This window comes from Thalassophryne amazonica, chromosome 9 (assembly GCF_902500255.1).
Source record: "Thalassophryne amazonica chromosome 9, fThaAma1.1, whole genome shotgun sequence".
Taxonomy (NCBI): domain Eukaryota; kingdom Metazoa; phylum Chordata; class Actinopteri; order Batrachoidiformes; family Batrachoididae; genus Thalassophryne; species Thalassophryne amazonica.
The window spans coordinates 46473111-46545199 of NC_047111.1; the positions used below are offsets into that span (position 1 = coordinate 46473111).

The following is a 72089-nucleotide window of genomic DNA, read 5'->3' on the forward strand; positions in this document are numbered from 1 at the left end:
CGGATGATGAGTGACAGCTGTCACCACGGCTTGTTCCTGAGGCGGCAGCGCCCTCTCGTGCCTGAAGCCCGCACTTCAGGCAGGGCGCCCTCTGGTGGTGGGCGGTGGGTGGTGGGCCAGCAGTACCTCCTATTCAGCGGCCCACACAACAATTGTGAGTGAATGAATTAATAAAATAGCTGTATTTTCATGCAGACAGATTAACAGCGAATGCTATTTTGAAACCAAGATGGCACTGGGAGTCACGTGACCATTTTTTTTTTTTTTTTGACTTATGTCACCACTCTTTCAATTAAGACACACTACCCAGGACTAGGTGGTGAGATTATATCTCCACACTGGCCTGGGAACGCCTCAGGATCCCACAGTCAGAGGTGGTCAATGTGGCCCGGGAAAGGGAATTCTAGGGTCCCCTGCTAAAGCTGCTGCCCCCGCGACCCGATCCCGGATAAGCGGTTGAAGATGAGTGATGAGTGTGTTCTTCATAAAATGCAAACACCTTGCTTCAGTGAGCATCTATGTGTCCCATGCATAAGTATAAGATTTTAGAGCGCAAATGGTGCAGCTCTTCCACTTTGCATGGCATGATGCTATTCTAAACTTGAAAAAAAAAAAGTTGCTCCTATTTTGGTAAAAAATGATGCAAATTATTGGTTGAGTTAATAGCATTTTAAAAAGGAATTGTTTGCACCATCTGTCATGCTTAGTTACAGTATCATTTTATAGGGTAACATATGTCACATATCATAGAATCCAATGACGTCAAATTTGTTTGATGTTTACTTTGGAGATCAAGCATTCAACACTTAAAACTATTCCATTTTTAATCCTTTTATTTCAACCAATAATTTGCATCACTTTTTACCAAAAGTGGAGCAACTTTAACTTTTGACCCCTGTACAAACTGAAACTGACCTTTGTCACCATTTTTGCTGTTTATCTCATAACTCCAGAACATTCAGTCATAGATAGTCCAAACTATACCTTTTTTGGAATTGTTATGATCAAACAAATAATGTGGTATAGTTTTCAACATGACTGGAGCATTTTAAAATTTTGACCCCTGCAGCTCATTAGAGGTCAGCTCCAGGATAGTTCCATATCTGAAAATAAACATTAGTTAATTTAGAATATGTGTGCGAAATTTGGTGCTTTCATCACAAAATTAACAATTGTTACAGAAAATGTAGTTAAGCTGCTCCACTAGTATAAAAGCTCTGGACTTCACCATGGTTCTGTTGTGTTACAAGCTGTGTTGGAGCAGGCTGAGAGCGGTGACCATAAGAAAGATGGTGAATTACATCAGTAACACCTTATTTCATAATTAGTTCACAGCAGTTATGTGCAGCAGCCCAGCACATCTACAACTTGAGTCTTTTGTTAAGTAAATACAGTTAGTTTAGTTATTTGAAGAAACTCAATCTAGAAGAATGTTTAGTTGAATAGCCCGATAAGGACTGGAAGGGCTTTTTTTTAATAACTTCTTAATTTTGCTTTCTGAAGGACATTTTTTCAAATACGAGCGACACGCTGCAGAGCAGCTTGAAGCTCACTCATGGTACAGGGAGTCCCCAACAGGAAGTGCCAAATTTTGAGTCCAGTGAAACAGAAAATATCAAATATCAAACACTTCCTGGATTGACAGATGAGATCCCATGGGATCACAGTGGCATGTTCACACTGACACATTTTGAAATCAGTGTCATTTTGACTGCTAGGTTCTACCTGTCCAGTAGTTTGTGCTGTGTACCACAAAAAGTTCTAATCCACCTTAGTAGAAGCAGAAAATGGTTTGCCTCAGATTTGAACTGAACATGTCGTTTGAACCACGGATGAGTAATGACAACAAAGTTATATTGGTGAGTAAATTACCATATTTTATGCCAGAAATGAGGTCCAGGTTGTTAAATGTGGCATTTCTCCAGTGATTTTTAAATGAGCAGGAGGCTGTTGATTAAGTACAGTAACCTCTTCATTTTGCTCTCTGAGTGACACCAGGATGATGCATTTTACTTAAATACACATGCCATGGAGTGTTTCTCAACAGTACTCAGAAGTATTGGAACACTTGATATTTCATACTTCTTATTTTGTTTATACCATTTCAAATATAAATAAAATAAATAAATCTAAAGTTATCTTCCTTAAACTCAGATTGAAAGCAAATGTCTACAACTTGATGTAAATTAATTAAAAATATAAAATACAGCTTCCTGATGAAGTGGTGTAGAGGAGGATTTTCTTAAAAAGTAGACCTGAACATTCAGCTGCAGTTTGCCAGAAAGTACATCTGAGATGCAAGCTGAGATTTGATGTTTTGGTGAAAGTAACTTTTGTATTTCTTCATAATTGATGTAAATAAAGTCCCAGACATATTCAGTGACTTGGAAATGTTCATGTTTCCATCCCCTGACTTGTCTAAAGAAAACTGGCAATAAAATGGATTATTATTTACAGGTATTATCAACTTTTAGAGATTTGCTTTCAGTTTGAGTTTGAGGAAGATAATTTTAGACATTTTTATTCTTTATATTTTTTGTATTTAAAATGGCCTAAACAAATTAAAATGTGTGAAATACCAAGTGTTCCAATACTTTTGGAGGGCACAGAATCCTAGCCTTATGATGAGTGCAAAATATTATTATATATTGTGATATTATTAGTGTTTTGTTTAAGAATGTTTAATTTTGATTGTTTAATTAGCTTAGAATGCGCCAAATCACAGCAAAAGCCGTCTCAAGGCGCCTTACATAAAACAAATCAACATAAAATTTAATAAATTAAAAATTAATAAAAAAAATCAAATACATAAATAAAAACAAGTAAAAGAATAAAACAAAAATAAAAACTATTCATAAGAAAGAGAATAAAAATAGGTTTTGAGTCTTGACTTAAAAATGTCCACTGACTCAGACTGACTCATGGTCGCAGGAAGACTGTTCCACAGGGTGGGTGCACGATACAAAAAGGCTGTTGCTGTTGCTGCACTTTGTGTAAAATCATAGTCAAATCGTATATCATATTGATATGACAATATTGAGATACGATAATTTAGCCATATTGTACAGCCCTACTGTCAACTAGCTGAAAATTCTGAATATTAATTTACATCTACATTAAACAAAAATGCTTAAAGTGGCATGGGGTTAGGAGGGTTTTTTTGTTTTTTGTTTTTTTTGCCGAAAGGCAAAAAAAAAGAAAAATGCTTAAAAAGGCAAGGTGTTGCAAAGGAGCCTCATTCAGCTTTTGTTCAAACAAGAACATTTGTGGTTATATTGTTTTTAATGTTTTTTTTTGTTTGTTTGTTTTTTTTTTAAGTAATGCTATCCCACTCAAATACAAGTATGTTGGAAAAAAAATGTCATGACAAAAAAACTTTTCCTGCTTCACTGGATGAAAGAAGAATGCTATATGCCCAACAAATATTAATGTTGGGCATATAATGTAATGTAATTTTTTTTTATCTTTTCAACATTATTTATTTTATTAACTTAGATTTTGACAGAAACTTTAAAAAGAACTTTGGTTTTACAAATATTACAACATTAATGTTTTTGGGTTTTTTTTTGGCCATTATTCTTGCTTTCAATGCATCTAAAACCACTCAAAATTGGTTAAAATAAGGCTTGCCAATAACATTTTAGAGGTATAAAACCCTATAGCTTCAGGGAGCTTTGCCCCCTTTTACTCCCACTGGGGGCCCCTGCACCCCTGGCCGTGAACCGTGATCACGTAATTTACCCGGCACTAAAATGGTTCTAGCTAGAACCCTGCCAGACAGATATCTGATGTGGGTGAATTTGGACCTGGAACTAAACATTTTGTTTTCTGTCAATACCTCGTGTTTTCCCCTTATGTATATACTAAGCTGCCTTTAGCATACAACTAACATTCAATTTCTCTGTGTGAGAAATCACAACCTTTCCCTCTGACTTGAGTGTTTAATCACACTTTGTTCCTAAACAAGTCCTATATGGCAGGAGCTGCAGATACCAAACATTCCAAAGCGCAGAAGCAGGTGTTCACACACAATGTAAGAGCACACACTTAAGCATTTTAAAAAGATTGAGCTGAATACACAGTCAGAGAATACTTTAGACACAGAATAAGAATATAGAACACACAAACACCAACACCCGGGTTAACGGTCAGTCTGTCTTTTGTCCAGTCTGGTTAAATGTATATTTATAAGATACACACCTATGGAATTCTTTGTCATCAGAAATAAATCCCAAACAGAACTAAACAGGTTTAATTTGAAAGTTCAACAATGGTTCAAGCAGCAGCAGAAATGTGAACATTAATTAATTCATTTCTCTCAAATCATTTTCAATACAATAGCACTTTGACAATGTTTAATGTTAAGGTTAATTTGTGTTTTAATCTGTACTTTACACCTGCACTGTCTATTTATTCATGGTACTTATTCATTGCATTCATTGTTTTATTTCTAGTATATTTTAGTGTAACCTGACCAGGGACAAGACTGCAATTAGCTGAAGCTAGACATCTTATATGCATCACATGTTCCCATTTTTTGTGGCAACGTTTTCTTTATCATCACTGTTAAATAAACATTATACAACATTTTGAAAACTGACATAGTTACTAAAAGGTGCTTATAGCCTTTGCAATTTGGGTAGCAATATCTCAGTTGGTAGTGAGCCATCTTGTGACCGTGTCGTGCACGACACGGCCGTAGCAGGAAGACAGGTGTGAGCAGCTGGAGCAGGTGTAACCACATCACACAACTGCTGTGAAAAAAAGAAAAGAAAAATACATGCCACCCAAGGGATTTGAACCTGCAATTTACAAAAGCTCTGATTGTCAGCCAGAAACTTTACCACTGCGTGACCATCACTGGCCTGTAAATGGTGCAGAAAAATGCCTGAAATCAACAAGGACATGGACAAAGTGGACTGTGTGTGGCCGCTGTGAAAGATGTTTTATGTATTACCACGTGAGGACAGCAGGTAGACACGCGCCTCACTGAGGAATGTTTGTAAGTTCATGTCCTTAAAAAAAAAAAAAAAAAAAGCTGGGACGTCCAGGAGCAGAGATCACAACACCAGTCACTGTGAGCAGACATGCCCCCTTGTCCGTTCAGCGCCCAGACCGTGTCACTCTCTGTGTTATGTCATTCACTGTCATTGTCATTATTTGTTATGTAATTGCATATGTAGGTATTGTCGTAATTATTTATATACCTGTCCTGGCGGTGGTTTCTGTTTGTAATGTGTGCATTCAGTGTCATCCAGCTGTCAGTGTGCTGCAATCAGCTGAAAGACCCCTCCCCGTGCTGTGTGTGCTCAGACCTGGCTGTCTGGCTGCCATATGATCAGATCTGTATACAGTGGTCCCTCACTATAACGTGGTTCACCTTTCGCTGCCTCGCAGTTTCGTTTTTTTTTTTTTTGTTTTTTTTTGTGCAATTTTGCATGGTGCTTTTTTTTTAACAGCGCATTGTGTTCTGCGTCCTTATCAGTCTGCTCGGTAAATGCCGCAGCGCGCCACTCACACCGCCCCCCTCTCTGCTGTGTGGAGCTGCAGCCAACTCTGGCAACAGGTCCAGAGACTACGCTCGCTGATTTGATGCGGAGCGCTCCAGCAGCATGCAAGGATAGACTTCTTGCGGAAAAATCTGCGCTGCTGCATGGTTTCGGTAACTGCAACCGCAGAGCTCCGTGGCCACAGAGAGGTTTCTTTTTAATGACTTGGATTCTTTGCGGGTCCCGCATCTGTACCCCTGGAGGCAGTGAGCGAAGGGAGAGCATGCGCATTGTGCTTTGCGTGTGTCTGTTTATAATCTTCTTGCCCAGAAGAAAGAGTGTTTACACAGGAGAGAAAAGTGAGAAAATGTTAATGCTTGTTTGAGAAAAGTGTATAAAGTGTGTAGTGAGGGGTTTTACAGCCTTAAAACATGTATAATAATTGTACAAAATAATGCTGACTACTTCACGGATTTTGCCTATTGTGGGTTATTCTTAGAATGTAACTCCCTTGATAAATGAGGGACCGCTGTATACATATAAGCATTTTATGCAAGTGCCCCCCCCCCTACCTCTGCTTGTTAGATTTATCTAAGCAGTTTTGGATACTGTCAAAAGGAAAATCCTGAAACTCCTCATTCCACAAACAACCCAGATTCCACATTTCTCTGCATATTTCTGAATAGCCTCTCTCAACTTTCCCATGCATGCTGCAATTCATCCATTTTCAATCTTCTTGCACCCAAGAAATATCCCCATAGGCCCATAATCTGCACGGCTCCTCACCAGATGTCATCAAGCTACCTTCTTATGGTCATCAAACTCATCTGAAATTGGTGACTTCCAGATGTCCCGGGCTACCTGCGTGACTCTGACCAGGATCAGAGTGAAGCGACCGGCTGCGTCACCACATATGCACAAGCACAACAGAAATCATAAATTGGCGTCGGGTAGCGTGGTGTTGTGTGGGTGTAGCAACCAGTCATGTTAAATACCGTAACGTTGCCTCAACTTGCGTGAAAACTACTTCCTTTGTGCATCTCGTGCGTTACCTGTGCTGTTCCATGGTCTGTCTGGTGGATTTTTATTTTGTTTTTTAGCACTGTTGCTGTGTGTTACCTGTGCTGTTCCATGGCCTGTCTGGTGGATTTTTATTTTATTTTTTAGCACTGTTGCTGTGTGTTACCTGTGCTGTTCCATGGTCTGTCTGGTGGATTTTATTTTGTTTTTTTAGCACTGTTGCCGTGCGTCACCTGTGCTGCTCCACAGCCTGTCTGGTGGATTTTTATTTTATTTTATTTTTTAGTACTCTTGCCCTGCGTTACCTGTGCTGCTCCACGGCCTGTCTGGTGGATTTTTATTTTATTTTGTTTTTTGGCGCTGTTGCCATGCGTTATCTGTGCTGCTTCATGGTCTGTCTGGTGCCTTGACTGAAGCGCTCCTTCTGCTGAATCACCTCTAAATTATTTACACATTATTCACTTTGCGTGTTTTTAGGAATCCGCTAGGTTAGCGTAGCTACTAGCTCTTAGCCGATTTAGCATGGCGGCTTCTCCTGTCTCTCCCGTACTTTTCTGCTCTGGGTGTGAAATGTTTAGTTATTCCTCGGCCTCCTTTAGCAGTAACGGTACTTGTAATAAGTGTAGCTTATTCGTAGCTTTGGAGGCCAGGCTGGGCGAATTGGAGACTCGGCTCCGCACCGTGGAAAATTCTACAATTAGCCAGGCCCTTGTAGTCGGTGCGGACCACGGTTGCTTAGCCGCCGTTAGTTCCCCTCTGGCAGATCCCGAGCAGTTGGGAAAGCAGGCTGACTGGGTGACTGTGAGGAGGAAGCATAGCCCTAAACAGAAGCCCCGTGTACACCGTCAACCCGTTCACATCTCTAACCGTTTTTCCCCACTCGACGATACACTCGCCGAGGATCAAACTCTGGTTATTGGCGACTCTGTTTTGAGAAATGTGAAGTTAGTGACACCAGCAACCATAGTCAATTGTCTTCCGGGGGCCAGAGCAGGCGACATTGAAGGAAATTTGAAATTGCTGGCTAAGGCTAAGCGTAAATTTGGTAAGATTGTAATTCACGTCGGCAGTAATGACACTCGGTTACGCCAATCGGAGGTCACTAAAATTAACATTAAATCGGTGTGTAACTTTGCAAAAACAATGTCGGACTCTGTAGTTTTCTCTGGGCCCCTCCCCAATCGGACCGGGAGTGACATGTTTAGCCGCATGTTCTCCTTGAATTGCTGGCTGTCTGAGTGGTGTCCAAAAAATGAGGTGGGCTTCATAGATAATTGGCAAAGCTTCTGGGGAAAACCTGGTCTTGTTAGGAGAGACGGCATCCATCCCACTTTGGATGGAGCAGCTCTCATTTCTAGAAATCTGGCCAATTTTCTTGGATCCTCCAAACTGTGACTGTCCAGCGTTGGGACCAGGAGGCAGAGCTGTGGTCTTATACACCTCTCTGCAGCTTCTCTCCCCCTGCCATCCCCTCATTACCCCATCCCTGTAGGGACGGTGCCTGCTCCCAGACCACCAATAACCAGCAAAAATCTATTTAAGCATAAAAATTCAAAAAGAAAAAATAATATAGCACCTTCAACTGTACCACAGACTAAAACAGTTAAATGTGGTCTATTAAACATTAGGTCTCTCTCTTCTAAGTCCCTGTTGGTAAATGATATAATAATTGATCAACGTATTGATTTATTCTGCCTAACAGAAACCTGGTTACAGCAGGATGAATATGTTAGTTTAAATGAGTCAACACCCCCGAGTCACACTAACTGTCAGAATGCTCGTAGCACGGGCCGGGGCGGAGGATTAGCAGCAATCTTCCATTCCAGCTTATTAATTAATCAAAAACCTAGACAGAGCTTTAATTCATTTGAAGGCTTGTCTCTTAGTCTTGTCCATCCAAATTGGAAGTCCCAAAAACCAGTTTTATTTATTATTATCTATCGTCCACCTGGTCGTTACTGTGAGTTTCTCTGTGAATTTTCAGACCTTTTGTCTGACTTAGTGCTTAGCTCAGATAAGATAATTATAGTGGGCGATTTTAACATCCACACAGATGCTGAGAATGACAGCCTCAACACTGCATTTAATCTATTATTAGACTCTATTGGCTTTGCTCAAAAAGTAAATGAGTCCACCCACCACTTTAATCATATCTTAGATCTTGTTCTGACTTATGGTATGGAAATAGAAGACTTAACAGTATTCCCTGAAAACTCCCTTCTGTCTGATCACTTCTTAATAACATTTACATTTACCCTGATGGACTACCCTGCAGTGGGGAATAAGTTTCATTACACTAGAAGTCTCTCAGAAAGCGCTGTAACTAGGTTTAAGGATATGATTCCTTCCTTATGTTCTCTAATGTCATATACCAACACAGAGCAGAGTAGCTACCTAAACTCTGTAAGGGAGTTAGAGTATCTCGTCAATAGTTTTACATCCTCATTGAAGACAACTTTGGATGCTGTAGCTCCTCTGAAAAAGAGAGCTTTAAATCAGAAGTGTCTGAATCCGTGGTATAACTCACAAACTCGTAGCTTAAAGCAGATAACCCGTAAGTTGGAGAGGAAATGGCGTCTCACTAATTTAGAAGATCTTCACTTAGCCTGGAAAAAGAGTTTGTTGCTCTATAAAAAAGCCCTCCGTAAAGCTAGGACATCTTTTTACTCATCACTAATTGAAGAAAATAAGAACAACCCCAGGTTTCTTTTCAGCACTGTAGCCAGGCTGACAAAGAGTCAGAGCTCTATTGAGCTGAGTATTCCATTATCTTTAACTAGTAATGACTTCATGACTTTCTTTGCTAACAAAATTTTGACTATTAGAGAAAAAATTACTCATAACCATCCCAAAGATGTATCGTTATCTTTGGCTGCTCTCAGTGATGCCGGTATTTGGTTAGACTCTTTCTCTCCGATTGTTCTGTCTGAGTTATTTTCATTAGTTACTTCATCCAAACCATCAACATGTTTATTAGACCCCATTCCTGCCAGGCTGCTCAAGGAAGCCCTACCATTATTTAATGCTTCAATCTTAAATATGATCAATCTATCTTTGTTAGTTGGCTATGTACCACAGGCTTTTAAGGTGGCAGTAATTAAACCATTACTTAAAAAGCCATCACTTGATCCAGCTATCTTAGCTAATTATAGGCCAATCTCCAACCTTCCGTTTCTCTCAAAGATTCTTGAGAGGGTAGTTGTAAAACAGCTAACTGATCATCTGCAGAGGAATGGTCTATTTGAAGAGTTTCAGTCAGGTTTTAGAATTCATCATAGTACAGAAACAGCATTAGTGATGGTTACAAATGATGTTCTTATGGCTTCGGACAGTGGACTCATCTCTGTGCTTGTTCTGTTGGACCTCAGTGCTGCTTTTGATACTGTTGACCATAAAATTTTATTACAGAGATTAGAGCATGTCATAGGTATTAAAGGCACTGCGCTGCGGTGGTTTGAATCATATTTGTCTAATAGATTACAGTTTGTTCATGTAAATGGGGAATCTTCTTCACAGACTAAAGTTAATTATGGAGTTCCACAAGGTTCTGTGCTAGGACCAATTTTATTCACTTTATACATGCTTCCCTTAGGCAGTATTATTAGACGGTATTGCTTAAGTTTTCATTGTTACGCAGATGATACCCAGCTTTATCTATCCATGAAGCCAGAGGACACACACCAATTAGCTAAACTGCAGGATTGTCTTACAGACATAAAGACATGGATGACCTCTAATTTCCTGCTTTTAAACTCAGATAAAACTGAAGTTATTGTACTTGGCCCCACAAATCTTAGAAACATGGTGTCTAACCAGATCCTTACTCTGGATGGCATTACCCTGACCTCTAGTAATACTGTGAGAAATCTTGGAGTCATTTTTGATCAGGATATGTCATTCAAGGCGCATATTAAACAAATATGTAGGACTGCCTTTTTGCATTTACGCAATATCTCTAAAATCAGAAAGGTCTTGTCTCAGAGTGATGCTGAAAAACTAATTCATGCATTTATTTCCTCTAGGCTGGACTATTGTAATTCATTATTATCAGGTTGTCCTAAAAGTTCCCTAAAAAGCCTTCAGTTAATTCAAAATGCTGCAGCTAGAGTACTGACGGGGACTAGCAGGAGAGAGCATATCTCACCCGTGTTGGCCTCTCTTCATTGGCTTCCTGTTTATTCTAGAATAGAATTTAAAATTCTTCTTCTTACTTATAAGGTTTTGAATAATCAGGTCCCATCTTATCTTAGGGACCTCGTAGTACCATATTACCCCATTAGAGCGCTTCGCTCTGACTGCAGGCTTACTCGTAGTTCCTAGGGTTTGCAAGAGTAGAATGGGAGGCAGAGCCTTCAGCTTTCAGGCTCCTCCTGTGGAACCAGCTCCCAATTCAGATCAGGGAGACAGATACCCTCTCTACTTTTAAGACTAGGCTTAAAACTTTCCTTTTTGCTAAGGCTTATAGTTAGGGCTGGGTCAGGTGACCCTGGACCATCCCTTGGTTATGCTGCTTTAGACGTAGACTGTGGGGGGGTTCCCATGATGCACTGTTTCTTTCTCTTTTTGCTTTGTATGCATCACTCTGCATTTAATCATTAGTGATCGATCTCTGCCCCCCTCCACAGCATGTCTTTTTCCTGGTTTTCTCCCTCGGCCCCGACCGGTCTCAGCAGAGGACTGCCCCTCCCTGGGCCTGGTTCTGCTGGGGGTTTCTTCCTGTTGGAGGGGGGTTTTTCCTTCCCGCTGTGGCCGGGTGCTTGCTCGCGGGGGGTCGTTTTGACCGTTGGGGTTTTTCATAATTGTTGTGTGGCCTTGCCTTGCAGTGTGGAGCGCCTTGAGGCAGCTGTCTGTTGTGATCTGGCGCTATATAAAAAAAAAGTTGATTGATTGATTGATCTAGTGCTCTACGCCAAAAATCCACAAAAAAATTAAACAGCATCCTCTTCGTGTTACCCTTTGCCTCCCTCAGTGTATTGTGGCATTAGGCTGCAGAACGGCGTCATCATGACGCTGCATGACCCAACTCTATGTTGGCCAGGTATGAAAGGGGCTTAATCCATCTGGTGGCATGACGAGCTGTTAGGATGAAAACCTGGACAAATTTCTGATGCAATTTTTCGCTGGACTGAGGAAGTAGTCTTTTTTTTTTTTTTTTTTTTTTTTGGAAGTATGACAGACTACATCGTCAGAATTACTTTTGAAATATCAAACTGTTTTTCCAAGTTGACTGAGAACAATTTTGGACTCGTATTTAAAGTTTGTGTTGAACTGGTGATGTCAAAGCACCAGTGACACACACCGAAATGTAAGTCCTGCTTCTCTTGTTTATGATTTAATATAATATCAAATGACAAGGATGTATTTTAGCCATTATATAAAAAATAATGAATGTTTTTACATTCTTTCAATGGAATTAATATTTAATTTGGTGAAAGCTGGAACGTACCATTCAACTCAGCTTTGCATCGTTGAATGGAACTTTCCATCTTTCACCTCATGGAATATATGTACCATTGAAGTCAGAAACATTCATTATTTGTATAATATGTATCTGAAGTAGTGTAACCCAACTGGTAAAAAAAATTACAGGTGATGTAACCACATTATATTCATAAAGATCATGTCAGAATGCCACATTGGAAGTATGCGCTGTATGTTTTATGCACAACAATAAGCTAAAATAAATGGTTTACCTTTCAAAAAGAATGTTTTTTCAGTGTTGAACAGCAATTCTCCACTTAAACAACAGGGTAGAAATACTATATCTGACATAGTGTAGTGCTGCTGTCACATAAAATGCATCTTGCAGTTGGAATAAATATCATGCACCTTGGATGTAACAAGGGTAAAAAAACAAAACTGATGGTTTTCACAGATTGTTTAGGAACACTGATTTCTTCTTCTTTTCTTAAAATCCCTGATTCTATACCATTTTGTTGAAATGCAGACATGGTGTTCATCCAGTGATTGGCCTCAACTCAAAGACGTGCGCTCGTTCTTGTTCACTGAAGAATTTGTTTTGGCAGTGTTCTCTTCATCATCTGTGGTCTGACTGTGTAATGTTTTTTCTGACGAGAGGGAGAGAATATGTGCAGGATATTAATCAAACATTAAAAAATAAAACTGTACGGGTCATTATAGCAGAATCACTATCGTCTGCAGAAGCAGACAATGAAGCAAGATGTGGTAATTTTGCAGTGTTTTTACATGGCTATGATTAAATAATTGAAAAATACATGATCCTAAAGGTTTTCACAGTTGTTAACGAAACAAAGATATTTGCAACTTAAAAAATAGCTTTTCATGTTTCAGTTTGATGTCACTCAGTAGTGTAATGAAAGTTCTTCCTTTGTACCTGATATAAAACTTGGGTTGGGACAGCTATTTAAAAACATTTTGACGAATCGCGTACCAGTAGTCGTGGACTAGTCGTGGCTGCTGGTGGATCCATGATTTCTGTCCTCTGTAAAAAAAAAAAAAAAAAAAAAAAAAAAAAAAAAATCTCTGCAGTGGTAACGTATCTATTTTTATAGCATTGCAGAAAATTCTGAATTATGTAAATAACTGGTCAACGAGAAGAAAATTGGTTAAAGAGTTGGGTACGAACTTGTTATAGTCAACTATGAGTATTACGAATAGTTGTCCCAACCAAACCATGTCTCTGCACTGAGATATGTCATGTCTTTCTGTCTGTCTTTTGTCATCATGAAACAGAAATCAAAATCCATTTGACTGTATCAGTCTGGCAAGTGGAAAAAGTTGAAAGTGTTGAAATTTTGATGGGATACACTGTCACAGTGTACAGGCGCCACAATCACAGACAGGGGTCACAGAATTTGCTTGTTATTTTATTAAAACTAATAGAATATCCAGTCTACCATCTACACATGATAAATATGTGATTGCCGAACCCTTTTGTGTTGCTTGGATTTTTAAAGCAGCACAAAAAAAACCCCAGGCTCAATAAAATAAAGTTATTAGTGGAAGATGCTGCCAAATGTGCAAAGCTCACTGACACATTTTCAAGAAGACAGCCAGAAAAGGCAACTGGTAAAGGGAGATATGTTTATTACTTAACTTAAAACTATCATAAAACTATGATTTATGCTATGGTACCTCAATCAGAAATCAAACTAAACAATAGCCTTTAAAAGCTAGAAATGAAATTATATAATTTGGTGATGGCTGTTGAAATTTATTTTAATGCATTATGTAATATTTTATTTCATGATTTATTATTGTTAATAACTTTAAAGATGTAATAATATAAGTATGACAGGTTTGCTGAAAAATAACCTTTTTATGGCATGCTTTTTGTAGCATCTGAGGAGCAAAGCCAGGCAGAAAATATTGAAGGAACTGAAATTAGGGAGAGGACAGACATTGCTGAGTGCAGTGGTAAGTAAAACAGAGGAAACTAAAACTTGTTTTTCAGGACTACTTCAAGTTCAGTGTGTGCTGAAGACATGCATTAACATAAAGATGTTGTTAGTGCCCTGGCATTAGTATGCCCATCTGCATATTATTTCATAGGTGAACCAGATGCTGAGAGAAGGGAAAGAGAGACAATGTGCAGTGAGGTGAGAGTAGTCCAGCATATACCACAACAGAGGGACAAGAAGCAGCCCAGGAAATACAAGCACAGGGACAAGAAACAGCTCAGGAAACACAACCCCGGGGCAAAAAGCAGCCCAGGAAACACAAGCATAGAGACACAACACAGCCCAGGAAACACAAGCATAGGGACACAACGCAGCCCAGGAAACACAAATACAGGGACACAACGCAGCCCAGGAAACACAGGCACAGGGACAAGAAGCAACCCAGGAAACACAAGCACAGCGACAAGAAGCAGCCCAGGAAATCCAAGCACAGCGACAAGAAGCAGCCCAGGAAATCCAAGCACGGGGACAAGACGCAGCCCAGGAAATACAAGCACGGGGACAAGACGCAGCCCAGGAAACACAAGCACGGGGACAAGACGCAGCCCAGGAAACACAAGCACGGGGACTAGACGCAGCCCAGGAAACACAAGCATGGGGACTAGAAGCAGCCCAGGAAATACAAGCACAGGGATAAGAGGTTAATGTAGATGAGACTGAACATTTTCATTTTTTTGTAAAAAAGCCCATGACCAAGAAATGTTTTATCATTGTTTTCACCCTCAGCAGTCTGTTAAACAAGCCATACTGACAAAAGGTTTTCACAACAAGCATGGCACCAACCGAAAATGGTTAACATCCTCAGACAAATCACAATCACTTCATTGTTCTGTATGCTTGGCATTTGCACTTATTTCAAGTGATAGTCCATTTGTGAAACATGGCATGGAAACATGTTCACCAGAGGATAGAAGAGCACAAGAAGAGTAAGCTCCATAGAGAGCGCGCCGATGCCTTCTTTATGACAGCTAAAAAAAGCAGATGTAAAAAGCCTTGTTTCTTGTATACAAATGTCTTTAAATCATAAATGAGATGTCAGGTAATGGAATTAATTATTGATGTGATAAAAGCCATTGGAAAATATGGACTTAGTTACAGGGGAGATAAAGAAGAAGCTGCTTACACTCTTAAAAATATTGCTGTCAATCATGACAACTTCTTAGAGTTATGATTACTTTTGAGTCAGGATGATCTTTGTCTCCAACAGCATATCAACAGTTGTACTGAGCAAAGCAATAAACTTCATGAGAGTGGTGCAAAGGGAAGAGGATCACTTGTGACTCGAGCAGAAACTCAGCGAAAGTGTCACGCTTTGAAATGACTGACGCGCAGTGAACGCATCAGCTAGCAACTCGTGTAGCTGTGGTGCTCTGATCGCTTCATCCACCTTTTATAATGAAATAATGCTGAATTTGTGTGGAAATGACTGTTGTACAAAAGCTTCAGATATCTGTTGCTGAGATAGATGATGACTGGAGTGCAGTTGTAAGCACAAACAAGATAATACATGAACGGCGGCTGATGACGCATGCGCAGTGAAGCCAGGGCGGACCAATTTCTAAGGGGGGGCCATTCGGTCTGTGACACCGGTAAACTCCCAGGCTAAAAAGTTGCCCACTCCGCCCCTGCTGCAAAACCCGAAGCCTAAGTCATAGGAAACACACGGAAAATGAACACGGAACTCTATCAGAATTAAGTGTAAACATGAATAACTATGCAAAAAAAAAGAGAAAAAAATATGATAAAAACCACAGAGCACAATGGAGAAACAAAACAAGATCACAATGGGCAGGACACAGACAAGCTATCAGACGCTGTGCACAGTTGTCAGGCGTGACCATGGCAACTGCATGCGACTGAGGGAGAGGGGGGCGTGACAAAGAGACACAATGAGGATGTGTACACCCACAAGCACATACACTCCAAGGGAAACAAACACGAGCAAACACATGACGGCTGACACAAAGACATGACCAAGGGGCATGTCCACGCACAGACACACATGCCACTGGGAGGCAGAACAAGACAGGTAACAAGAACATAACATACAGACAGATGACATGGACGCAAACATGACAGATGACAAGGCTCAACAAAGACAAACACCATAAACCCAGCCCTGACAAAACCCCAACAGATTAAACTCTAAGTGCAGCAATGTATTCATAATGAATAAAATAACCTTTAAAAACTGTGTTGTGAATTGAAGAATTATTGCTTTATTTCAAACATTTTCAGAGTGCAAATAATTGTTTCCTCAAATTTTAAAAAGGTCATAATGAATATTATATAACGGCTGAGTGGATCCTCGTCATTTGATTGGTGATTTGTATATCACTTGACATGGATTATTCATTCCATTTGTGTTGCATTGCATTTAGAGTGCAATTTGGTTCCATTTAGAGTGCAAATTTGGTTCCATACGTTTGGTACCAGTGCACTCTGCACACACACACACCTAACACACAACGCGTGCACGCACACACAAAACCAATCCACTGCTCTGTAAGCCATCTGGAGGCTGTTAGCAGGATGTTAGAATGAAAAGCTGGACTTTTTTTTCACTGCGCTGAGGAAGTACGCAGTCTTTTTTTTTTTTTTTTTTTTTGGTAGTACACGTGCAGACAAGCTCTTTCCTGGTGCACATGAATGCGGGACAATGATTTCATTGAGCTAACTGATGGTGCTAGTTCTTGTAACGCGCGCGCGCACACACACAAAAATCCACTTTCTGTTGTTTAAAAATGAATAAAATATCAAATGACAAGGATCTATTTTAGCCATTATAGAAAACAAATAATTAATATTTTTACATTCTTCTTTTACATTCTTTCAATGGAACAAATATTTAATTCAGTGAAAGCTGGAACATACCATTCAACGAAGTATGTTGCAGCTTTCACCTCATGAAATATTTGTACCATTGTACTCATAAACACTCATTGTTTGTGTATTCTTGTCATCTCCTAAATTGTATATTTGCATTTTGTTGATGTAAAAATTACAAGTTATTAACCAAAGGTTTGAGTAGGAGCCTTAAAGATGTTCTTCCGATGGTCATATAGGAGGACCAGACAAGCTTTATCAAAATCCATCACTATTTTTTTAAAGTGTGTGGTTTGCCTCTTTAATATACTATATTCTTCTGCATATGAAGCTCCTGCATGTGTTAGTACTTTAGATGTTGAAAAGGCATTTCACTGGGCCGACATTTATCTCTTGGACACAGTGATCAACTTTCCCCTCAGTTTCAGTATTAACAAATTCAGTATATTTAAAACATTTTAACTTCCACAATGGGACCCATCAGGGCTGTCCCTTAGGGCCCCTTCACACATAATGCGAAGTTGGTTGATTTGTATATAAAGTGCGCATGAAGCAGAAATCGTATGCAAATCGTGTAAAATCGTACCTGCCTCTAACACCTTGTACACCTGTTGGTACAACTATTTGTGCACACCAGTGGCTGAAAGACAGAGTGTGCCCTGCGTAAGCCCATCGAACCCTCTCGCAGCAGGTGTTGGTCAAATTCCAGCTGACACACATGAACATCGAACACCACTCACTTGGCACTTAGTGCGAATGGCCACACATTTTCTATCGTCACAAAAACAGTCAGCAGACAATCACTGTTGAGCTGGATGTGAAATTTGTCTAAGTGCCCCATGACTGTGGAGTTGCCAAGTGCACATGTGGATACTGTGGATCACACAGTACTTTTTTCCCAGTTAGAACATTTTATTGGCATTCATGGTACTGCACTTAAGTGATTTAGATCATATTTGGCTGAAAGGAGCTTTTCTGTCATGATTGGGGACCTCTCCTCATCAACTGCTCATCTGTCTTGTGCTGTGCCGCAGGGTTCTGTCCTTGGGACGATTCTATTTTCTTTGTACATTCTGCCATTGGGGTCAGTTATAACCCCAGCACAATCTGTCCTTTCATTGTTATGCAGATGATCTGCAAATCTATTTGCCTGTGAGGACTAATGGAAGTGATGCTTTATCAACATTATTTAATTGTATTCGTGATGTAAAGCAGTGGCTGTCCCAAAACTTCCTTTACCTGAATGATGGTAAAATGGAGATCATGGTGTTTGAGCGCTCTGGCATACCAAATGTGGTAACATCAAATTTTGGTGCTTTGGCTTACTATGTAAAACCAGCTGTCAAGAATTTGGGAGTGATATTTGACAGCTGTTTGAGGTTTGATCAACAGATAAACTCTGTTGTCAAAGCAAGTTTTTTCCAACTTCGCCTTTTGGCTAAAATAAAGCACTTTCTCAGTAGACGTGATCTTGAGACGGCCATTCATGCTTTCATCAGCTCCAGACTTGATTATTGTAATGCACTTTATTCGGGCATTAATCAGTCATCTCTTGCACATCTCCAAATGATGGAGAATGCTGCTGCTTGTCTTTTAACAAACACTTTTAGACGTGAGCATATTCTGCCCATCCTGTACTCACTCCACTGGCTTCCAGTTCATTTTAGAATTGTTTTTAAAATTTTAATGTTTGTTTTTAAAGCTATTTATGGCCTTGCACCTCCCTACTTGTCTGAAATTTTAACTTTGCACACCTACAGTAGGACGTTAAGGGTGTCTGGCCGGCTTTACTTAGATGTTCCAAGGTCAAGATATAAATGATGGGATGATCATGCTTTCGTGGTAGCTGGCCCCAGACTGTGGAACGAGCTACCTCTTGAGTTACGTACTATTCCTGACCTAGCACTTTTTAAATCTAAGTTAAAGACTTATTTATTTAAAATGGCTTTTAACACTTAGTGGGGAGGTGACGTTCTGTTTTTTTTATGTGCTGTTTTAAAATTTTATTCTATATGTTTTTTATTTTTGTGAATTTGTGTTTTTAATGTTAAGCACTTTGGACACCAGTTGGTGCTGTAAAGCGCTTTATAAATGAATGTTGATTGATTGATTGACATGTGATGTGTCAGCGTGTCGGCTCCCCCACCAACATGTGCACATGTGTGGTTCGCGCCCCCCTGCAGGCGAGGTACCTCTCATCTGATCACAGAGTGACACCTTCGTCTGTGCGCTGAATGGACGGGGGCGTGGCAGCTGTTGACAACTCTGGTCCTGGACATCAGAGCTACAAAACACGCAGTGTGTTTTGACGGACACGTGTGTGTATGCTTGCTGTCCTCACATCAAAATAAATAAAAGCATATATCACTTTTGCGACGGGCTGGAGAGTGCGCACATTGAACGTTATGTCTTGTCTGACAGGACAGTGAGCGGCGCACCGCAGAACCATATGACAGGCCAACAGTATGACAAATACGCCACTTTCAGTCACATATCAGCAGAAATACGCCATACCAAATGCCATTTGTTCAGTTATCACAGTGCTCTTTTTTTTTCTTTGTTTAGAAAATATGTTTATCTGTTTGTTGATTTTAGCCATTTCACACTCCTGTTATAAGAGTGATTGTCATGCAATGGTAACGTTTCCTTCTGGTAATCAGAGCATGTGGGTTCAAATCCCACGTGTGGCTTTTTTTTAACCAGCGTTATTTAACTGCAGGGTTCTGTATTGCATCCCCTTTTAGGTATTATTCATATCAATCCTGTGATATTCACTAATTATACAGCAAGTTTTTATTTTATTTTCCTCTACATCAACGGCGTGATATGGTGCAGCTCGTCCCACAGAACACAATGTGAGCAGTTGTAGCTGCTCGCACTGTGTTCTTGCTCGAAAGACACCATTGCATGCACGAACCGTCACACTGGGATCGTGCGCGTCTGCCCGTTGGCGCGATGTTTCATGGTTCACTCATACGAGCTGTTTCGCCGTGAGTCGCCCTGAGTTGTACATATTCACACTATGTGTGAAGGGGCCCTTAAGCACTCCACTCTTTGATTTCACTATTGGACCACTGGCTATCACACTTTGTAATTGTAGTTCCATATGAGGCATCTGGAGAGGGGACACTGAATATAAACAGGCATCCACATAACTGGTACTCATGGTGCTTGTCCGTGCTAAAAATAAATGATGCGCAGCAGAAAACACAAGGAAAGCACTTCATAGGAGGAAAGCAATGACAGTTTGTAGGAAAAGTGTTTTCCTCTGTGTGCAGTCTGCTGTGCATCAATAATTTTTTGCACACAGGAGCATGATGAGTGCCAATTATGTGCACCCCTGAATATAAAGCATCATGCCATTCAAATGAAAAGTTAGTTTACATTTCCAATCCAAGTGTATCCCTGCCAGATGGACTTAATCTGCTTGACTAATTAGGCCACATTTCTGAGTACAAATAAAGTTACACAAATCCAAGCTATTTTCAGTGAATAAAGACGAGTTAAACCTGTGTGGAAGGACTTTCACAAACAAATGAACTCCTCCTCCGTGTGCTCGTCATCCTTCCATCCATCATTGTTCATAAACCATATCTGTCCAAGATGAAGTTATTCGGGTGAAATCCAGAGCTTAGGCCCAAATAGGACAAATGTCAAAGCCCATAGACTTATCGATTATTAAAAAAAAAAAATGTTAATTGCAGGCTTAATCCAGGCACATATACATGGAAGTTCATACTTAAACTTACTATAAAGCCATCATGAAAACTACTTTAAATCACTAAAATGAAACTGCATGACTTTTAACACAAATACGAGTACTTACGCAGGGAATTGTTGCATTTGAATAATGGTCTCTGGAAGAGGCATTCCAAAGGCAGCAGGAGACTCAACAACCCAGACAGAACTGTAAGGCTGGTCATCAGGATGTAGGGCAGTGAAGCCCAATAACTTCCTGTGGCAACATTAAGAATGTCTTGTATCACATGTAATTGATGTCTTCATTGTATTACCAGACATTCTTTCCACTGATTGAAATTTGAGGTCAATCAACATCAGATTCAAAATTTTCTTTTTTTCATTCCCAGTGTGATATGGGAGCATTCCCAACGTGCTCTGTTTTAATGTGTATTTGTCCATTTTTGTTAAAAAAAAAAAACCAAAGTACTCATAATTGTAATGTACTTTGAGTGATGCATTAATTCAGCACTTTATTTTTTTTACTTGAGTAGGTTTCTCAAAGAGGACTTTTCACTTTTACTTGACTCAATTTTCAAGCTTTCCCCAGGAACTCATAGCCAAATTAAGCCATTTGTCCATCACTATTCACCAACAAGCAAAATTAAACATGCATATTAACAGCCAACCAAACATGTAAACACAGGGTACAGAAAAGCTCAGAGTGCAGAAGGAGTGTTGCTTCATTCTCTGCACAGGATGCCATTAAACTACTCATTTTATTGTGTAAAACCTGAGGTAGAGCACTTTCAAAGTTGAAGTTGTTTTCCATTAATTTTTACTTTTATTTTACTGTTAATTTTTGTCATAAATCTAGTGTGACTCTTAAATAAATTAAGGTCCAGGAATGGGTCTAAAAGGATACAACACTTTGCCATGCCAGTTGTACCCTACCAGTGATTTTGTACCTGTAAAATTAAACAAGGGTCCACAGCAATCACTTTAAATTCAGCGTCTTTATATGGTACATTTCTGACAAATATGCCTTTAGGGACCAAAATAGTATCACTATTTCTCTGTGTGAAGGTATGTGGATGGACCTAAAAGGACACAAAGGAATAGGGGTACCATATTTGGACTAAAAGCACAGCTGAAGTGACAATAAATTTGTATGCTTGCTTTTTCGCATCTCACTGTGGGTCCACTATGTGAGGCTTTCTAACAAGTGCATTCTCTAAATACACTGGACTGGACTTTAAGCCAGCTTTTTGGCAGTGTGTGGTATAAATGCTTTGTGGTTCCAGACAGTACCAGCTTTAGGGCCCATTCACACAGTGCAAATTTGGTCGAATTGCACATGAAGTGCACATGAAGCAGGAATCGTATCTAATATGTGCAAAATCGTAGCTGCCTCCAACGCCTCGTACACTTGTTGCCACAACTATTTGCGCACACCAGTAGCTGAAAGACAGAGTGTGCACTGTTAGAGCCCATCGAACCCTCTTGCGGCAGGTGTCGGCCAAATTCTAGCTGACACACACGAACATCCAACACTGCTCGTTTGGCACTTAGAAAATGTGTGGCCATTCGCATTGTTGACACGAAAACAGTCAGCAGATGATCACTGTCAAGCTGGATGTGAAATTTTAAAGCCACGAGTGTGGCTTTGCAAACAGACATAGTGACATGTTGGTGTGTGTGTGTGCTCAACTGACAGGGGATGTGGCCGCCCACAGGAGCAGCTGTGGAGATCTGTCGAACTGGACATCATGGCGCATGTGTCTGCTTGCTGTCATCACGTGGACATACATAAAAACATATATCTCTGTTGCAAAGGGCTGCAGTGAGCGCACCCACTGTGCACATATTGGCATGCTACCCCAGGTGAAATGGATCGTCAGATCATAATGTGCAGCGGGCGATCTGAATGTCACGCCACCCACATGAGCTCTGTTCCACATGACATGGTGTCTGTCCTGCCACGCATCATCCACAAGACATGTGCACAGGGTCAGCTGGACACACCACCAGAAGATGTGAACATAAAAGTGGACTGCTTCTCATTTATGTCATTTCATGACTGTACGCCTGTGACCATGGGTCATCTCCAGAGAAACAAATGGATCATATTTGTATTGCCTGCTTGATAAGAGGGATTCAATGAAATGCTGTGTTTTTATATGGTGTGTGTGTGTGTTTTTTTTTTAAATACGTCCATGTCCTTCTTGATATCAGGCATTTTCCTGCACCTTTCACAGGACAGCGATAGTATCTCAGTGGTAAAGTTTCTGGCTGGCACTCAGGGCTTTTAGAAAATTCAGGTTTGAATCCCATGTGTGGCATGTGTTTTTATTTATGTTCACATCAGCTGCGCAATGTGTAACCACACACACTGTGTTCCTGCATGCATGAAAGCATCACAGCATATTTTTTGATTTATTTTTTTCTTCACAGCAGCTGCGTGATGTGTAACTACATTGCGCAGCTGCTCGCACTGTGTTCCCACATGCACGAACCATCTCAGCGGCATTGTGAATGCTTGCCCATTGGGTCGATGTTTTATATGTCATATGAGCTGTTCCACCGTGAGTTGCCCTGAGTTGTTTATTCGTACAATGTGTGAAGGGGCCCTTAGGCCTGACTACACCTCAGTTTTAGACTAGCACTCCCAACTGAGTGTGAGTAGTTTCATGATTAAGGGCATGAATGCTGCACAAATCACACAAATTGGAAAAACAAACAGAATTCAAGCTGCATTCGTATGGGACAGTGGTATACAAATGCCAGTCGAATACCCAGAAGTAGCCCGACAACCGGCCTGAATTAAGCTGGATACTGGCCGCCAGGAGTGGGAATTCCCACTCTTACATGACCAATAGGCTAGGAGAGAGAGGCCAGTATTTGGCCTAATTCAGGCCAGTTGTCGGGTTAACCCAGAATGTGGTACGAAAATGACTCAAATGATTCGTGCACATTCTGAGAGCAGCAGCTCCTAAATCCAGGTCGACTACCCACAGTGCAGGTCAAATGATGTAACATAAAAAATCAAAACAAAATAAAATAAAAAAGATAGACATAAAGAGAACATAGCACAAACCCCACAATGCTGGCAGAATGCCTCTCCAATACTGTACGTGCGATCCAAAGTCTGGGTGGAAGGCAAGCGGGGAGGGGAGCACATAGCATGGCGAGCGCTGTGGTCACTCTGTTGAAGACTTGCTGTGTCACACTCTTTGTTGCCGAATGACATCCAACCCATGGGTTGATTACATGTAAGCCAGGGTCCCCTGACTATTGCATTTGTGCTCTAGTGTGACGGGGGATAAGAGAGATGAAGTGTAAAAATGGCATGCAGCAGGTGGAAGACGGTGCCCAGATTCCTTAGTAAGGTGTTTTGCCACCATATACTGCCAGAACAGCTTCAGTGTTCCTTGACATTGGCATCACAATGCCTGGAATACTACCAGATTGATGGAACACCATTCTCTCAAAATATATTTCCTTATTTTGTCTTTTGGTGATGGTGTTGGAGAGTAAAATGTATACTTTAATAAGTACTTAAATGCACTTTCCTGCTATGGACCAGTGGATAGGTATTTAGAAATTGTGTTGGAGTTAAAAAGAAATTAAAGTTGCAGAAACACTCAATGAAACCATCATAGGCTACGTTTACATGTTGTTAATATTCGGGATAAGGTCAATATTCCGGTTTCTGAATCCTTAGGAATAACCCGTTTACATGCTTAAGCAGACAGAGTTACTCCTGTATACATGGTCATTGGTATCATTTGGAATATCCCCATCTAAACAGCGATGCACGTCTTCCACCGGTGCTTGATTTGGTCTGGCGTTTGTGCAAATCCTGCTTCGCGTAACTTTTCGGCCACCTTCTTGTAAATTTCACTATCTCGGTTCTTTCTACCGTCAATAAAAGACATTATATTCATGTCTTTCACGATACTAATGAAGTACTCGGTTTCCTCCTCGCTCCAAAAGTGTGGTGCTGTGCTGCCGCGTCTGGATTTCCCAATGCTTGTTTACCTCTGCTTCTGTGGTGTCCGGTGGGTCGCACATGCCACATACAAGTAGTTGCCGTACTCAAAAGACCAAGATTCCTTGCAGATAAGACATGCGCAGAACACAAAATAATGTTCCTTTCTATGGGGATATTCCAATGTGCGTTTATATGATCTGATATTCGGGTTAGAAAAGGAGTAACCCAGGGGCCATATTCAGGTTTTTAAAAACCGGAATATGAGCATATTCTGGTTTTTGTGGGTGTTTACATGGCCGTGCGCAACCGGGTTATTACTAATATTCCAGTTATGAAAGGGTTATGAAAGGGTTATTGGCTGCATGTAAATGTAGTCATAGATGGAGGACAGAAGCACAGCTGTTATCTATTACAGGCAAAGATGAGATCACCCTTACTCAAGAAAATGATGTACGAGGCAGATATGCTGTCGATTCTGGAAGCCATGGAGCAGGTGCCCAGAGCTGTATTCCTCAGAACAGTTGGGTAGATTTCTGCTGAGTATGCGTACACAGTACCAAAGGATACCGTGATTGCCAATTTTCCCATTAACTCAAGAGCAATAACCAGGGAAATCAGACCTGGAGAGAACAGAGCATTAAAATATTCCAGTTTACATCTATATGTCACATGTCCAACCTGATCAGTATTCATTCAAAACATTGTTTAATTCAGAATTCAAGAGTACAGCTCCTGTGAAGTTGTCATTGTACAGATGTTATTGCACACATCTGCGTTGTGTGTCGCCCTGGTCCCTGCTCCTCTGCCCTCCCTCTCTTTCTAGGTGGCGCACCTTGTGGAGCTGATGAGCACACCTGCCTGCAATCAACCTGTCTGCATATAAACGCTGGCTGATCAGCCCCAGAAACTCAGTGTTCACAGCCTGGTAACCTGGCCACTCTATTTCCTAAATGAGCCACTTTGGCTGCACTCTGTCCGGATTTTGAATTGCTGCTTGTTATTGCATTTTTGCTGTGTTCTGACGCCGTGCATTCTAATGAACTGTGAGCCGTTGCGGCTCAGGTATTCCTACACCTGCACTCAAACTGTCTCTCCTCCTCCGCAGTGACACCTCCCTCCATCAGCTCCACAGGGCCGGACAACCACCACTGGTAGCAGCCTGTGAACAGAACTTATGTCTCCTCTTTTGTCCTTTATTTCACAATTATGACAAGAGTTTTTGGAGTGAGCAGCAGCCCCACATCAGCCGAGTTTCGTTTTCTTTTTCCTCTTATTTTACGTGCACGCGCGAGCGAATCGTCTGTGGAGATTATTTTACTTAACTACACAGATGTATAATAAAGCAAATGGTGACTGGTTTCTAAACACAATTATGACAGTTTCTTTGGGAAAGAGCGAGGAGCAGCACCACAGCAAGCAGCAGTTTCTTTTTTTTACGTGCGCACGCGAGCAAATCGTCCGTGGAGATTATTTTACTTAACTACACAGATGTGTAATAAAGCAAATGGTGACTGGTTTCTAAACACAATTAGAGGTTTTGGAGCGAGCAGCAGCCCTACAGCAGAGTTTCTTTCTTTTTTTCTTTCTTTTTTTTTTCTTTAATACGTGCGCGCGCAAGCGAATTGTCTGTGGAGAATATTTTATTAATTACCTACACAGATGTATAATAAAACAAAAGGTGACTGGTTTCTAAACACAATTTGGTTTCTAAGCAGCAGAGTTTCTGACGCAGCGGGGCGAATTTTCACAGCAAAAGCAGAGCGACACACCGGGCGAAGGAGGCGCGTCCATCGCCACGCGACCCCCACAAATTTGTAGCATCTGATCGCGCCCGGTGTGAACGCAGCATGAGAGACAGAATCTTAAAAAAAAAAATAAAAATCTAGAAAATCACAATGTATGATTTTTAAATAATTAGCATTTTATTGCACAAAATAAGTATTTGACCCCCTACCAAACAGCAAGAATTCTGGCTCTCACAGACCTGTTAATTTTTCTTTAAGAAGCCCTCTTATTCTGCACTCTTTACCTGTATTAATTGCACCTGTTTGAACTTGTTACCTGTATAAAAGACACCTGTTCACACACTCAATCAATCACACTCCAACCTGTCCACCACAGCCAAGACCAAAGAGCTGTCTAAGGACACCAAGGACAAAAACTGTAGACCTGCACAAGGCTGGGATGGACTACAGGACAACAGGCAAGCAGCTTGGTAGAAGACAACAACTGTTCTGATTATTTATTAGAAAGTGGAAGAAACACAAGATGACTGTCAATCTCCCTCGGTCTGGGATTCCATGAAAGATCTCAATTTGTGGGGTAAGGATGATTCTGAGAAAGCTCAGAACTACACAGGAGGACCTGGTCAATGACCTGAAGAGAGCTGGGACCACAGTCACAAAGATTACATTAGTAACACATGATGCTGTCATGGTTTAAAATCCTGCAGGGCAGCAAGGTCCCCCTGCTCAAGCAGCACATGTCCAGGTCCATTTGAAGTTCACCAGTGACCATCTGGATGAACCACAGGAGGCATGGGAGAAGGTCATGTGGTCAGATGAGACCAGAATAGAGCTTTTGGAATCAACTCCACTTACCATGTTTAGAGGATGAGAACAACCCCAAGAAAACCATCCCAACCATGAAGCATGGGGGTGGAAACATCACACTCTGGGGTGCTCTTCTGCAAAGGGGACAAGACGACTGCACCATATTGAAGGGAGGATGGATGGGGTCATGTATTGCGAGATTTTGGCAAACAACCTCCTTCCCTCAGTAAGAGCATTGAAGACGGGTCATGGCTGGGTCTTCCAGCATGACAATGACCCCAAACACAGAGCCAGGGCAACTAAGGAGGGGCTCCCTAAGAAGCATTTCAAGGTCCTGGAGTGGCCTGGCCAGTCTCCAGACCTGAACTCAATAGAAAATCTTTGGCGGGAGCTGAAACTCCAAACCTGAAAGATTTGGAGAATATCTGTATGGAGGAGTGGACCAAAATCCCTGTTGCAGTGTCAAGAACTTGGTCAAGAACTACAGGAAATGTCTGACCTCTGTAATGGCAGACAAATGTTTCTGTACCAGTTGTTAAGCTCTGTTTTTCTAGGGAGTCAAATACTTATTTTATGCAATAAAATGCAAATTAATTATTTAAAATCATACAATGTGATTTACTGGATTTTTTTTTTTTTTTTTTTTTTTTTTTTTTTTTTTTTTTTAGATTTTGTCTCTGAGTTAAAGTGTACCTACGATAAAAAATTATAGACCTCTCCATTTTTTGTAGGTGGGAAAACCTGCAAAACTGACAGGGGGTCAAATACTTATTTTCCCACTGTATAATAAGTGTATGTTGGTGTCAGCAATGGTTAGTTATGAGTGTTCAAATGTTCCAAAACAGAGCAAGTCCCCAAATATGGGGACTCTAGAGTTTAAGAGGTTAAAAGCACGTGTGCATGCAGAAGTTTATTTAGTACGCCCATTGTGAGTACATAATATAATTGTAAATACCTAAAAATACATGTATGACACAAGAAAGCGAAAACACTTAGTTCCATTGTGGTCCATTTAAAACCACATCTATTTAAAATAGATGCAATAATAAAATAAACAACAACAATAATAATATTAATAGTGTGTATATGATAACAAGAGCCTAAACCATTTATAAATACATTAAGACAGTAAATTAACATAAAATAATTATGTCAATCAAGCCGGTAGCGTGTTACTGACTCACTGTCATCCTACATACAGAGAATATCTCTGCTTCCTCTGTATTTTCTGCCATCTCCTCTGCTTGACACTCTTAGGCTTCCTAAAAGTCCTCCTCCCTACTCTTACCAGTTTGGCACTGTCAAGGATTTTATATAGTTCATGCTCTTATTATCATTTATTTTCTTTAGTTTATGCTTATATTATTATCATTTATTTTCTTATAGTTTATGCTTATTATTTTTCCTCTGTGTGAGAAGAGGAGGTTTTAGAAAGAAAGACTTGTTGTCTGCATTCTTCATGTATTTTTCATTTTGCCTTATCCTGCTGTGGGAGCCACAAGGCTCATGTTGCAGGAATGGAAGGTTTCAGCTGTTACCTCGCTTTGCTATCACCCTCTTGCAGACATGACTCATGTGTAACCTCTCCCGACTGTCCTTGTTTGTTTTTTCTCATGTTGATGAACTAAATAAAAGGCTGGGCCAGAGGAGGAGATTTTAGGAGAGCTTTGTAGCTGAGCACTTACAAGCTGCTTCATTGTTCTCCTCCTCTGCGCAGAGCAAAAAATATATATTTGTCTCTCTCTGACTGGTTTCTTTTCAGTGTTTGTGCCTCTCATTTCTTTAAAAACAGGGTGCAAACCCAACAGTTTTTTTTAATCCTCCCTGTTTATCGTTTATTTACATAAGTTTGTCATGTCCAAAACACACTTCAATAGAAAATTTGTCCACTTTAACCACTTGTCTTATTACATTTTCAGCTAAAGCTTCATAGGCTAAGAGTGTGTTAACTCATCATGTCAACAGTTCAAGCTTGAACTGGAGTTGTGAGCTTTTCAATATCATCATAATTCTCAACACAGTCATTATAGTTTTCTCCACTAAGGTCTGACTGTTTCAATGCTTGATATTTTGGCATAGTTTGTTGGAAAGCCAGATTACACTGTACAAATGTATTTGACACCATTTTGCCAACCATTGTTTTGATACAAGGGATCACACAACACATGCAAAGTCCAATCAGAATCAGGACTACAATAACTGGTGTCACCATTTTCAATAGTAACTGCCACCATGGTCCTGAAGTCAACCAGGACCAGGGATTCCACCGGTTCACGGCTAGGGTGTCTTTATGCATTGCATCACAAAGTTTATTCAGCTCTTCCAAGGCGTCCTGCACATCCACTGAATGAATGGAGTCTGGGATGAAAGTACAGCATGTTGTGTTCAGCAGAACACAAACTCCTCCCTGTGAACCAGTAAGCAAGTCTAAAACCATGCGATTTTGCATCACCATGGTACGTAAAGCATCTATTTCAGTGTTTTGAGCTGCTACTATTTTCTCAGTTACATTCATGAACAGACCCAATCGATAATTCAGAGTTTCAATCATTAATGAATTTTTTACCACTCCTATCCAGGGGAACAGTGAATGTGCTATTTTATCTCCTACAGACCACAATTTTTGGTCCTTTGGTACATCCGAGCCCCACATGTGATCATGTGGTAACACATCTGGGTATATCGATCTCCTCCGTCTGGTGCTGCCATTCTTCTCTGTGGAGGTCCTTGGCACTACCACATATGTATGGTCAGTCACCTGGGTAGGTGCACACACACCACCCCAATTTGGTGGGAGACTCATGTACAGTCTGGAACCACAAAGCCAATAGATGTCATCATACACCGGAGTACCATTTACAGGTGGTAGCAAAAACTTACTAACATAAGCACATGATTCATCCGTTCCCCATGGACAGGAGCCTGTATAATTACATCCCCATCCAATGTGATGAAGATAAGTACCATCCACATATTATGTTTTGGTTAGGCTTAAATTATTTGATAAAACATACGTTTGGGTACACAGACGTTTCTTAATTTTACCTACAGTTTTATTCCCTGTCCCGTAAAAGCAAATCGGGAATGGCCGTTGTGATGACAATTTAACATGTGATGATATTTTTGCATTTCCCTTCAGTCTAGTCAATGGAGCAGCATTTGGGCACGCTTGTACGTCCTCTGTTGAAATCCCTATCATATAAGTGGTTGCACTGAGGCAAGTGGTGTTATGTCTTATCAGATTAGCTGAGAACTGCTGCCCCCGAAATACAGTTTGATTATGCATCCGTATGATAAGACATTCTGTCACCCTAGCAGGGTACGGTTTAGCCGTCAGAGCTGGGTGTGTTGAGGATATAGGCATTTGCGAACAAACATAATTAGTAACATGTAATTCCATAGCCAATAAATGAACATATCTGTACCACATATTAGTATGGTATATATGAGGGTGTCCATCTATCTCATTCACATTATGAATAAACCTCTTCTGACGTTGCTTGCGTTGTTCTCTGGCTCGGTCCACAGTGAGCTGCAATTCTTGGGTCAACCACCAGGCCAGGAATCCGAGGAGCACGAAACACACTAAGATCACAACGCAACCGGCTGCCCTACCAACAGTCCGTCGGCGGCGCTGAGCACACCGCTCCGGGGTCTGCTGTAGTTCAGTCATGATTGCTAGGATACAGTGTTGTTAACCAACCTCACCTAATAGTGCAAGGATCTCCCTGCTTCACTGGCATTGAGACAATCTATTGCTAATTAAATAGACTCCCTTTGTAGCCAGACTTCCCCTTACACTGTGGAGGCAGCCAACACACGCTGTATCTACAGTGACTTAGATGTATCCACGTTGATCTCTCTGCTATCTTTACTGCAGTTGGTGTTGTTAACAGCACTTGGTATGGACCTTCCCAACGAGGACTGGACCAGTTCTTCCTCTTAATCACTCTGATGAACACCCAGTCTCCTGGCTGGACTACTGGAAGGCCGTCCTGTGGAAGATCAAAATTATTCGGCAGTAAATGTGTTTGAGTTATCTCTTTCTGTGTTAATGTCTTTTTCATAAAATCTGCTAATGTTTGTTCCTCATCTGCTATTTTAGTAATCCAGGCTCTGCAATAATTACAGATACCTAAAAAAGTCATCATTTCCTTTTTCTGCTTCAGGTTTTAATGGATATTGTTTGATCCGTGGTCTCCAATCAGATCGTGGCTTAATTTTGACTGGCGGAATATTTTTCAACAGTCCTACATCTGTGGGTGCATTCACCCAGAGATGAGGAGGCAGTTTGGCCAATAAAGTCTCATCTTCCTGTGTCAACAACACAGATGTTGTTAAATTTCAATCGTCCAGATCTACTTCATGTATCACCGGTGTCGTCCAAGCACTTACAAACATGTATTTCCGATACAAGCCTGTGGATGGACTGAAATCTCACACCGACATTGCATCTGCTTCGTGCCAATCAGTTGCTTCCTCAGCTATTTTAACAATTCCTCCAAGGTCCTTCCAGGACTGAGTGTCTGCCCTTGTCAGTGAAATATGCGGCACAGCCTCAGGTTTTCCTCTGTACCATTTGTCTGCACTTTGGGTCAGCACTACGCTACACACAGAGGTGGTTTTTCTATCTGTGTATAGGTGTGCTACTGTCTGTAATTCTGATGGAATTTTCAGAAATCCTGCTCCATACCTTTCATCCTTTCGTGGAGTGAATAGCATAGTTATGTGTAGATCTTTTGGCGACATCATTACTACATGTTCTCTGTTTTCACAGGTCATCAGACCTTCCTCCAATAATTGTTCAGTTTGTCTCAACTCTGACAGATCCAAAGAGTACTGCCAGGCCTGGGCCAAATTTGTATATACAGTAGCGGGCTGTCTCACAGCTCTCATACCACCTACTGTTGGTGTGACTCCTATAGATAAGGCAGTCATCAAATCTCATCCCAGTAAATTTACTGGACAATGGGGCGAATAAACCACAGACACACAAGCAGTTTGGTTCGTTTCAGGATCTTCAAAATTGACAAACTTCAATATTTTCTCTGAATTCACCTGTCCATTTGCAGATTTTACCCAAACGACTTCTTTTGCAAATTTAGTTCCGGGAGGTCTGTCTGTTATCACTGTCCTACATGCTCCTGTGTTACAGAGAAAATCCATGTCCTGTCCATTTACCTTTAGAGTCACCACAGGTCTTTCTTTCAGGAGTGGTAATGACCATGCTCCATGAATATCCACTGTGTTTATCTGTTTTTCTGGTAACTCATTAATGTTGTCACTTATTGGTGTGTTTGTTGTTACGTCCAGTATCTTAATCATATAATCTGAGTCAGTGGTCTCATTGTGCTTTCTAATCCATGCACTAATTTCTGGCTTCAAACCATTCAGGAGGGCTTGTTTCAGCTGATTTTGATATGCTCCCGCTTGATCATCACTATGCAGTATACCGCTGTTTGCACGGAAAACTGTCCCTAAACGCTGATTATAATCATCCACATCCTCATCTGCCTTTTGTTTACACGCATTTATTTTACCATAGTCCGCTTTCTGTTTAAACTTGTTTTAACTCTGGTCATTAGATCAGTTATTTGAGCCTGTAACGCCGCTGCCGGATCTTCCTCATTCCCGTATGGCAGGACCGTGCCGTCTGCAGCACGTCCTGTAAATGTCCCTCTCATGGCCGTCTCATTATCTTCAGGTTTTACAAACATTACTTTCCCCTCTGACTTTCCTTTCTCATCTTTCTTCCTCTTTATGGCCTCTACTCTCAATCTGTGCTTCACTGAGCCATACTTTTGCACACTCTATTTCTCCTTCTTTTCTTACTTTCCTGTTACCCTTTTTATTTGCTGCTGCTGCTGTAAGCTTTAACACCAAACCTTCACAATCTGGCATAACCAATTTACCTGAAAAGCCATATTTCTTTTTTCATCTAGTTATGTACTTCAGATTTTCCGGATTGCGTTTGTGCATGTATTTTTCATCGCCCTGAAATAGGGGCTTATTTACTGTGCATGCATTTCCCATGTTGTTCACCTATTCCCCTTCACTCTGCAAAGTTCAGGTCAAGCTTCTACCCCGTGGGGCGGACCTTCCTTGGAATCCCCCTCTTTGCAGACTCGTCGGGAATATGTGAGTGTGGTGCGTATGGACTTAAAATGACCTACTTTGCAGACAACGGCTCCACTTTTATCCCCTGATAAAATGGAATATCAAGCTGTCCGTCCTTCAGTCACTCACAGTCTCATTCTTTTATCATTACTAAGGAATACTCAGTCAAACAATACCACACATACAGTCCGACACTGTCACACACACACACACACTCCCACAACCGCTCCAACTCTCACACACATACAAAATAAATTGCAGATTACATCAATGATTGCAATTACAGACAAGCCCTCATCTAAAGAAAAAAATAAATATATAAATAAAAATAATACATAAATAACACAACAAAATCCTTACAACAAAACAACAAAAACAGAATTTTCTCTCATTCATACCACAAACACACTTAGTTTCACTTTTGCAATAATCAATTAATTCGCGTCTCTCTAACTGCTTCTCCTGAAATTTATTCTTACTCCTCCTGTATTTCTCAGCCGGATGGGGACTCTAACCCCTCCGCCACCTGTGCCGGCAGGACTGGAGACTCTAACTCCGTCCCCCGCACTTTATTCCGGATGGGGACTCGAACCCCTCCACCAAATGTGCCGGCAGGACCGGAGACTCTAACTCCCTCCCCCGCACTTTATTCTGGATGGGGACTCTAACCCCTCCTCAACATATTTTCCTCACAGGCAGGCAGTAATTACTTACGTCAATTTGTTGCACCCCTCATTTGGTTCGGAGGCGTCGTCAATCTACTGCGGCGAGCGGAGGTGGACGTCTATAGTCACCGGCCCGACGGAGAATTCACTCCTCAGGACTTTCCTTCGATCCCTCTAGTGGAATCGGCTGTGCACAGTCTGCGGCGTGTCTCCCTCCGTTTGCTCGAGAAGATCTGTCGACGCCCCACGTTGGGTGCCAAGAAAAAACTGTTGGGTTTGCACCCTGTTTTTAAAGAAATGAGAGGCACAAACACTGAAAAGAAACCAGTCAGAGAGAGACAAATATATATTTTTTGCTCTGCGCAGAGGAGGAGAACAATGAAGCAGCTTGTAAGTGCTCAGCTACAAAGCTCTCCTAAAATCTCCTCCTCTGGCCCAGCCTTTTATTTAGTTCATCAACATGAGAAAAAACAAACAAGGACAGTCGGGAGAGGTTACACGAGTCATGTCTGCAAGAGGGTGATAGCAAAGCGAGGTAACAGCTGAAACCTTCCATTCCTGCAACATGAGCCTTGTGGCTCCCACAGCAGGATAAGGCAAAATGAAAAATAGTTTGCTCAATCATGAAGAATGCAGACAACAAGTCTTTCTTTCTAAAACCTCCTCTTCTCACAAAAAGGAAAAATAATAAGCATAAACTATAAGAAAATAAATAATAATAATGTAAGCATAAACTAAAGAAAATAAATTATAATAAGAGCATGAACTATATAAAATCCTTGACAGGCACCTTAGCAGCTCTCTTAAGGCCTAAGGTGGTTTGAGGACAACTTTCATCTCACCAAAGGAAAATTCTAAGAAATGTCTAAGAATTCGAGGAATTCTAAGATATTTCTTTGAATAATGCCATGCTATTTTTAGCCTTAGGCTGTTTGTGGATACAGGCCCTGAACTTTGGTTTTTCTGCTTTTACCACTTTAGTCATTGGTTGTATTATCTGTTATGCGTTAGCCACATGGCGAGTTCCATTCTAGTTTAGTGTCTGCCTTTTATTTTTGTTCTTCATTAGATTCCTGTGCCCGTATCCATGAAGCAATTCCAAGCCTTCTCAAAGAGCTCCTAACTTAGCGTAAAATTTCCTGGCAAGGAATCTTAGCCTATGAGTGAGCCTGCAGGTTCTGAGAGCAAGTCTGAGCAAAGAGTGGACAGAAACTCCTATCTTTGTGAGGAGTGGGGTTGACCCCATTGCTAGGTATGACGCAGTCCTCTTCGAGCAGTGATTGGTTGTAATGGAAAGGGGTGGACAAATGCATTCCACTCTCCTAGTAATGAATGGACAGTGAAATCAACTGATCATATAACCTGAACTTCGTTAACATGTGTAATCGTGAGAATAACATTGTCATAATGATGAAACCCAGCAAAATTAAATGACTTGTTAGACAATGTTTCTGTGAAGGCTCTCAGTTGTCCAGGTGGTTTCCATAGTAGAGAAGCTTGAATCTTCGACTGGACTGGGTTGCTTGACGCGAGGACGTTTTGCTTCTAATCACAGAAGCTTCCTCAGCTAAATATCTTGCTCTTGTCATCTGACTTCGGTCTTGACTCTTGTACAGAAAAACAACAGAAGCAAACAAAGGCTCCAACCTTTCCTGGCTTCTCTTCTGTTGCTCTCAGAACTTGCTGGCTCACTCATAGGCTAAGATTCCTTGCCAGGAGCCTTTGCTGGCTTCTGTTATTCTTCTCTACAAGAGTCAAGACAGAAGTCAGATGACAAGAGCAAGATAAGCCAAAACCTCCTTCCATCAGTGAGAGCACTGAAGATGCATCATGGCTGGGTCTTCCAGCATGACAATGATCCCAAACACACCGCTCAGGCAACAAAGGAGTGGCTCTGTAAAAAGCATTTCAATGTCCTGGAGTGGCCAAGCCAGTCTCCAGACATCAACGGCATAGAAAAATTTGTTGAGGGAGTTGAAAGTCCATGTTGCCCAGCGACAGCCCCAAAAATCACTGCTCCAGAGGAGATCTGCATGGAGGAATGGGCCAAAATACCAGCTACAGTGTGTGCAAATCTGGTGAAGACTTACAGGAAATGACTGACCTCCATCATTGCCAACAAAGGTTATGTTACAAAGTACTGAGTAGAACTTTTGTTATTGACCAAATACTTATTTTCCACCATAATTTATAAATAAATTCTTTAAAAGTCCTACAATGTGATTTTCTGGATTGTTTTTTTCTCATTTTGTCTCTCATAATTGAAGTGTACCTATGTTGAAAATTTCACACCTCTCTCATCTTTCTAAGTAGGAGAACTTGCACAATCAGGGACTGACTAAATACTTTTTTACCCCACTGTATATTAGATATTTAGCTCCTAAAACCTAAATATATACACATGACAGAGTGAAAATTAATTTATTAATTAATTAAAACAAATTAAGGGTAAAGGTGTGAACTCATTCATGTGTGATCGCTTTGCTCATACGCTTTGCTGTGGACAGCTGGACCTGACCATGCATGCAGGGTGTTAAATTAAAAACACAGACATCAGATAGATGCAGGACAAAAAATAATAATACAGACAACAATAACTACATACATAAAATAAAAATCACAGAACAAGGAACAGAGAGTGAGCCTTTTTTCTGTGAGTTGATGAGGTCCACAGACAAAGGTGGGCGTGTCCCTGCAACCTGTATATATTCAGATATCTGTCCTCGCAAGTCACAGCTGGAGAACACCTGTAGTGGCATTTAGAATATGACCTCACATAACTTCACCGTTAGGCACGGCCGTCTGGCATGCTGTCCTCACATGGAAATACATTAAAAGACATATTGCCTGTCAGCTGACCGCCATGTCAGTGCACCACAACACTGGACGCCACTGCAAGGCGGGTGCCACTGTGGGATTACCCCACATTATAATAATTAAAACACATATCACATTTGCAACACGGTCACCAGCGGATCACTGCGTGCTGGACATGCCATGCAGCATGACTGTTCATGAGACAAGATGCGGCTCTTCATGAGATGAGTGCATCAGGTAATTCATGTAAAACATAAAATGAAGAACAGTAAGGGCCACTTCACACATCACGAATTTGATTGATTTGCGCATAAAGTGTACATGAAGTGCAAAACGTGTAAATCGTAGCTGCCTCATACACCTGTTGCTACAACTATTTGCACATACCAGCAGCTGAAAGACAGAGTGTGCGCTGTGCGAGCCCATCGAGCCCTCTCGCGGCAGGTGTCGATCGAATTCCAGCTGACACACACGAACATCTAACACCGCTCGCATGGCACTTAGAAAATGTTGTGGCCATTCGCACTATCATCACGAAACAGTCTGCAGACAATCACTGTCAAGGTGGAGATGAAATTTGTCTATGTTCCCCATGAGTGTGGCTTTGCAAACAGACACAGTGACACATTGGTGTTTGCTCTAAACTGACAGGTGGTGTGGCCGCCGACAAGAGCAGCTGTGGGAAGCTGTGGATTTGGATGTCATGGCTGGGGACTTCCAGAATGTTGTGGCTGGAGACGGCTGTCCTGCGGTGTGCCATCCATAAGACATGCATGTCGGGCAGGACAAACGTGCAGGGCCGGCTGCACACGCCGACAGCAGATGTGGACATAAGAGTGCACTGCTTCTCATTCATGTCATTTCATGACTGTACATCTGTGACCATGGATCATCTACAGAGGAACAGATGGATCATATTGTATTGCCCGCGTGATAAGAGGGATTCAATACAATGCTGTGTTTTAATATGGTGTGTGGTTTTATTTTTTAATTCATCCATGTCCTTCCTGATATCATGCAGCTTTCCGCAGCTTTCACAGGACAGCAATGGTAGCTCAGTGGTAACATTTCTGACTGGCTACCAGAGCTTTTGGAAAGTGTGGGTTCGATTGCTGTGGGTGGCATGTAATTTTTTTTTTTTTTCACAGCAGCTGCGTGATATGGTTGCACATCGCACAGCTCTACTCTTCTATTCTACTCTTCTTTTTTTAATCTGACGACCATCTGACCGCAATTTACATATTCTGACAGCATCAAAACAGCATCTAAAATGATCTGATTGCAGTTGCTTGAGCTCTGAGATGGATCGGTCACAGCAAATCTAACATGTTGTGCCACATTTGTCCACCTTCACTGGACCCCGGCCAGGAGTGCAAAGGAAATGGTGTTATGTAATAACATGTATGTGGCACTGTGCGCGTCAAAGGATCGGTGCAGTGCCGCAACACAGCTGAACGGGATGCCACCGCTGTAACACATGTATTATTACACATTCACCTACTTAGTCTGTAGCAGGTATGATGTGGAAATGTTTGCCCAGCACATGACGACATAAATAAACTTGTAACTCACCTCCGGTACCTTGCACTCCACAGTGCAGACAGCTGGTCAAGTCCCTTTCAACCCGGCTGCGCTGCATGCTGGCAACATCGATCAGCTGACAAATACATAATCCACCTCTGGTATGAATAAATCCAATGTGAAGCACCATCCCGCAACAATAACCCAATTTCAGTTGTGTTAAGATGCATATCAAGTATAAAATGGCCACAAAAAAAGAGTTTAAAAAAGAAAAAAGTGTCCACTGGCTGCACCTGAAAGTTGCACACATGTGGGAAGTTGGTGCACTACCAGCACAAATCATCAGCAGTTATGGAGTCCAGCCGACAAATAAATGTGCAATTATACTAGCAATGCAAGTATATACTGATCAAACACCTAAAGGGATTTTTCTCCGAACTAACAGCACCTGACAACTGTCAAACTGTTTGTGCGCTCTCTGGATGGACAACTCCTGTGCTTGCGTGCCTCTGTCTGTTCATCTGTCTGTCTGTGCTCAGCATAAGTTCAGTCCGATTATTGCCAGGGTCTTCAAATTCACAGGGAACATTCTTGGGGCACAGACCTTGGACAATTTCAAAGATGGCTACCTTGATCTATTTTAAGACGTCAAAAGGTCACATTCTGTTTCCTATTTTTATGCTCATGCGGTCGAGGGTATCTTAGCATTGCATAATATTTTTATTTTATGTTTCATGTCATTTGATGTTGAGCATACGAGGTCATAAATAATCTTTAAAAAGGTTAAAAAAAAACATTAATATTGGAATCACCCATGGCTTGAACTACAGACATCCTTGTAACAAAGCAGCTGCATTATCAGAGTGCTAACAATTGGAATCTGTCCACCACAAAGCAACATAAACAAACAGTCTTTCTATGGACCGTATGACCAAGGTGCATACAATTTCAAATCCAGTTTCTCCTTGTGTGTCTGTATGTAGCCCCTGGATGAGGTACTATAGTGCAGTTTTACTACATGCTTGCCTGTTAAATCTCCACCTTTCATACTTTTCCAGCTTGCTTATGTCACTTTTTCTTTCACCTACTTGGTATCCTACTGTGGCATCATGTACCTGCAGCCCGCTTACCCATACAGTAGTGTTCAGAATAGTAGTAGTGCTATGTGACTAAAAAGATTATATCCAGGTTTTGAGTATATTTCTTATTGTTACTGGGAAACAAGGTACCAGTAGATTCAGTAGATTCTCACAAATCCAACAAGACCAAGCAGTCATGATATACACACTCTTAAGGCTATGAAATTGGGCTATTAGTAAAAAAAAAAAAAGTAGAAAAGGGGGGTGTTCACAATAATAGTAGTGCGGCATTCAGTCAGTGAGTTCGTCAATTTTGTGGAACAAACAGGTGTGAATCAGGTGTCCCCTATTTAAGGATGAAGCCAGCACCTGTTGAACATGCTTTTCTCTTTGAAAGCCTGAGGAAAATGGGACGTTCAAGACACTGTTCAGAAGAACAGCGTAGTTTGATTAAAAAGTTGATTGGAGAGGGGGAAACTTATACACAGGTGAAAGAAAAAAAAAAACAGAGATGCGTGGAAGAAAATGGAAACACCATCAAAATGGATAGAAGAATAACCAGAATGGCAAAGGCTCACCCATTGATCAGCTCCAGGATGATCAAAGGCAGTCTGGAGTTACCTGTAAGTGCTGTGACAGTTAGAAGACACCTGTGTGAAGCTAATTTAGTTGCAATAATCCCCCGCAAAGTCCCTCTGTTAAATAAAAGATGTGCAGAAGAGGTTACAAATTTGCCAAAAGAACAACCAACTGGCCTAAAGAGAAATGGAGGAATATTTTGTGGACTGATGAGAGTAAAATTGTTCTTTTTGGGTCCAAGGGCCGCAGACAGTTTGTGAGACGACCCCCAAACTCTGAATTCAAGCCACAGTTCACAGTGAAGACAGTGAAGCATGGTGCTGCAAGCATCATGATATGGGCATGTTTCTCCAACTATGGTGTTGGGCCTATAATCGCATACCAGGTATCATGGATCAGTTTGGATATGTCAAAATACTTGAAGAGGTCATGTTGCCTTATGCTGAAGAGGACATGCCCTTGAAATGGGTGTTTCAACAAGACAATGACCCCAAGCACACTACTAAGTGAGCAAATCTGTGGTTCCAAACCACAAAAATTAATGCCTCGCAGATGTGAAAGAAATCATGAAAACTGTGGTTATATAACGAAATACTAATTTAGTTATTCACAGGATTGCTAAAAAAAGAAAAAAAGCAGTTTGAACATAATAATTTTGAGTTTGTAGCATCAACAGCAGATGCTACTGTTATTGTGAACACCCCCTTTTCCTACTTTTTTTTTTTTACTAATAGCCCAATTTCATATCCTAAGAGTGTGCATATCTTGAATGCTTGTCTTGTTGAATTTGTGAGAATCTACTGGTACCTTGTTTCCCATGTAACAATAAGAAATATACTCAAAACCTGGATTAATCTTTTTAGTCACATAGCACTACTATTATTCTGAACACTACTGTACGTATGGCCTGTTCCCTTGGAAAGTGCACTGCTCAGTACAAATACTGCATCTACAGTTCCAGTTTTCACACAGAACAAATTCAATAAATATGATCAATGCAGAATTTTACTTTTTACATGCTATAACATGCACAGGTGCCACTGGTTTGCAGTACTCTACCTACTCCTCTGTTTCCCTGCTGATCCCATCGCTTGTGTTCACCCTGTCCATGGTTGGCTGGAAACTGGTGCTTGGGGTCAGTGTGCCAGTTGCTATGGTGATTATATTTATTGTAATAGTGAACATACTCCAGACACAGAGACCTGATTGGATGACCTCATCACCAGGCTGATCCTGTGCTGCAACTAAGGAAGGGTAAACTGTTTAAGAGACATGGCCAATGCAAATTTGTTTTTCAAACAAATCTTTGAGGACTCAAAAAATGCTTTCAAGGTGAAATTGTGTTTGGGGCTTTAGTATTAACCAAAGTGAAACATTTCCTTGCTATACTCAACAAAAATATAAACGCAACACTTTTGGTTTTGCTCCCATTTTGTATGAGATGAACTCAAAGATCTAAAACTTTTTCCACATACAAATATCACCATTTCCCTCAAATATTGTTCACAAACCAGTCTAAATCTGTGATAGTGAGCACTTCTCCGTTGCTGAGATAATCCATCCCACCTCACAGGTGTGCCATATCAAGATGCTGATTAGACACCATGATTAGTGCACAGGTGTGCCTTAGACTGTCCACAATAAAAGGCCACTCTGAAAGGTGCAGTTTTGTTTTATTGGGGGGGATACCAGTCAGTATCTGGTGTGACTACCATATGCCTCATGCAGTGCAACACATCTCCTTCGCATCATCCATGAAGAGAACACCTCTCCAACGTGCGAAACACCAGCGAATTTTAGCATTTGCCCACTCAAGTCAGTTACGACGACGAACTGGAGTCAGGTCGAGACCCCTATGAGGACGAGCATGCAGATGAGCTTCCCTGAGATGGTTTCTGCTGTCCGAGTGGCTCTCAGACGATCTTGGAGGTAAACATGCTGGATGTGGAGGTCCTGGACTGTGTGGTTACACGTGGTCTGCAGTTGTGAGGCTGGTTGGATGTACTGCCAAATTCTCTGAAACGACTTTGGAGACGGCTTATGGTAGAGACATGAACATTCAATACACGAGCAACAGCTCTGTTGACATTCCTGCTGTCAACATGCCAATTGCACGCTCCCTCAAATCTTGCGACATCTGTGGCATTGTGCTGTGTGATAAAACTGCACCTTTCAGAGTGGCCTTTTATTGTGCGCAGTCTAAGGCACACCTGTGCACTAATCATGGTGTCTAATCAGCATCTTGATATGGCACACCTGTGAGGTGGGATGGATTATCTCAGCAAAGGAGAAGTGCTCACTATCACAGATTTAGACTGGTTTATGAACAAATTTGAGAGAAATGGTGATATTGTGTATGTGGAAAAAGTTTTAGATCTTTGAGTTCATCTCATAGAAAATGGGAGCAAAACCAAAAGTGTTGCGTTTATATTTTGTTGAGTGTATATCCCTGGATCTGGATTTATACCAAAATTAAGCAACATCAATCTGAGATTTCTGATGTCCACCAAGGGTTGGAGAGGACTCAAAATAAAAGATGTGTGATTCACATTGTGACCCAGACTTTACCTGGATCTGGATTCACAACACAATGCAGTAATTGCATACTGATCCAGAATGGTCCGACTGATCAAGATGTTGCAATCTGATATAGGGATGTCCAGATCAGGTTTTTTTTGGCCCCGATCCTATTCTGAGTCATCTGATTTTGAGTATCTGCCGATACGAGTCACAATCCGATACTTTAAAAACTGAATGAACAATGAACAAATGCTAAATATATAATATTTTCATTTTAAATCACCTTATTTTATTATTTATCACTTAAGCAGTGCACTTCTCCTTGAGGTAGCTTGAACAATCAAGTAATAATCTACCAGACTTAAAAAATGTAAAAATTTCCATGTTATTTTATTTGTCTAAAAATAAATGTCCAAGGTTCCTTATGTTAAACAAGAAATTATCTAATCTGAAATAACAGGTGATTTTAATTTAAAGATGAAAGGTTTCTAAAGAACCTTTTATTGATTTGGCTATTTTAATTACAAGTGTTCGAAACTTGTTTAAACAGTAATCAGAAATTTTGAGGTAACAAACAACAACAACAAATTTCAAAGCATTTTTCTTCAGACTGCTCTAGAAATGAGCAGTCCTGTGACACGTTTCTGTTTTGTACAGATCAGTGGTTTCTGCCACAAGTCTTCTGTGTTTTGGCCCGACGCGTTGTTCCTATTGGACAGCGCGAAGCTACGTCACAGCTCAGAGCGTCGAAAGTTGGATTGGGTTGAACTTGTTATGTTTTTCTTTTGTTCAATAAAAAAAAAAGGTTGGGTCGAACTTTGACTGCGTCAGCCTGCTGACAAGCGATAATGCGTGCTCCCATCAGAAGAGTCGGTTTAGCTCGGCTTTTGACGCGACGCTTCTGACGCCTCTAAAAAGCAACATGTCTCATTGAAAATAATGCTTTTTAGACCAATTCTTGATGCCTCTGACGTTTCCAACGCATGAAAGGCCCATTAATCTGCAATAATGAACTTGAAATAGTGCTGATCAAAATAATGAGGATAAAATCTATATCGGATTCCTGATCGGGACGCAATGTCCAATTTCAATCAAGTCTGAAACCACGTGATCAGGCCCAATTTCCGATCACATGATTGGATCAGGACATCCCTAATCTGATATTTATTATTCATAAAATGGTAAGCCATGAGTATACATAAGGTAAGTCAATGTTGACTGCTACTGGTAAACATGTATTCTGGTACTACCTGTTCATTGTCAGGTGGCTGGCGGCGGCTAAACTGGCTCAACCTGCCTGTTTGTTTACAAGCAGTGTGGTTTTGGGTGGGGAGACACCCGGCAGAACTAAAAACAATATTTGCAAAGGGCAGATGATGTTATGTGTCGGACGCAGCTCGGAGAACCGACCAGCGTTTGAAGGACCCAGTATGAAATAAGCAGAGCACGGTACAAAGGCTAACTGAATTTAATACATAACAGTGATAATATAATAACAAAAAGGTGCGGCCTGGCGTGGTGCGCTCCCAGCAGCGCTAACGGTCCGGAGCCAGAAGCTGTTTCGGACCCAAGGACCCCGCCGACACCCCCCAGGTGGCCGCAACAACCGAGTCTGTGAAAGAAGGAACCATTATGTGAGTCCACACTCTACACACGAACACTTAAAGGTGTACAAACAGCAAACACTTCCTGGCTTGATTACTGATCAGCTTCCCAACCTGCAGGCATGGAACATCCAGTTCCAAAACTCCACTGCAGTGGAAGCTGATACATGACTAACAAACAGCTCAATACAATAAGGTGTGAGGGACACCACATTTACTGACTGTATAACTGTTAGTCACAAAATCTAACGTACCTCAGGAAGTGTGCGAGCGTGAGACCTCACCCCCTCCTCTTTCACAGACTGTGCATCAAACCTGGACGTTCTCAGCATCCGCTGCTGATGAGATGGCTCCCGAGACGACGATCTCACCCGTCTGGTCACAAGGTCGAGTCTCTGGCCAATACACACTGTGCACTCCAGTCTTAAATGCCAACATGTTCCAATCCATCCAGATGCACCACAGCTGTGAGTCCTGACGAGTCGCAGGTGATCAGGGTGAGGTCCTGACAGCCTCAGCAACACAGCCACTCAGTCCCAAACGCACGCCACCTGGAGGAAAACCAAAAGACAGAAACAAACCGGCAGCCAGGCCCCCCCAGCCATATAACAGATGAGCTCTTATTGAGCCAATGGCCATATACCACTCTGCAACTCTTCAGTACCTCTTTCATCTCAGCTTATGTTCTGCAATGGAATCAAGGCTCTGGAGTAGCAAAGTGACCTTAGTTTGTGCACCAAAGTCTGCAAAACTATGCACACACTGTCCTATCATGTTGTGTTGGCGCTCCTAAGAAGAGGTTTAAGGATGTCCTTAAAAGAAGCTTTAAAGACTGCAAGATTAATGACTGGGCTACAGCCCCAGTAGATAGATTGGTTTGGAGGTGAACGGTTTGTGATGGCATCAAGACCGTTGAGACCAATAGACGGAAAGCTGAAGAGGAAAGACACAAGACGGAAAGCTGCTGAAGCTTAATTACGCAGGGAATTGTTGCATTTGAATAATGGTCTCTGGAAGAGGCATTCCAAAGGCAGCAGGAGACTCAACAACCCAGACAGAACTGTAAGGCTGGTCATCAGGATGTAGGGCAGTGAAGCCCAATAACTTCCTGTGGCAACATTAAGAATGTCTTGTATCACATGTAATTGATGTCTTCATTGTATTACCAGACATTCTTTCCACTGATTGAAATTTGAGGTCAATCAACATCAGATTCAAAATTTTCTTTTTTCATTCCCAGTGTGATATGGGAGCATTCCCAACGTGCTCTGTTTTAATGTGTATTTGTCCATTTTTGTTAAAAAAAAAAACCAAAGTACTCATAATTGTAATGTACTTTGAGTGATGCATTAATTCAGCACTTATTTTTTTTACTTGAGTAGGTTTCTCAAAGAGGACTTTTCACTTTTACTTGACTCAATTTTCAAGCTTTCCCCAGGAACTCATAGCCAAATTAAGCCATTTGTCCATCACTATTCACCAACAAGCAAAATTAAACATGCATATTAACAGCCAACCAAACATGTAAACACAGGGTACAGAAAAGCTCAGAGTGCAGAAGGAGTGTTGCTTCATTCTCTGCACAGGATGCCATTAAACTACTCATTTTATTGTGTAAAACCTGAGGTAGAGCACTTTCAAAGTTGAAGTTGTTTTCCATTAATTTTTACTTTTATTTTACTGTTAATTTTTGTCATAAATCTAGTGTGACTCTTAAATAAATTAAGGTCCAGGAATGGGTCTAAAAGGATACAACACTTTGCCATGCCAGTTGTACCCTACCAGTGTTTGTACCTGTAAAATTAAACAAGGGTCCACAGCAATCACTTTAAATTCAGCGTTTATATGGTACATTTCTGACAAATATGCCTTTAGGGACCAAAATAGTATCACTATTTCTCTGTGTGAAGGTATGTGGATGGACCTAAAAGGACACAAAGGAATAGGGGTACCATATTTGGACTAAAAGCACAGCTGAAGTGACAATAAATTTGTATGCTTGCTTTTTCGCATCTCACTGTGGGTCCACTATGTGAGGCTTTCTAACAAGTGCATTCTCTAAATACACTGGACTGGACTTTAAGCCAGCTTTTTGGCAGTGTGTGGTATAAATGCTTTGTGGTTCCAGACAGTACCAGCTTTAGGGCCCATTCACACAGTGCAAATTTGGTCGAATTGCACATGAAGTGCACATGAAGCAGGAATCGTATCTAATATGTGCAAAATCGTAGCTGCCTCCAACGCCTCGTACACTTGTTGCCACAACTATTTGCGCACACCAGTAGCTGAAAGACAGAGTGTGCACTGTTAGAGCCCATCGAACCCTCTTGCGGCAGGTGTCGGCCAAATTCTAGCTGACACACACGAACATCCAACACTGCTCGTTTGGCACTTAGAAAATGTGTGGCCATTCGCATTGTTGACACGAAAACAGTCAGCAGATGATCACTGTCAAGCTGGATGTGAAATTTTAAAGCCACGAGTGTGGCTTTGCAAACAGACATAGTGACATGTTGGTGTGTGTGTGTGCTCAACTGACAGGGGATGTGGCCGCCCACAGGAGCAGCTGTGGAGATCTGTCGAACTGGACATCATGGCGCATGTGTCTGCTTGCTGTCATCACGTGGACATACATAAAAACATATATCTCTGTTGCAAAGGGCTGCAGTGAGCGCACCCACTGTGCACATATTGGCATGCTACCCCAGGTGAAATGGATCGTCAGATCATAATGTGCAGCGGGCGATCTGAATGTCACGCCACCCACATGAGCTCTGTTCCACATGACATGGTGTCTGTCCTGCCACGCATCATCCACAAGACATGTGCACAGGGTCAGCTGGACACACCACCAGAAGATGTGAACATAAAAGTGGACTGCTTCTCATTTATGTCATTTCATGACTGTACGCCTGTGACCATGGGTCATCTCCAGAGAAACAAATGGATCATATTTGTATTGCCTGCTTGATAAGAGGGATTCAATGAAATGCTGTGTTTTTATATGGTGTGTGTGTGTTTTTTTTTAAATACGTCCATGTCCTTCTTGATATCAGGCATTTTCCTGCACCTTTCACAGGACAGCGATAGTATCTCAGTGGTAAAGTTTCTGGCTGGCACTCAGGGCTTTTAGAAAATTCAGGTTTGAATCCCATGTGTGGCATGTGTTTTTATTTATGTTCACATCAGCTGCGCAATGTGTAACCACACACACTGTGTTCCTGCATGCATGAAAGCATCACAGCATATTTTTTGATTTATTTTTTTCTTCACAGCAGCTGCGTGATGTGTAACTACATTGCGCAGCTGCTCGCACTGTGTTCCCACATGCACGAACCATCTCAGCGGCATTGTGAATGCTTGCCCATTGGGTCGATGTTTTATATGTCATATGAGCTGTTCCACCGTGAGTTGCCCTGAGTTGTTTATTCGTACAATGTGTGAAGGGGCCCTTAGGCCTGACTACACCTCAGTTTTAGACTAGCACTCCCAACTGAGTGTGAGTAGTTTCATGATTAAGGGCATGAATGCTGCACAAATCACACAAATTGGAAAAACAAACAGAATTCAAGCTGCATTCGTATGGGACAGTGGTATACAAATGCCAGTCGAATACCCAGAAGTAGCCCGACAACCGGCCTGAATTAAGCTGGATACTGGCCGCCAGGAGTGGGAATTCCCACTCTTACATGACCAATAGGCTAGGAGAGAGAGGCCAGTATTTGGCCTAATTCAGGCCAGTTGTCGGGTTAACCCAGAATGTGGTACGAAAATGACTCAAATGATTCGTGCACATTCTGAGAGCAGCAGCTCCTAAATCCAGGTCGACTACCCACAGTGCAGGTCAAATGATGTAACATAAAAAATCAAAACAAAATAAAATAAAAAAGATAGACATAAAGAGAACATAGCACAAACCCCACAATGCTGGCAGAATGCCTCTCCAATACTGTACGTGCGATCCAAAGTCTGGGTGGAAGGCAAGCGGGGAGGGGAGCACATAGCATGGCGAGAGCTGTGGTCACTCTGTTGAAGACTTGCTGTGTCACACTCTTTGTTGCCGAATGACATCCAACCCATGGGTTGATTACATGTAAGCCAGGGTCCCCTGACTATTGCATTGTGCTCTAGTGTGACGGGGGATAAGAGAGATGAAGTGTAAAAATGGCCATGCAGCAGGTGGAAGACGGTGCCCAGATTCCTTAGTAAGGTGTTTTGCCACCATATACTGCCAGAACAGCTTCAGTGTTCCTTGACATTGGCATCACAATGCCTGGATACTACCAGATTGACTGGAACACCATTCTCTCAAAATATATTTCCTTATTTTGTCTTTTGGTGATGGTGTTGGAGAGTAAAATGTATACTTTAATAAGTACTTAAATGCACTTTCCTGCTATGGACCAGTGGATAGGTATTTAGAAATTGTGTTGGAGTTAAAAAGAAATTAAAGTGCAGAAACACTCAATGAAACCATCAAGGCTACGTTACATGTTGTTAATATTCGGGATAAGGTCAATATTCCGGTTTCTGAATCCTTAGGAATAACCCGTTACATGCTTAAGCAGACAGAGTTACTCCTGTATACATGGTCATTGGTATCATTTGGAATATCCCCATCTAAACAGCGATGCACGTCCTTCCACGGTGCTTGATTTGGTCTGGCGTTTGTGCAAATCCTGCTTCGCGTAACTTTTCGGCCACCTTCTTGTAAATTTCACTATCTCGGTTCTTTCTACCGTCAATAAAAGACATTATATTCATGTCTTTCACGATACTAATGAAGTACTCGGTTTCCTCCTCGCTCCAAAAGTGTGGTGCTGTGCTGCCGCGTCTGGATTTCCCAATGCTTGTTTACCTCTGCTTCTGTGGTGTCCGGTGGGTCGCACATGCCACATACAAGTAGTTGCCGTACTCAAAAGACCAAGATTCCTTGCAGATAAGACATGCGCAGAACACAAAATAATGTCCTTTCTATGGGGATATTCCAATGTGCGTTTATATGATCTGATATTCGGGTTAGAAAAGGAGTAACCCAGGGGCCATATTCAGGTTTTTAAAACCGGAATATGAGCATATTCTGGTTTTTGTGGGTGTTTACATGGCCGTGCGCAACCGGGTTATTACTAATATTCCAGTTATGAAAGGGTTATGAAAGGGTTATTGGCTGCATGTAAATGTAGTCATAGATGGAGGACAGAAGCACAGCTGTTATCTATTACAGGCAAAGATGAGATCACCCTTACTCAAGAAAATGATGTACGAGGCAGATATGCTGTCGATTCTGGAAGCCATGGAGCAGGTGCCCAGAGCTGTATTCCTCAGAACAGTTGGGGTAGATTTCTGCTGAGTATGCGTACACAGTACCAAAGGATACCGTGATTGCCAATTTTCCCATTAACTCAAGAGCAATAACCAGGGAAATCAGACCTGGAGAGAACAGAGCATTAAAATATTCCAGTTTACATCTATATGTCACATGTCCAACCTGATCAGTATTCATTCAAAACATTGTTTAATTCAGAATTCAAGAGTACAGCTCCTGTGAAGTTGTCATTGTACAGATGTTATTGCACACATCTGCGTTGTGTGTCGCCCTGGTCCCTGCTCCTCTGCCCTCCCTCTCTTTCTAGGTGGCGCACCTTGTGGAGCTGATGAGCACACCTGCCTGCAATCAACCTGTCTGCATATAAACGCTGGCTGATCAGCCCCAGAACTCAGTGTTCACAGCCTGGTAACCTGGCCACTCTATTCCTAAATGAGCCACTTTGGCTGCACTCTGTCCGGATTTTGAATTGCTGCTTGTTATTGCATTTTTGCTGTGTTCTGACGCCGTGCATTCTAATGAACTGTGAGCCGTTGCGGCTCAGGTATTCCTACACCTGCACTCAAACTGTCTCTCCTCCTCCCAGTGACACCTCCCTCCATCAGCTCCACAGGGCCGGACAACCACCACTGGTAGCAGCCTGTGAACAGAACTTATGTCTCCTCTTTTGTCCTTTATTTCACAATTATGACAAGAGTTTTGGAGTGAGCAGCAGCCCCACATCAGCCGAGTTTCGTTTCTTTTTCCTCTTATTTTACGTGCACGCGCGAGCGAATCGTCTGTGGAGATATTTTACTTAACTACACAGATGTATAATAAAGCAAATGGTGACTGGTTTCTAAACACAATTATGACAGTTTCTTGGGAAAGAGCGAGGAGCAGCACCACAGCAAGCAGCAGTTTCTTTTTTTTACGTGCGCACGCGAGCAAATCGTCCGTGGAGATTATTTTACTTAACTACACAGATGTGTAATAAAGCAAATGGTGACTGGTTTCTAAACACAATTAGAGGTTTTGGAGCGAGCAGCAGCCCTACAGCAGAGTTTCTTCTTTTTTTCTTTCTTTTTTTTTCTTTAATACGTGCGCGCGCAAGCGAATTGTCTGTGGAGAATATTTTATTAATTACCTACACAGATGTATAATAAAACAAAAGGTGACTGGTTTCTAAACACAATTGGTTTCTAAGCAGCAGAGTTTCTGACGCAGCGGGGCGAATTTTCACAGCAAAAGCAGGAGCGACACACCGGGCGAAGAGGCGCGTCCATCGCCACGCGACCCCCACAAATTTGTAGCATCTGATCGCGCCCGGTGTGAACGCAGCATGAGAGACAGAATCTTAAAAAAAAAAATAAAAATCTAGAAATCACAATGTATGATTTTTAATAATTAGCATTTTATTGCACAAAATAAGTATTGACCCCCTACCAAACAGCAAGAATTCTGGCTCTCACAGACCTGTTTAATTTTTCTTTAAGAAGCCCTCTTATTCTGCACTCTTTACCTGTATAATTGCACCTGTTTGAACTTGTTACCTGTATAAAAGACACCTGTTCACACACTCAATCAATCACACTCCAACCTGTCCACCACAGCCAAGACCAAAGAGCTGTCTAAGGACACCAAGGACAAAAACTGTAGACCTGCACAAGGCTGGGATGGACTACAGGACAACAGGCAAGCAGCTTGGTAGAAGACAACAACTGTTCTGATTATTTATTAGAAAGTGGGAAGAAACACAAGATGACTGTCAATCTCCCTCGGTCTGGGATTCCATGAAAGATCTCAATTTGTGGGGTAAGGATGATTCTGAGAAAGCTCAGAACTACACAGGAGGACCTGGTCAATGACCTGAAGAGAGCTGGGACCACAGTCACAAAGATTACATTAGTAACACATGATGCTGTCATGGTTTAAAATCCTGCAGGGCAGCAAGGTCCCCCTGCTCAAGCAGCACATGTCCAGGTCCATTTGAAGTTCACCAGTGACCATCTGGATGAACCACAGGAGGCATGGGAGAAGGTCATGTGGTCAGATGAGACCAGAATAGAGCTTTTTGGAATCAACTCCACTTACCATGTTTAGAGGATGAGAACAACCCCAAGAAAACCATCCCAACCATGAAGCATGGGGGTGGAAACATCACACTCTGGGGTGCTCTTCTGCAAAGGGGACAAGACGACTGCACCATATTGAAGGGAGGATGGTATGGGGTCATGTATTGCGAGATTTTGGCAAACAACCTCCTTCCCTCAGTAAGAGCATTGAAGACGGGTCATGGCTGGGTCTTCCAGCATGACAATGACCCCAAACACAGAGCCAGGGCAACTAAGGAGGGGCTCCCTAAGAAGCATTTCAAGGTCCTGGAGTGGCCTGGCCAGTCTCCAGACCTGAACTCAATAGAAAATCTTTGGCGGGAGCTGAAACTCCAAACCTGAAAGATTTGGAGAATATCTGTATGGAGGAGTGGACCAAAATCCCTGTTGCAGTGTCAAGAACTTGGTCAAGAACTACAGGAAATGTCTGACCTCTGTAATGGCAGACAATGTTTCTGTACCAGTTGTTAAGCTCTGTTTTTCTAGGAGTCAAATACTTATTTTATGCAATAAAATGCAAATTAATTATTTAAAATCATACAATGTGATTTATTGGATTTTTTTTTTTTTTTTTTTTTTTTTTTTTTTTTTTAGATTTTGTCTCTGAGTTAAAGTGTACCTACGATAAAAAATTATAGACCTCTCCATTTTTTGTAGGTGGGAAAACCTGCAAAACTGACAGGGGGTCAAATACTTATTTTCCCACTGTATAATAAGTGTATGTTGGTGTCAGCAATGGTTAGTTATGAGGGTTCAAATGTTCCAAAACAGAGCAAGTCCCCAAATATGGGGACTCTAGAGTTTAAGAGGTTAAAAGCACGTGTGCATGCAGAAGTTTATTTAGTACGCCCATTGTGAGTACATAATATAATTGTAAATACCTAAAATACATGTATGACACAAGAAAGCGAAAACACTTAGTTCCATTGTGGTCCATTTAAAACCACATCTATTTAAAATAGATGCAATAATAAAATAAACAACAACAATAATAATTAATAGTGTGTATATGATACAAGAGCCTAAACCATTTATAAATACATTAAGACAGTAAATTAACATAAAATAATATGTCAATCAAGCCGGTAGCGTGTTACTGACTCACTGTCATCCTACATACAGAGAATATCTCTGCTTCCTCTGTATTTTCTTGCCATCTCCTCTGCTTGACACTCTTAGGCTTCCTAAAAGTCCTCCTCCCTACTCTTACCAGTTTGGCACTGTCAAGGATTTTATATAGTTCATGCTCTTATTATCATTTATTTTCTTTAGTTTATGCTTATATTATTATCATTTATTTTCTTATAGTTTATGCTTATTATTTTTCCTCTGTGTGAGAAGAGGAGGTTTTAGAAAGAAAGACTTGTTGTCTGCATTCTTCATGTATTTTTCATTTTGCCTTATCCTGCTGTGGGAGCCACAAGGCTCATGTTGCAGGAATGGAAGGTTTCAGCTGTTACCTCGCTTTGCTATCACCCTCTTGCAGACATGACTCATGTGTAACCTCTCCCGACTGTCCTTGTTTGTTTTTTCTCATGTTGATGAACTAAATAAAAGGCTGGGCCAGAGGAGGAGATTTTAGGAGAGCTTTGTAGCTGAGCACTTACAAGCTGCTTCATTGTTCTCCTCCTCTGCGCAGAGCAAAAAATATATATTTGTCTCTCTCTGACTGGTTTCTTTCAGTGTTTGTGCCTCTCATTTCTTTAAAAACAGGGTGCAAACCCAACAGTTTTTTTTAATCCTCCCTGTTTATCGTTTATTTACATAAGTTTGTCATGTCCAAAACACACTTCAATAGAAAATTTGTCCACTTTAACCACTTGTCTTATTACATTTTCAGCTAAAGCTTCATAGGCTAAGAGTGTGTTAACTCATCATGTCAACAGTTCAAGCTTGAACTGGAGTTGTGAGCTTTTCAATATCATCATAATTCTCAACACAGTCATTATAGTTTTCTCCCACTAAGGTCTGACTGTTTCAATGCTTGATATTTTGGCATAGTTTGTTGGAAAGCCAGATTACACTGTACAAATGTATTTGACACCATTTTGCCAACCATTGTTTGATACAAGGGATCACACAACACATGCAAAGTCCAATCAGAATCAGGACTACAATAACTGGTGTCACCATTTTCAATAGTAACTGCCACCATGGTCCTGAAGTCAACCAGGACCAGGGATTCCACCGGTTCACGGCTAGGGTGTCTTTATGCATTGCATCACAAAGTTTATTCAGCTCTTCCAAGGCGTCCTGCACATCCACTGAATGAATGGAGTCTGGGATGAAAGTACAGCATGTTGTGTTCAGCAGAACACAAACTCCTCCCTGTGAACCAGTAAGCAAGTCTAAAACCATGCGATTTTGCATCACCATGGTACGTAAAGCATCTATTTCAGTGTTTTGAGCTGCTACTATTTTCTCAGTTACATTCATGAACAGACCCAATCGATAATTCAGATTTCAATCATTAATGAATTTTTTACCACTCCTATCCAGGGGAACAGTGAAGGTGCTATTTATCTCCTACAGACCACAATTTTTGGTCCTTTGGTACATCCGAGCCCCACATGTGATCATGTGGTAACACATCTGGGTATATCGATCTCCTCCGTCTGGTGCTGCCATTCTTCTCTGTGGAGGTCCTTGGCACTACCACATATGTATGGTCAGTCACCTGGGTAGGTGCACACACACCACCCCAATTTGGTGGGAGACTCATGTACAGTCTGGAACCACAAAGCCAATAGATGTCATCATACACCGGAGTACCATTTACAGGTGGTAGCAAAAACTTACTAACATAAGCACATGATTCATCCGTTCCCCATGGACAGGAGCCTGTATAATTACATCCCCATCCAATGTGATGAAGATAAGTACCATCCACATATTATGTTTTGGTTAGGCTTAAATTATTTGATAAAACATACGTTTGGGTACACAGACGTTTCTTAATTTTACCTACAGTTTTATTCCCTGTCCCGTAAAAGCAAATCGGGAATGGCCGTTGTGATGACAATTTAACATGTGATGATATTTTTGCATTTCCCTTCAGTCTAGTCAATGGAGCAGCATTTGGGCACGCTTGTACGTCCTCTGTTGAAATCCCTATCATATAAGTGGTTGCACTGAGGCAAGTGGTGTTATGTCTTATCAGATTAGCTGAGAACTGCTGCCCCCGAAATACAGTTTGATTATGCATCCGTATGATAAGACATTCTGTCACCCTAGCAGGGTACGGTTTAGCCGTCAGAGCTGGGTGTGTTGAGGATATAGGCATTTGCGAACAAACATAATTAGTAACATGTAATTCCATAGCCAATAAATGAACATATCTGTACCACATATTAGTATGGTATATATGAGGGTGTCCATCTATCTCATTCACATTATGAATAAACCTCTTCTGACGTTGCTTGCGTTGTTCTCTGGCTCGGTCCACAGTGAGCTGCAATTCTTGGGTCAACCACCAGGCCAGGAATCCGAGGAGCACGAAACACACTAAGATCACAACGCAACCGGCTGCCCTACCAACAGTCCGGCAGCGGCGGCGCTGAGCACACCGCTCCGGGGTCTGCTGTAGTTCAGTCATGATTGCTAGGATACAGTGTTGTTAACCAACCTCACCTAATAGTGCAAGGATCTCCCTGCTTCACTGGCATTGAGACAATCTATTGCTAATTAAATAGACTCCCTTTGTAGCCAGACTTCCCCTTACACTGTGGAGGCAGCCAACACACGCTGTATCTTACAGTGACTTAGATGTATCCACGTTGATCTCTCTGCTATCTTTACTGCAGTTGGTGTTGTTAACAGCACTTGGTATGGACCTTCCCAACGAGGACTGGACCAGTTCTTCCTCTTAATCACTCTGATGAACACCCAGTCTCCTGGCTGGACTACTGGAAGGCCGTCCTGTGGAAGATCAAAATTATTCGGCAGTAAATGTGTTTGAGTTATCTCTTTCTGTGTTAATGTCTTTTTCATAAAATCTGCTAATGTTTGTTCCTCATCTGCTATTTTAGTAATCCAGGCTCTGCAATAATTACAGATACCTAAAAAAGTCATCATTTCCTTTTTCTGCTTCAGGTTTTAATGGATATTGTTTGATCCGTGGTCTCCAATCAGATCGTGGCTTAATTTTGACTGGCGGAATATTTTTCAACAGTCCTACATCTGTGGGTGCATTCCACCAGAGATGAGGAGGCAGTTTGGCCAATAAAGTCTCATCTTCCTGTGTCAACAACACAGATGTTGTTAAATTTCAATCGTCCAGATCTACTTCATGTATCACCGGTGTCGTCCAAGCACTTACAAACATGTATTTCCGATACAAGCCTGTGGATGGACTGAAATCTCACACCGACATTGCATCTGCTTCGTGCCAATCAGTTGCTTCCTCAGCTATTTTAACAATTCCTCCAAGGTCCTTCCAGGACTGAGTGTCTGCCCTTGTCAGTGAAATATGCGGCACAGCCTCAGGTTTTCCTCTGTACCATTTGTCTGCACTTTGGGTCAGCACTACGCTACACACAGAGGTGGTTTTTCTATCTGTGTATAGGTGTGCTACTGTCTGTAATTCTGATGGAATTTTCAGAAATCCTGCTCCATACCTTTCATCCTTTCGTGGAGTGAATAGCATAGTTATGTGTAGATCTTTTGGCGACATCATTACTACATGTTCTCTGTTTTCACAGGTCATCAGACCTTCCTCCAATAATTGTTCAGTTTGTCTCAACTCTGACAGATCCAAAGAGTACTGCCAGGCCTGGGCCAAATTTGTATATACAGTAGCGGGCTGTCTCACAGCTCTCATACCACCTACTGTTGGTGTGACTCCTATAGATAAGGCAGTCATCAAATCTCATCCCAGTAAATTTACTGGACAATGGGCGAATAAACCACAGACACACAAGCAGTTTGGTTCGTTTCAGGATCTTCAAAATTGACAAACTTCAATATTTTCTCTGAATTCACCTGTCCATTTGCAGATTTTACCCAAACGACTTCTTTTGCAAATTTAGTTCCGGGAGGTCTGTCTGTTATCACTGTCCTACATGCTCCTGTGTTACAGAGAAATCCATGTCCTGTCCATTTACCTTTAGAGTCACCACAGGTCTTTCTTTCAGGAGTGGTAATGACCATGCTCCATGAATATCCACTGTGTTTATCTGTTTTTCTGGTAACTCATTAATGTTGTCACTTATTGGTGTGTTTGTTGTTACGTCCAGTATCTTAATCATATAATCTGAGTCAGTGGTCTCATTGTGCTTTCTAATCCATGCACTAATTTCTGGCTTCAAACCATTCAGGAGGGCTTGTTTCAGCTGATTTTGATATGCTCCCGCTTGATCATCACTATGCAGTATACCGCTGTTTGCACGGAAAACTGTCCCTAAACGCTGATTATAATCATCCACATCCTCATCTGCCTTTTGTTTACACGCATTTATTTTACCATAGTCCGCTTTCTGTTTAAACTTGTTTTTAACTCTGGTCATTAGATCAGTTATTTGAGCCTGTAACGCCGCTGCCGGATCTTCCTCATTCCCGTATGGCAGGACCGTGCCGTCTGCAGCACGTCCTGTAAATGTCCCTCTCATGGCCGTCTCATTATCTTCAGGTTTTACAAACATTACTTTCCCCTCTGACTTTCCTTTCTCATCTTTCTTCCTCTTTATGGCCTCTACTCTCAATCTGTGCTTCACTGAGCCATACTTTTGCACACTCTATTTCTCCTTCTTTTCTTACTTTCCTGTTACCCTTTTTATTTGCTGCTGCTGCTGTAAGCTTTAACACCAAACCTTCACAATCTGGCATAACCAATTTACCTGAAAAGCCATATTTCTTTTTTCATCTAGTTATGTACTTCAGATTTTCCGGATTGCGTTTGTGCATGTATTTTTCATCGCCCTGAAATAGGGGCTTATTTACTGTGCATGCATTTCCCATGTTGTTCACCTATTCCCCTTCACTCTGCAAAGTTCAGGTCAAGCTTCTACCCCGTGGGGCGGACCTTCCTTGGAATCCCCCTCTTTGCAGACTCGTCGGGAATATGTGAGTGTGGTGCGTATGGACTTAAAATGACCTACTTTGCAGACAACGGCTCCACTTTTATCCCCTGATAAAATGGAATATCAAGCTGTCCGTCCTTCAGTCACTCACAGTCTCATTCTTTTATCATTACTAAGGAATACTCAGTCAAACAATACCACACATACAGTCCGACACTGTCACACACACACACACACTCCCACAACCGCTCCAACTCTCACACACATACAAAATAAATTGCAGATTACATCAATGATTGCAATTACAGACAAGCCCTCATCTAAAGAAAAAAATAAATATATAAATAAAAATAATACATAAATAACACAACAAAATCCTTACAACAAAACAACAAAACAGAATTTTCTCTCATTCATACCACAAACACACTTAGTTTCACTTTTGCAATAATCAATTAATTCGCGTCTCTCTAACTGCTTCTCCTGAAATTTATTCTTACTCCTCCTGTAGTTCTCAGCCGGATGGGGACTCTAACCCCTCCGCCACCTGTGCCGGCAGGACTGGAGACTCTAACTCCGTCCCCCGCACTTTATTCCGGATGGGGACTCGAACCCCCTCCACCAAATGTGCCGGCAGGACCGGAGACCTCTAACTCCCTCCCCCGCACTTTATTCTGGATGGGGACTCTAACCCCTCCTCAACATATTTTCCTCACAGGCAGGCAGTAATTACTTACGTCAATTTGTTGCACCCCTCATTTGGTTCGGAGGCGTCGTCAATCTACTGCGGCGAGCGGAGGTGGACGTCTATAGTCACCGGCCCGACGGAGAATTCACTCCTCAGGACTTTCCTTCGATCCCTCTAGTGGAATCGGCTGTGCACAGTCTGCGGCGTGTCTCCCTCCGTTTGCTCGAGAAGATCTGTCGACGCCCCACGTTGGGTGCCAAGAAAAAACTGTTGGGTTTGCACCCTGTTTTTAAAGAAATGAGAGGCACAAACACTGAAAAGAAAACCAGTCAGAGAGAGACAAATATATATTTTTTTGCTCTGCGCAGAGGAGGAGAACAATGAAGCAGCTTGTAAGTGCTCAGCTACAAAGCTCTCCTAAAATCTCCTCCTCTGGCCCAGCCTTTTATTTAGTTCATCAACATGAGAAAAAACAAACAAGGACAGTCGGGAGAGGTTACACGAGTCATGTCTGCAAGAGGGTGATAGCAAAGCGAGGTAACAGCTGAAACCTTCCATTCCTGCAACATGAGCCTTGTGGCTCCCACAGCAGGATAAGGCAAAATGAAAAATAGTTTGCTCAATCATGAAGAATGCAGACAACAAGTCTTTCTTTCTAAAACCTCCTCTTCTCACAAAAAGGAAAAATAATAAGCATAAACTATAAGAAAATAAATAATAATAATGTAAGCATAAACTAAAGAAAATAAATTATAATAAGAGCATGAACTATATAAAATCCTTGACAGGCACCTTAGCAGCTCTCTTAAGGCCTAAGGTGGTTTGAGGACAACTTTCATCTCACCAAAGGAAAATTCTAAGAAATGTCTAAGAATTCGAGGAATTCTAAGATATTTCTTTGAATAATGCCATGCTATTTTTAGCCTTAGGCTGTTTGTGGATACAGGCCCTGAACTTTGGTTTTCTGCTTTTTACCACTTTAGTCATTGGTTGTATTATCTGTTATGCGTTAGCCACATGGCGAGTTCCATTCTAGTTTAGTGTCTGCCTTTTATTTTTGTTCTTTCATTAGATTCCTGTGCCCGTATCCATGAAGCAATTCCAAGCCTTCTCAAAGAGCTCCTAACTTAGCGTAAAATTTCCTGGCAAGGAATCTTAGCCTATGAGTGAGCCTGCAGGTTCTGAGAGCAAGTCTGAGCAAAGAGTGGACAGAAACTCCTATCTTTGTGAGGAGGTGGGGTTGACCCCATTGCTAGGTATGACGCAGTCCTCTTCGAGCAGTGATTGGTTGTAATGGAAAGGGGTGGACAAATGCATTCCACTCTCCTAGTAATGAATGGACAGTGAAATCAACTGATCATATAACCTGAACTTCGTTAACATGTGTAATCGTGAGAATAACATTGTCATAATGATGAAACCCAGCAAAATTAAATGACTTGTTAGACAATGTTTCTGTGAAGGCTCTCAGTTGTCCAGGTGGTTTCCATAGTAGAGAAGCTTGAATCTTCGACTGGACTGGGTTGCTTGACGCGAGGACGTTTTGCTTCTAATCACAGAAGCTTCCTCAGCTAAATATCTTGCTCTTGTCATCTGACTTCGGTCTTGACTCTTGTACAGAAAAACAACAGAAGCAAACAAAGGCTCCAACCTTTCCTGGCTTCTCTTCTGTTGCTCTCAGAACTTGCTGGCTCACTCATAGGCTAAGATTCCTTGCCAGGAGCCTTTGCTGGCTTCTGTTATTCTTCTCTACAAGAGTCAAGACAGAAGTCAGATGACAAGAGCAAGATAAGCCAAAACCTCCTTCCATCAGTGAGAGCACTGAAGATGCATCATGGCTGGGTCTTCCAGCATGACAATGATCCCAAACACACCGCTCAGGCAACAAAGGAGTGGCTCTGTAAAAAGCATTTCAATGTCCTGGAGTGGCCAAGCCAGTCTCCAGACATCAACGGCATAGAAAATTTGTTGAGGGAGTTGAAAGTCCATGTTGCCCAGCGACAGCCCCAAAAATCACTGCTCCAGAGGAGATCTGCATGGAGGAATGGGCCAAAATACCAGCTACAGTGTGTGCAAATCTGGTGAAGACTTACAGGAAATGACTGACCTCCATCATTGCCAACAAAGGTTATGTTACAAAGTACTGAGTAGAACTTTTGTTATTGACCAAATACTTATTTTCCACCATAATTTATAAATAATTCTTTAAAAGTCCTACAATGTGATTTTCTGGATTGTTTTTTTCTCATTTTGTCTCTCATAATTGAAGTGTACCTATGTTGAAAATTTCACACCTCTCTCATCTTTCTAAGTAGGAGAACTTGCACAATCAGGGACTGACTAAATACTTTTTTACCCCACTGTATATTAGATATTTAGCTCCTAAAACCTAAATATATACACATGACAGAGTGAAAATTAATTTATTAATTAATTAAAACAAATTAAGGGTAAAGGTGTGAACTCATTCATGTGTGATCGCTTTGCTCATACGCTTTGCTGTGGACAGCTGGACCTGACCATGCATGCAGGGTGTTAAATTAAAAACACAGACATCAGATAGATGCAGGACAAAAAATAATAATACAGACAACAATAACTACATACATAAAATAAAAATCACAGAACAAAGGAACAGAGAGTGAGCCTTTTTTCTGTGAGTTGATGAGGTCCACAGACAAAGGTGGGCGTGTCCCTGCAACCTGTATATATTCAGATATCTGTCCTCGCAAGTCACAGCTGGAGAACACCTGTAGTGGCATTTAGAATATGACCTCACATAACTTCACCGTTAGGCACGGCCGTCTGGCATGCTGTCCTCACATGGAAATACATTAAAAGACATATTGCCTGTCAGCTGACCGCCATGTCAGTGCACCACAACACTGGACGCCACTGCAAGGCGGGTGCCACTGTGGGATTACCCCACATTATAATAATTAAAACACATATCACATTTGCAACACGGTCACCAGCGGATCACTGCGTGCTGGACATGCCATGCAGCATGACTGTTCATGAGACAAGATGCGGCTCTTCATGAGATGAGTGCATCAGGTAATTCATGTAAAACATAAAATGAAGAACAGTAAGGGCCACTTCACACATCACGAATTTGATTGATTTGCGCATAAAGTGTACATGAAGTGCAAAACGTGTAAAATCGTAGCTGCCTCATACACCTGTTGCTACAACTATTTGCACATACCAGCAGCTGAAAGACAGAGTGTGCGCTGTGCGAGCCCATCGAGCCCTCTCGCGGCAGGTGTCGATCGAATTCCAGCTGACACACACGAACATCTAACACCGCTCGCATGGCACTTAGAAAATGTGTGGCCATTCGCACTATCATCACGAAACAGTCTGCAGACAATCACTGTCAAGGTGGAGATGAAATTTGTCTATGTTCCCCATGAGTGTGGCTTTGCAAACAGACACAGTGACACATTGGTGTTTGCTCTAAACTGACAGGTGGTGTGGCCGCCGACAAGAGCAGCTGTGGGAAGCTGTGGATTTGGATGTCATGGCTGGGGACTTCCAGAATGTTGTGGCTGGAGACGGCTGTCCTGCGGTGTGCCATCCATAAGACATGCATGTCGGGCAGGACAAACGTGCAGGGCCGGCTGCACACGCCGACAGCAGATGTGGACATAAGAGTGCACTGCTTCTCATTCATGTCATTTCATGACTGTACATCTGTGACCATGGATCATCTACAGAGGAACAGATGGATCATATTTGTATTGCCCGCGTGATAAGAGGGATTCAATACAATGCTGTGTTTTAATATGGTGTGTGGTTTTATTTTTTTAATTCATCCATGTCCTTCCTGATATCATGCAGCTTTCCGCAGCTTTCACAGGACAGCAATGGTAGCTCAGTGGTAACATTTCTGACTGGCTACCAGAGCTTTTGGAAAGTGTGGGTTCGATTGCTGTGGGTGGCATGTAATTTTTTTTTTTTTTCACAGCAGCTGCGTGATATGGTTGCACATCGCACAGCTCTACTCTTCTATTCTACTCTTCTTTTTTTAATCTGACGACCATCTGACCGCAATTTACATATTCTGACAGCATCAAAACAGCATCTAAAATGATCTGATTGCAGTTGCTTGAGCTCTGAGATGGATCGGTCACAGCAAATCTAACATGTTGTGCCACATTTGTCCACCTTCACTGGACCCCGGCCAGGAAGTGCAAAGGAAATGGTGTTATGTAATAACATGTATGTGGCACTGTGCGCGTCAAAGGATCGGTGCAGTGCCGCAACACAGCTGAACGGGATGCCACCGCTGTAACACATGTATTATTACACATTCACCTACTTAGTCTGTAGCAGGTATGATGTGGAAATGTTTGCCCAGCACATGACGACATAAATAAACTTGTAACTCACCTCCGGTACCTTGCACTCCACAGTGCAGACAGCTGGTCAAGTCCCTTTCACCCGGCTGCGCTGCATGCTGGCAACATCGATCAGCTGACAAATACATAATCCACCTCTGGTATGAATAAATCCAATGTGAAGCACCATCCCGCAACAATAACCCAATTTCAGTTGTGTTAAGATGCATATCAAGTATAAAATGGCCACAAAAAAAGAGTTTAAAAAAGAAAAAAGTGTCCACTGGCTGCACCTGAAAGTTGCACACATGTGGGAAGTTGGTGCACTACCAGCACAAATCATCAGCAGTTATGGAGTCCAGCCGGACAAATAAAATGTGCAATTATACTAGCAATGCAAGTATATACTGATCAAACACCTAAAGGGATTTTTCTCCGAACTAACAGCACCTGACAACTGTCAAACTGTTTGTGCGCTCTCTGGATGGACAACTCCTGTGCTTGCGTGCCTCTGTCTGTTCATCTGTCTGTCTGTGCTCAGCATAAGTTCAGTCCGATTATTGCCAGGGTCTTCAAATTCACAGGGAACATTCTTGGGGCACAGACCTTGGACAATTTCAAAGATGGCTAACCTTGATCTATTTTAAGACGTCAAAAGGTCACATTCTGTTTCCTATTTTTATGCTCATGCGGTCGAGGGTATCTTAGCATTGCATAATATTTTTATTTTATGTTTCATGTAATTTGATGTTGAGCATACGAGGTCATAAATAATCTTTAAAAAGGTTAAAAAAAAACATTAATATTGGAATCACCCATGGCTTTGAACTACAGACATCCTTGTAACAAAGCAGCTGCATTATCAGAGTGCTAACAATTGGAATCTGTCCACCACAAAGCAACATAAACAAACAGTCTTTCTATGGACCGTATGACCAAGGTGCATACAATTTCAAATCCAGTTTCTCCTTGTGTGTCTGTATGTAGCCCCTGGATGAGGTACTATAGTGCAGTTTTACTAACATGCTTGCCTGTTAAATCTCCACCTTTCATACTTTTCCAGCTTGCTTTATGTCACTTTTTCTTTCACCTACTTGGTATCCTACTGTGGCATCATGTACCTGCAGCCCGCTTACCCATACAGTAGTGTTCAGAATAGTAGTAGTGCTATGTGACTAAAAAGATTAATCCAGGTTTTGAGTATATTTCTTATTGTTACATGGGAAACAAGGTACCAGTAGATTCAGTAGATTCTCACAAATCCAACAAGACCAAGCATTCATGATATACACACTCTTAAGGCTATGAAATTGGGCTATTAGTAAAAAAAAAAAAGTAGAAAAGGGGGTGTTCACAATAATAGTAGTGCGGCATTCAGTCAGTGAGTTCGTCAATTTTGTGGAACAAACAGGTGTGAATCAGGTGTCCCCTATTTAAGGATGAAGCCAGCACCTGTTGAACATGCTTTTCTCTTTGAAAGCCTGAGGAAAATGGGACGTTCAAGACACTGTTCAGAAGAACAGCGTAGTTTGATTAAAAAGTTGATTGGAGAGGGGGAAACTTATACACAGGTGAAAGAAAGAAAAAAACAGAGATGCGTGGAAGAAAATGGAAACAACCATCAAAATGGATAGAAGAATAACCAGAATGGCAAAGGCTCACCCATTGATCAGCTCCAGGATGATCAAAGGCAGTCTGGAGTTACCTGTAAGTGCTGTGACAGTTAGAAGACACCTGTGTGAAGCTAATTTATTTGCAATAATCCCCCGCAAAGTCCCTCTGTTAAATAAAAGATGTGCAGAAGAGGTTACAATTTGCCAAAGAACACACCAACTGGCCTAAAGAGAAATGGAGGAATATTTTGTGGACTGATGAGAGTAAAATTGTTCTTTTTGGGTCCAAGGGCCGCAGACAGTTTGTGAGACGACCCCCAAACTCTGAATTCAAGCCACAGTTCACAGTGAAGACAGTGAAGCATGGTGCTGCAAGCATCATGATATGGGCATGTTTCTCCAACTATGGTGTTGGGCCTATATATCGCATACCAGGTATCATGGATCAGTTTGGATATGTCAAAATACTTGAAGAGGTCATGTTGCCTTATGCTGAAGAGGACATGCCCTTGAAATGGGTGTTTCAACAAGACAATGACCCCAAGCACACTACTAAGTGAGCAAAATCTTGGTTCCAAACCAACAAAATTAATGCCTCGCAGATGTGAAGAAATCATGAAAAACTGTGGTTATATAACTAAATACTAATTTAGTTATTCACAGGATTGCTAAAAAAGAAAAAAGCAGTTTGAACATAATAATTTTGAGTTTGTAGCATCAACAGCAGATGCTACTGTTATTGTGAACACCCCCTTTTCTACTTTTTTTTTTTTTACTAATAGCCCAATTTCATATCCTTAAGAGTGTGCATATCTTGAATGCTTGGTCTTGTTGAATTTGTGAGAATCTACTGGTACCTTGTTTCCCATGTAACAATAAGAAATATACTCAAAACCTGGATTAATCTTTTTAGTCACATAGCACTACTATTATTCTGAACACTACTGTACGTATGGCCTGTTCCCTTGGAAAGTGCACTGCTCAGTACAAATACTGCATCTACAGTTCCAGTTTTCACACAGAACAAATTCAATAAATATGATCAATGCAGAATTTTACTTTTTACATGCTATAACATGCACAGGTGCCACTGGTTTGCAGTACTCTACCTACTCCTCTGTTTCCTGCTGATCCCATCGCTTGTGTTCACCCTGTCCATGGTTGGCTGGAAACTGGTGCTTGGGGTCAGTGTGCCAGTTGCTATGGTGATTATATTTATTGTAATAGTGAACATACTCCAGACACAGAGACCTGATTGGATGACCTCATCACCAGGCTGATCCTGTGCTGCAACTAAGGAAGAGGTAAACTGTTTAAGAGACATGGCCAATGCAAATTTGTTTTTCAAACAAATCTTTGAGGACTCAAAAAATGCTTTCAAGGTGAAATTGTGTTTGGGGCTTTAGTATTAACCAAAGTGAAACATTTCCTTGCTATACTCAACAAAAATATAAACGCAACACTTTTGGTTTTGCTCCCATTTTGTATGAGATGAACTCAAAGATCTAAAACTTTTTCCACATACAAAATATCACCATTTCCCTCAAATATTGTTCACAAACCAGTCTAAATCTGTGATAGTGAGCACTTCTCCGTTGCTGAGATAATCCATCCCACCTCACAGGTGTGCCATATCAAGATGCTGATTAGACACCATGATTAGTGCACAAGTGTGCCTTAGACTGTCCACAATAAAAGGCCACTCTGAAAGGTGCAGTTTTGTTTTATTGGGGGGGATACCAGTCAGTATCTGGTGTGACTACCATATGCCTCATGCAGTGCAACACATCTCCTTCGCATCATCCATGAAGAGAACACCTCTCCAACGTGCGAAACACCAGCGAATTTTAGCATTTGCCCACTCAAGTCAGTTACGACGACGAACTGGAGTCAGGTCGAGACCCCGATGAGGACGACGAGCATGCAGATGAGCTTCCCTGAGATGGTTTCTGCTGTCCGAGTGGCTCTCAGACGATCTTGGAGGTAAACATGCTGGATGTGGAGGTCCTGGACTGGTGTGATTACACGTGGTCTGCAGTTGTGAGGCTGGTTGGATGTACTGCCAAATTCTCTGAAACGACTTTGGAGACGGCTTATGGTAGAGACATGAACATTCAATACACGAGCAACAGCTCTGGTTGACATTCCTGCTGTCAACATGCCAATTGCACGCTCCCTCAAATCTTGCGACATCTGTGGCATTGTGCTGTGTGATAAAACTGCACCTTTCAGAGTGGCCTTTTATTGTGCGCAGTCTAAGGCACACCTGTGCACTAATCATGGTGTCTAATCAGCATCTTGATATGGCACACCTGTGAGGTGGGATGGATTATCTCAGCAAAGGAGAAGTGCTCACTATCACAGATTTAGACTGGTTTATGAACAATATTTGAGAGAAATGGTGATATTGTGTATGTGGAAAAAGTTTTAGATCTTTGAGTTCATCTCATAGAAAATGGGAGCAAAACCAAAAGTGTTGCGTTTATATTTTTGTTGAGTGTATATCCCTGGATCTGGATTTATACCAAAATTAAGCAACATCAATCTGAGATTTCTGATGTCCACCAAGGGTTGGAGAGGACTCAAAATAAAAGATGTGTGATTCACATTGTGACCCAGACTTTACCTGGATCTGGATTCACAACACAATGCAGTAATTGCATACTGATCCAGAATGGTCCGACTGATCAAGATGTTGCAATCTGATATAGGGATGTCCAGATCAGGTTTTTTTTGGCCCCGATCCTATTCTGAGTCATCTGATTTTGAGTATCTGCCGATACCGAGTCACAATCCGATACTTTAAAAACTGAATGAACAATGAACAAATGCTAAATATATAATATTTTCATTTTAATCACCTTATTTTATTATTTATCACTTAAGCAGTGCACTTCTCCTTGAGGTAGCTTGAACAATCAAGTAATAATCTACCAGACTTAAAAAATGTAAAAATTTCCATGTTATTTTATTTGTCTAAAAATAAATGTCCAAGGTTCCTTATGTTAAACAAGAAATTATCTAATCTGAAATAACAGGTGATTTTAATTTAAAGATGAAAGGTTTCTAAAGAACCTTTTATTGATTTGGCTATTTTAATTACAAGTGTTCGAAACTTGTTTAAACAGTAATCAGAAATTTTGAGGTAACAAACAACAACAACAAATTTCCAAGCATTTTTCTTCAGACTGCTCTAGAAATGAGCAGTCCTGTGACACGTTTCTGTTTTGTACAGATCAGTGGTTTCTGCCACAAGTCTTCTGTGTTTTGGCCCGACGCGTTGTTCCTATTGGACAGCGCGAAGCTACGTCACAGCTCAGAGCGTCGAAAGTTGGATTGGGTTGAACTTGTTATGTTTTTCTTTTGTTCAATAAAAAAAAAAAGGTTGGGTCGAACTTTGACTGCGTCAGCCTGCTGACAAGCGATAATGCGTGCTCCCATCAGAAGAGTCGGTTTAGCTCGGCTTTTGACGCGACGCTTCTGACGCCTCTAAAAAGCAACATGTCTCATTGAAAATAATGCTTTTTAGACCAATTCTTGATGCCTCTGACGTTTCCAACGCATGAAAGGCCCATTAATCTGCAATAATGAACTTGAAATAGTGCTGATCAAAATAATGAGGATAAAATCTATATCGGATTCCTGATCGGGACGCAATGTCCAATTTCAATCAAGTCTGAAACCACGTGATCAGGCCCAATTTCCGATCACATGATTGGATCAGGACATCCCTAATCTGATATTTATTATTCATAAAATGGTAAGCCATGAGTATACATAAGGTAAGTCAATGTTGACTGCTACTGGTAAACATGTATTCTGGTACTACCTGTTCATTGTCAGGTGGCTGGCGGCTAAACTGGCTCAACCTGCCTGTTTGTTTACAAGCAGTGTGGTTTTGGGTGGGGAGACACCCGGCAGAACTAAAAACAATATTTGCAAAGGGCAGATGATGTTATGTGTCGGACGCAGCTCGGAGAACCGACCAGCGTTTGAAGGACCCAGTATGAAATAAGCAGAGCACGGTACAAAGGCTAACTGAATTTAATACATAACAGTGATAATATAATAACAAAAAGGTGCGGCCTGGCGTGGTGCGCTCCCAGCAGCGCTAACGGTCCGGAGCCAGAAGCTGTTTCGGACCCAAGGACCCCGCCGACACCCCCCAGGTGGCCGCAACAACCGAGTCTGTGAAAGAAGGAACCATTATGTGAGTCCACACTCTACACACAGAACACTTAAAGGTGTACAAACAGCAAACACTTCCTGGCTTGATTACTGATCAGCTTCCCAACCTGCAGGCATGGAACATCCAGTTCCCAAAACTCCACTGCAGTGGAAGCTGATACATGACTAACAAACAGCTCAATACAATAAGGTGTGAGGGACACCACATTTACTGACTGTATAACTGTTAGTCACAAAATCTAACGTACCTCAGGAAGTGTGCTGACGAGCGTGAGACCTCACCCCCTCCTCTTTCACAGACTGTGCATCAAACCTGGACGTTCTCAGCATCCGCTGCTGATGAGATGGCTCCCGAGACGACGATCTCACCCGTCTGGTCACAAGGTCGAGTCTCTGGCCAATACACACTGTGCACTCCAGTCTTAAATGCCAACATGTTCCAATCCATCCAGATGCACCACAGCTGTGAGTCCTGACGAGTCGCAGGTGATCAGGGTGAGGTCCTGACAGCCTCAGCAACACAGCCACTCAGTCCCAAACGCACGCCACCTGGGAGGAAAACCAAAAGACAGAAACAAACCGGCAGCCAGGCCCCCCCAGCCATATAACAGATGAGCTCTTATTGAGCCAATGGCCATATACCACTCTGCAACTCTTCAGTACCTCTTTCATCTCAGCTTATGTTCTGCAATGGAATCAAGGCTCTGGAGTAGCAAAGTGACCTTAGTTTGTGCACCAAAGTCTGCAAAACTATGCACACACTGTCCTATCATGTTGTGTTGGCGCTCCTAAGAAGAGGTTTAAGGATGTCCTTAAAAGAAGCTTTAAAGACTGCAAGATTAATGACTGGGCTACAGCCCCAGTAGATAGATTGGTTTGGAGGTGAACGGTTTGTGATGGCATCAAGACCGTTGAGACCAATAGACGGAAAGCTGAAGAGGAAAGACACAAGACGGAAAGCTGCTGAAGCTCTTAAACAGTTGGCAGCCTCCTAGCGATGCCTGGATGAATTTCTTCTGGACCTCCATGCTCGTGACAAGCGGCAATGATGATGAAACCATGAGTTTTCCATGGCCTAACATCTATCTGAGGTGCAAACTTGGTGAAAATCCATGAAGTAGTTTGTGTTTGTTTGTTTTTATGTAATCCTTCAAAGCATATATAAAGTGAAATCTTGATCCAGAAACCAGATCCAGATCACGTCCAAAATGTATTGGAGTCTTCCATGACCTAAAATCTATCTGTGGTGAAAATTCTGTCAAAATCCGTGCAGTAGTTTTGATGTGATCCTGCTATCAGACAGAAAAATAAATAAACACCAATCATTTTATTGCATTCTTGGCGGTTGTAATCAATTTCATTCTTAATCCATGGTGCACCAAGTTTGGCGAAAGTTGCTCCATACGGTTTTTTCAAAGCTGCTTTTGAAAAGCTGAGATATGTACCCTGTAAAATGAAGTGAATGAATTAGACGGATAGATATGCTGTCGGGCCATCAGGTTTTTGAGTTATTGTTAACACAATTAGTAAAAAAAATAAGGGTATAATTTATGTCTCAACATTAAACAGGCGTGTAAAGAGATCTGATTAAAATTTGGTGATCTTTGATGCACCAGATCAAAATAAAAATTAAAAATTAAAAATACTCTGTTTTTGTTGATGTAAACATACTGTAGACCTGTCTTCCACCTGCTGAGCACCGCCATCTGCTGGAGTTATCCAAGCTTGTTGAAGGGATTGAAGTTAAATGTTTATGTTTCAAAAATACAAATGCAATACTTTTGGTGTTGGACCAATTTTTATGCATTAAAATAAAAGAGACATAATTCCAATATGTGAGTAAAACAAACTTTTTGCATGCATAGATGTCAATCATTTACTTCAAATTGTGAAAAATAGTAGTCGGTGTTAAACTTGAAGTGGTGCATTTATATTTCTGTGAAGGCTCTCAGTTGTCCAGGTGGTTTCCATAGTAGAGAAGCTTGAATCTTCGACTGGACTGGGTTGATTGACGCGAGGATGTTTCACTTCAAATCACAGAAGCTTCCTCAGCTAAAATTCTTGCTCTGGTCATCTTTCTGTCTTGACTCTTGTAGAGAAGAATAACAGAAGCCACAAAAGCTGGAGTTTTAAACCTAACCAGACCCCTCCTACCGAGAGGCAGACTGCTATAGGCTAGTGACTAAACAATAGCTCTAATTAGCAGCTATTGTGCTCTAGTTAGCACCCTCCTAATGACAGGGCAGCTGTCCCTCCTAATGATGGGACAGACGCCTCTCCTGACGGCTCCCCTGATGACTCTCTTGATGGCGTGAATGACTCATTACCATGAACAAAAGACTGAAACTGCTTTGACCTGAGTACCCCATTGTAAACAGGGGACAAAGCATGTCTCAGACCCCCTCCCCAGTTAAGGCTGGGTTTCAACTGTTTCACATAAAATGCCTCCTTCACTCCTCTATCAAACCATTTCTTTTCTCTGGCTAAAATTTTAACTTCCTTGTCCTCAAACATGTGGTTAGTGTCTTTAAGGTGGAGATGAACTGCAGACTGACGTCCACCTGCGCCCTTTCTGCGGTGCTGGTATAGTCTTTTGTGCAGCGGCTGCTTAGTCTCACCTATGTCGTGTTCGTTACAGTTTTCCTGACATCTGATAGAGTACACTACATTGCTCTGTTTGTAACTAGGGATCCTGTCCGTAGGGTGAACTAATATCTGTCTCAAGGTGTTAACAGGTTTAAAGTAAACTGGGATTTTGTGTTGGGGAAAGTGTAGTGACACGGACCCACACCAGGGGGCGCAAATAAACGGTCAATAGATGAGCCAAAAGGTAACAATTTACTGTTGTGAATGTACACAACGATTATAGAGACAATCACAGAATCTGATAGCAGTCAATACACCAAGGTGACGTGTGGGCAGGCTTGAGGATAGAAGACGTCTGTCCTGAGAAGAGCCGGGACCACACGATTTCCACCGCCACAGAACCCGGTGAATACTGGAGCCGCCAAGTCCCGAATTCCCAGGTGATCACCGTCCCCGACTGTCGGATCTGGTACTGCTGGCGAGGAGCACAAACAGTGAGATGTGGGTGTGTGCACACCCAGTAACAAAAACAGTCAGAAGGTGGAAAGTCACCTCCACCTCTAATCACACACTCGTGCAGCTCCTGATAAACCACCTATCTGGTTTGGGTGTGAAGCGAAGCCGTCGCTGTTCACACCAAACGCCAATCCAGCAGATAAGGCACACCACAGGAAAACGGCTGCAAAAGAGTTCAGACTATTATTCAGTATTAAGTCAGCAGAGAAATTACCTTCACAGGTAGATGATATCTCGGCAACGAGGTGGAGATGACTTCCGTTTTTTATGGAGTGAGATGATGAAGTGTAGATGGGTGACAGCTGTCAAGAGATAATGAGTGACAGCTGTCACCCCCGGCTGTGTCCGTGGTGGCAGCGCCCTCTCGTGCCTGAAGCCCGCACTTCAGGCAGGGTGCCCTCTGGTGGTGGGCCAGCAGTACCTCCTCTTCTGGCGGCCCACACAACATTTTGTACTGTTTGAAGATCATCTGTAGTTTTTCCCCTACTCCTGCTAAATAAGGGAGAGACACTCCTTCTTGGCTCTATCTCCTGTCTGTCTGGTCTCTTTGTTCTTTGAGACTTTTGCACTTCATCCAGGGACCATCATGGGTAACCACACACTGTGAGGGCTTTCCGGACATGTTGTTGTTCTTTAGCCCTTCCCTCTGTAGTTGTGGGCACCTGCAGGGCTCTGTGTTGAAGAGTCCTGATCACCCCGAGCTTGTGTTCAAGGGGGTTGGTTTGAGCCAAAGAGCAGATATTGGTCAGTGTGAGTGGGTTTTCTGTAAACCCCTGTCTGGAGCTGCCTGTTCTCTCAAATCATAACATCACAGTC

The 72089-nt window shown here is 41.7% G+C and overlaps 1 long non-coding RNA gene across 1 annotated transcript; it reads left to right on the forward strand.

The window, feature by feature from the left end:
• The first annotated feature begins 1006 nt into the window (after positions 1 to 1006).
• LOC117517077 lies at positions 1007 to 27903 on the forward strand. The gene is made up of 3 exons (XR_004562642.1): positions 1007 to 1206; positions 23133 to 23137; positions 27893 to 27903. It is a non-coding gene; the product is annotated as an uncharacterized LOC117517077 (long non-coding RNA).
• Positions 27904 to 72089: the final 44186 nt, after the last annotated feature.